Source organism: Adiantum capillus-veneris, chromosome 1 (genome assembly GCF_014529385.1).
Source record: "Adiantum capillus-veneris isolate H3 chromosome 1, ASM1452938v2, whole genome shotgun sequence".
Taxonomy (NCBI): domain Eukaryota; kingdom Viridiplantae; phylum Streptophyta; class Polypodiopsida; order Polypodiales; family Pteridaceae; genus Adiantum; species Adiantum capillus-veneris.
In genome coordinates, this window is record NC_140931.1 from 22,178,008 (window position 1) to 22,250,096 (window position 72,089).

A 72,089-nucleotide genomic window follows, 5' to 3' on the forward strand; every position below is an offset into this window, starting at 1 on the left:
ATCTGAGTCATCCTCAGGGTCATTCATATACACGGGATCCTCTCCTGTCCCTATGTTAGTCTTTGAACTAGGTTTTGAGCTAGAAGCATTAAGGGATTTCTTTCTTCGTGTTTTGTTCTTTCTCGCTCGGCCAATGGATGCAGCATCTCTCTCTTCGAGGATGTAATTTTGCTTTTGGAGCATCGACCGTGTGAGTGCATTCACTGGTGCTATGTTTATAGTTGGTGGTGTCCCATCAACAATCTCTATTAAGTTCAATGGTGTGATTTTCGGTGCGTTTGGATTGTTAGGACACTGTGCTATCAAATAATCTATGCCACAACGATTACAAGTGAGTATTGGCATTGCCAATGCACTCCCTTGACTTGTTTGCATTAGTGCAGCATTCTTTTGCATTCTAATGGGGCACTCAGCTACTCGATGTGGTCCACCACATTCGTAGCACTGAAGGGGTGGTCTCCTGGCAAAACTATTAATGTTTTGGCCTCTTGCTGCTAGCGCAGTAGCTTGATATACCGGTTTGATTTGTCCCCAATGGTCTTCCATATAGTACATGGGACACTCCTCAAGCATGTCGACTCCATAGGTGATACTAGAGTCTATGTCCTCTTCGCAATCTACATAAGTACTAGATGACTCGCAACCTATTTGGTTCATAGGTGTAACTCTTGGATGAGGGGGTTGCGGTCCTAGCACTGGAGGTGGCAACGGTGTGGTTTGGACCACATTTTGGGTTCTAGGGACCATGTGCTATAATGGCAACTATTGCTCCATGGGTGGGGTAGGCATCAATGCAGGAACTCGAGGTGAGTCTGCCCAAGCTATAGGCGGTCTATTTTCCATGATGCGTTTAAGCATTAGGCAATCCTTCGCTTGATGGCCATAACTACCACACGTGTTACAAAACCCGTTAAACTTTAATTTGAAAGTAGGGCATTCACTCGTAGTATGTGGGCCCAAGCAAATTGAGCACCATTGTTGCTCCCTTCTTGGATACATATGAGTGTTTTGTGGAGCACAATTACCCCTAAGGCTTTCTTGGATGGCCTTGGTGAGATCTGCCAAAGTCATCACAGATATCGTTTGCTCTTTCACGATTGGCTTTATCTTCATTGGCTCATGCCCTGATGCTTGCGAGCTACTAGACTTCGGCTCGACAGACACTCTTTCTCCTGCAATCGTTAAATTATCCTCCAATTGGATTGCATTCATGGCGACTGCTTCCCAAGTAGTGATACCTCTAATGAATAGGCCATTATAGATACTTTCATGTCGTAGTCCCCTAATGAATCTATCGAGAAATTGGTTGTTGTTGAATCGCTCGTTTGGATTGCATCGAGAATTCAAATTCTTTAGGCGACTAATGAAGTCTCTCACGGATTCACCTTCTTCTCGTTGGGCTTTCTGGAGCTGAGAGGCTACACCCCAAAGTACTCCCTCTCGTATGTGCTCTTTCAAGAACAATCTCCTAAGAGTAGAGTAGATCGTTTTCTCTTCTACTCTTAAGGTTCTATACCAATCTCCAGCCTTTCCGCTTAGGGTCAAACTCAAAGCCTTACACTTATGTAGCTCATTGTGCTCTTCCAAGGAATCACACACATGTTCAAAGACTTCCATATGCTTTCTAGCATCTCCGTCTCCACTGAATTTTTGTGTGAGCTTAGCTACTTGAACTGCCTTGCTCCTAGGCTCTCTATCAGGTGCACTGCGCATGTTTTCCGGAATAGAGCGATCGATAGTTTGAGCAAATGCTGCCAAATCTTCTATTTGAGCAAGTATAATGGGTGTATGTGCTCCTGGAACCACATGTGAGATGGGAGTTGGCCTTGGCCTTGGCATACGTGTGGCTCTTGGGTCCCATATTTCGTATGGTGGTGTACCAGACGGTGGTCCAAAGTTTACAGGCGTGGCCCTAGGCATAGGGGGTGCCTGATATGGCATGTTATTATTAAATTGCATGGATCCACTTGTATAAGATCTTGGATAATGCCATTGTGGATTGTAAGCTCTTGGAATAATTGGAGGTGTAGGAGCTACATGAGGCTGAGGGACGACAAGTGCACATGATTGATACATACATGTAGGTATAGTTGGGGGCACTGTGCTACTAGGCATCAGCGCAGTATTAACAAATGAACTCCATGGTGTACTTCTTGTCATGATCACCACTGGGATATGCATGGTAGCCGTAGTGTCATTAAGAGAAAGATGAGCTAGATCTGGGAAGGTAAAGCTGCCACTTGTGGGCTCACATTGTACTGAGGCTCCCGGCGAAACAACATATGGAGGATCAATGGGGCTCACTAAGGGAGTCTCCATTTGTGATAGGGTTGGTTGGTTGGCCTTTATCGTATCCAAGAATCTATTAGGCCTGGTGAAGGCATGTTGATCCCTGTGTTCTGTCTTTCTAACTCGACAATCCTATGGAGGACATCATAGACTTTCTGTTGTTGCTCATCTATGCTGGTAGCACCGCACCCGATGTGGATTGTAGAACATCTAACCAACTCACATGATAGGTGTGTCTTGTGTACCGATCAGTTAAAGCTTCTTCTTGTAGGTCATACTCCCAATTTTCGTTTAGGAATATCCCATCTAGGCCTGGTGTGCTGGAGGTTTCCCTCGAAGTGGAAGCATTATTGCTCCCCATCGCTTGCCCCTCCGTGACTGCTACCTTGGGAGCACTCGGTTGCTCGTCTGGCATGATTGTTGTCATAGGAGCCTTTGCTTTCAGGGCTCGACTTTGTTCTAGCCTTCGTAGGTTCTCAATTTCCCTCTCCCTTGTTGCTTGCATATAGCGTTCGATCTCTTGTACTTCGGCAAGACTCCTACCATCGGGTAGTAGAACCTCAGAGGGAGAGAGTCCTAAAGGATCAGGAGGTGCAGTGGATGGAACATTCACATGCACACTCTCAAGAAGCATAGGGTCTATTTTAGGCATGAATGATGAATTTACTTCCCCACTCCCTTCATTTATTTCATTAACCGCATGTTCGGAGCGAGTAGCTCTACTAAGGGTCTCTTTTAAGCGGCTAAACACGCTGGACCCGGGCCGTGGGCCCATGGAATGCATGTCTTGACTTGAACTATCAGGGTTTGGTGTAGGATACCCCTCCATGACTTCGTAGTCAGAGGACGAATCATTAGACGCGATATGAGGATCTTGGGTCGCGCTACCTTGAGTCCCAGCCGAAGGTCCAGAACCTAGGGTGGAGGAATAATGGGTGCCCGCGTAAATGGAGGCACTACCAATATGCTCGTGCTCTAACACTCGTCCAGAGCGTAGGTTCATATGACTTTGATCCCCTAGAAGTGTCAGTGAGTGCCCGTGAAGGCTGCTCACCTAGTATTTTTGGGTGTTTTGCAACCCAAGTCTTTTCTTAAATTTTTTTTGATTTTTTGGTCCTTTTTTTTCTGACCCAGCTATAGAATAGAACGTATGATAGCTCAAAACGAGCGCCTCGGTCAGAGGGACGTGCCGTGCTTTACAGCCCTCCGTTTGGTCACTTTATGCACTCGGAATCCCGAAAACCGTCAATTTCTAGTAGGGAACTAGGCTCAAATTAGAAAGTCTAAGGGTGCAAGTGGGAAGAGAAGGGAGGAGAGTGGAGGACTTGCCCCACATGCTCTCATTCCCTCTTGAGGGGGTAGGGTATATATATAAGAGTGAGTCTAGTATATATAATAAGACTCAGGATTGAGGCCTGGGCCTGGGCTTGGGCTTGGGCTTGGGCTTATGATCCTAATCAAAATTTTAGTGTAGCCCCCCAGTCAACTACGCTTAAATATTTTCGGTTTTTTTTTTTATTTTTATTTTTTAAAAAGGCGACGATCGCGCGCGGTTTAGGTGACCCTTTCTTGGCCACACACACTATCAACACCTACCTAACCTCTCTGTCAACAGCTCACAGCTCACTACCTTCTCTACTTACTAATAGTGCTGCTAACAGTGCTACTACCCACTAACTAATCTACTAACTAATCTGTTAACCACTATGCTAATTGCTTACTGACATTGAGCTAACTGTCCACCTACTTCCTCTCACTACCTTACTGTGCAGGGACTGTGTGCAGGCAAACCTTAACAGAAAACTGTGTACAGACTGTGTGCGAACAGAAATTGCTAACTGTCTACCTACTTACTCATTCACTGCGAACAAGCTAACGACTACTAATTGTGCAAAGACTGTGTGCAAATAGAAAACACAAGATTATGCAGAAATCAGAGAACTTGCAGACTACAGAAATTAACAACTTGCAGAAAAATAACTCATTCCTCTTCCTCTTCCTCTTCTTTCCTACTACAAACAACTCATAGAAGAAGCACAAAGTGCCTCTTGGGCTTAGTGCAGGGCGATTCCCTGGCAGCGGCACCAAAAATGTGCGCTCCTTGCCGCACTGTCGAAGCAAGGGACTTGCCTAACACTGTGTGCGATCCACAGACGGCTCCAAGCACACAACTAGCTTAACTAGTAAGCTCAAAAGAGGGCAATGGTGTGTCACTCACCGCTCTATGCTCCTGCCGTGGCTGATGTTGACATTTGGCACAAACGCATTGGCCATGTCAATGAGCAGAGATTATGCAACATGCAATAAAAAAAGATTGTAAAAGGTTTGCCCAAATTCAAGGTGGATGGTATGCATAAAGTGTGTGTAGCATGCCAGTTTGGAAAACAGTCAAAGGGCTCATTTCCACATGAGTGCAATGTATGTAAAAAGAAACTTGAGGTGGTGCACATAGATGCTTGGGGTCCAACCAATACTGCAAGTATACATGGTTGTAGGTATTATGTCTCTTTCATTGATGACCATACAACGAAAGTATGGGTCTACTTCATGCGTAACAAAAGTGAAGTGTTTGGTCACTTTCAGGACTTCAAAGTCATGATTGAGAAGGAGACAGATATGCAAATCAAGACATTGAGGTCAGATGTAGAGGGAGAGTACTTCTACAATGATTTTTCAGATTTTCTATGAATGCATGTTATACGCAGGCAGTTTACATGCAGATATACTCCACAGCAGAATGGGGTCGCAAAAAGGAAAAACAGGCACATTGCAGAGGTTGCACGTGCATTGATGAATGAGAAGAACATGCCTCATCATTTTTGGGATGAAGCTGTAAATACAGATGTATACATTATGAACAGGACACCTACAGCTACGGTGCATGATGTAACACCTGAGGAAAAGTTTACAGGTACAAAGCCTGATTTGGCACACTTGAAAATGTTTGGCTACATAGCTTACGTGCATGTACCAGATGAGTTGCGTAGGAAATTGGATACTAAAGCAGAGAAATGTATTCTTGTGGGATATTCCCTTGAACAAAAGGGGTACAGGTGCTACAATCCTACTACACGAGAATTACAAGTGAGCAGAGATGTAGTCTTTGATGAGATGAGTAGCTGGTACAGTAATGCACATGGCACTATTGGGGCTGATGTAAAAGATAATGTGGTTGTACAAAATGTGAGGCCACACAGGTTTTGAGTGGACCACAAGAGTCCTCTTCTCGTGGCTCTATTGAGAAGCCATGGAATGGTAGACTACGTACGCAGGTTACTCCACCAGCAAGTACAGGGAATGTATCACAAAAAGGAAAGGAAAAGCTTGATGAACCTCCCTTTATGGTTGATGCATCATCAAGTTTTTCACATGTAGACATGGATTCAGATGGTTCTAAACAAAGTCTTGATGAGGAATTTGGAATTCCGGCTGTCAGGACACTTGGTGTAAGGAAAGTACAAGAAGATGCTAGAGGGCAAAGGAGTGACCCAAGACCGCACAAATCTAACAGAGTCAGAAATCCAGTTCAAAAATTGACGTATGATGGGTATCTAGTGCATCACCAAGGCTACATGGTTAAGGTGATACAGGATGTAGAGCCCACATGTTTTGAGGATGCAGTTGGAAATGTGCATTGGGATGATGTAATGAATGAAGAGATGGTTGCATTGGAAGCAAACGAAACATGGGAGTTGGTGCCATTGCCAAGTGGCAAGAAAGCTATTGGCTGTAAATGGGTGTATAAAACCAAGCATAAGGCTGATGGTAACATTGAGCATCACAAGGAAAGGTTGGTCGCAAAGGGTTATGCACAGACGTATTGCATAGAGTATGAGGAGACCTTTGCTCCAGTGGCAAAGATGATGACTATGAGAGCTGTCATAGAAGTGGCTGCATCTAGAGGATGGATTATGCATCAAATGGATGTAAAGAATGCCTTCTTGAATGATGAGTTTCAAGAGCAAGTGTATATGCATCAGCCACCTGGTTATGTCGATCTAGGTTACCCAGATTATGTATGCAGGCTTCTCAAAGCTTTGTATGGTTTGAAGCAGGGCTCTAGAGCATGGTATGACAGGATTGCCACGTATCTTGTCAGTATTGGTTTTAGAAGAGCTCATGCTGATCATTCACTCTATGTATGTGAGAGTGATATGGGGATTGTGGTCATTACCATATATGTAGATGACCTTATTATTGTGGGTGACAATGCTATGGAGATTGACCATGTGAAGGGTCTTCTCAAAGAGGAGTTTCAAATGAAAGATTTGGGCGAGTTGCGCTACTTTCTTGGCATTGAAGTGATCAGGACTCCAGAGGGTGTTTGGCTGTCACAGAGACAATATGCTTCGGACATGTTGTCAAAGTATGGTATGGCTGATTGTAAGCCAATTTCTATTCCCTTGGATGTGAATGCAAAGCTGAGTGCAGAGAAGGGTGATGTTGTTGAGGATGTCAAGATGTACAGGAAGATTATGGGTAGTCTAATCTACTTAACTATCACGAGGCCAGACTTGAGCTACACAGTAGGCTTGGAGATTCAGTTCATGCAGCTTCCGAGAAAGCCACATTTGTATGGAGTACGATGCACACTTCGGTATGTGCAAGGGACTCTTGACTATGCATTGTTCTATGCAGCAGATGCGTCATTAGCATTGTATGGGTATACAAATGCAGATTGGGCAGGTATCATTGTTGATAGGAGATCTACGAGTGGCTTCATGTTCTCTTTTGGGAGTGCTGCTGTTACTTGGAGCAGCAAAAAGCAGCCTACAGTTGCTTTATCAAGCACAGAGGTCGAGTACAGAGGTGCAGCAGTTGCGGCGTGCGAGGTAGCTTGGCTACACACATTACTTGAGGACTTGGGAGTGCACGTGGACCAACAGATTTTCATCCATTGTGACAACCTCTGCAGCATGCAGTTGGCTAGGAACCGAGTGTTCCATGCCAGGACCAAGCACATAGAGGTCCATTACCACTACGTTCGAGAGCGAGTGTTGGCAGGCGACATCGACTTGGTCTATGTCAGCACAGAGGAGCAGATAGCGGATATCTTTACCAAGGCCCTCGGAGCTGAGAAGATTCGATGTTTCTGGACTATGCTTGGACTCTACAACATGCAGAGCTCAAGGGGGAGTGTTGAGATGTCGAGCTCTACATCTTGAGCTGGCATCCACTACGGGTCTTGGCCGCTTACAGCATTTACTCACTGGCGCGTTAGGTGACCAACACGGAGGATCTCTGCTAGTGATTCTACAGCTGGGACTACACTTATAGTGCCAACCTAGTATGCTTCTAGCGAGCTCACACTTAGTGACCGCATGTACATATGTGCTACTTTTCAGCTTTAGCACTTAGTCATTTTGTACTCTCTTTTCTAAGCGTAGAAGAAGAAGAATCTTTTTATCTCTGTGTGCTTTGTGCTTGTCTTGTGTAGCTCTCTTGCATCCTCATTCTTTACAACCTTCATGCGCACACACATGGCAATGATGGGCACCCCCCCCCCCCCCCCGCCTCTCTCTCTCTCTCTCTCTCTCTCTATGCAATGCCACCCTTGATAGCCATGATCATTGCTACCCTGATCAATCATTTTTTCTTCTAGATACATGCGTTCAATCCTATGTACATGAAGTGCATCTGTCCCACTTTGTAACATCATGGGCATCGGAACCTTGGGTTGCGTGCCCTACTTGACACCATGATCGTGCTTCTCACACGTGACTAGCACGAGCGAGCACGAGAGAGAGAGAGAGAGAGAGAGAGAGAGAGAGAGAGAGAGAGAGAGAGAGAGAGAGAGAGAGAGAGAGAGAGAGAGAGAGAGAGAGAGAGAGAGACTTTTTCACTTGAAATCCCAACCAGCTGTTGCAATCAAAGATGGTCCTTTTCTCACACCTCCATTTTCTCCTCAAAGAATTAGCAGCATCCCCTTTAGATTCCTATCAATCAACCCAAAATCAAAATTAGGTAGACTAGAAATTTCTACACAAGAAGAAACTCATTAATTTGTTGTTAAGATTCTCAAGAATCTTCAAATTCTAAAGCAAAAGAAGATGTTGGATAGGTGAAGGGGAGCACACTTGACACACAAACAACACACCTCTCTATAGCCCAAGATAATCACTGCACCCCTAACCACTAGAGTTCACCTTCAAAACTCGACAATCTCGTAGGAAAACCGTCGTTTGCACAAAACTGTTCATGCATGCACGTTGCAACACCACAAACACCACCAATCACCCTGTATAGCCCGATTCACTGCCTTCATCAGACACACAACCTCTCTCTATCTCTCTTTTCACAATAGACCATCGGGGGGCACGACACCTGTCGGGAACACACACACACAAGGAGAGAAGAGAAGGGAGAAGGGGAAAATCGATACAAACTGCATTGCAATGATGACTTAATCCATAAAAAACACCATTTACATGATAGCTCCAAGCCAGCGCACCCTCGACGAGCACAAAACAAAAAATTTGCAGCCCTCTAGTTCCGCGTTGACACCATAGCCGCATCTCAACATCACCTCCAATGGCCCCAATCACCCGAATGGCAAAAAGAAAAAAAAAACCCCAGATGTTCCCCTTCAAAAGGAAAAAAATATTGTTTTTACGGCCCCTCAAGCTTCACTTGAGTCCTTTCTTAGAATCTTCTCTCTTCCACACACTTGGCATGCCCAATTTTGTACCATTTGCATGCTCGCCACATTGGATAGTGGCCACCTTTAATTGCACGTGGACCACATCCCTTAGCCGCCAACTCGGCCTCTCTTTCTCTCTCTCTCTCTCACACACACACACACACACACACACACACACACACACACACACACACACACACACACACACACACACACACACACACAGAGCACACACACACAGAGTATTCACATGATGCACCTCTTAGAGCCCAAGGGGACAATCATGACACCATGACCGTCCCAACGGACTCTCCTCAATAAAAAAAGATGGGGCACCTTTTCAGACATGCGGGCACCATCGCTTATAGCATTGCCATGTCATCATCATCTTTGGATGAGTGCACCGCCCACAACAGGTGCCTAGACACATCCATGGACGCCAATAGCGCCATCACACAGAGATGACGGGAGTCCACCATAGCTCCAAGCTCCCAAGGAGCCCCTCACGCGTATGGATGCTTTGAAGAGCCTCACGCCCCCGCACATATACCCCTATAATGATTCAAGGGTGCCTACATGTGGGTTTTTGGGGGTGGCCATGTGGTGGCACCAGAGTCACTATCCACTTGTGGCCCTCAAAACTCCACAAACACCTCCTAAAAAATCTCTCTTTTTCCTCATTTTCAAATCAGTGCCATTCACTGCTTGATGATCCATTTGCTGAGCTGCAAAGTGCATCTGATACCTCATACTGCCAGCCCCAATTTCTACCATCTTGGCCACATTTCAATTACTCGATAACCTTTAATGACAAGCACCAACACGACAAAAAATACCAGTTTCCTTGTCGTCGCCAACAATTTTTAACTTCCATCGGCCATAACTTAGCGCTCTGGGATCTGATTGACATGCAGTCTTCTCCTGTTAGCTCCACATAGTGTCCATCACCTCTACAAACTTTTCCAAGCTTCAAAAACTTCCATATGGAACATCTATCAAGACGATCAATTGGGCACATAACTAATTCCCCCTGAAAACTTTGACGGTTCATATCTTTCACATCTGAGCTCCAATTGACTATCTCAAAAGACCAATGGGATCCATAAATCAAGCACTACACATCTATGTGCTGAAATTGGCTTGGTCTACTTGGAATCATTTTCCCTATCCATCTCAGATTTGCAAATACCTTCAACTTCAAAGCTCCGTATCTTGCACACCGTGGCTTCGTTTGATGAGTTGTCTGGACCATCTCACTCGACACTTCAAGCTCTATCTACTTAAGGAAGTGTTGGATATTGGATGCACTCACCTTCCTATTAAGTATGGAGCATGATTTAACCGTTCTAATTTTTGTACCAAAAACGCACATTTGTAAGGCCCGCGCTATGAGGAGAAGCCATCGTGTGTGAAGAAAAACCACTCATCCAAACCAAAATTTTCACTGCCAGTCTTGAGCTTGTAATTTTCACCCTTGTAATTTTCCTTGAAATATTCCTTTTTGGCTAGAATATTATGGTCGGACGGCGGCTGGAAAGTGGTCGAAAAACGGTCGATCGGTTGGCCGGTAGTCAATGGCCGGTGTTCGATTTCAAATCGGACTTGTCTTCTCAAGGGCGGCCACACATGGGCACATGGGAGAATTCAACTCAGACTTGTCTACACAAGTGCGGCTACACACGGCTGCCTCTCATGCGAGTGGGCATCCCTTTTGGCCTATAAAAGAAGACCTTTTCTACAAACAAAAACGTAATTTTGAAGCATTGTGGTGCATTGTGAAGTTGATGTGAGGTGGTGAGAGTGAAGCAAGACGGGAGCTCCAAAAGGGTATAATCCCTTTGTAACCTACTTCTTGTTTTGAAGTACTAAAGCCATTGAGTGGCTGCTTTCCCGTGGATGTAGCCACATTGCGTGAACCATGTATATCGTGTGCTCTCTTTCTCTCTCTCTCTCTCTCTCTCTCTCTACTCTATAATCTCTCATGTGTGAAAATTATCTCTCTCCATTAAATAAACTACTCAATTATCTACTTAGCTATGTTATATTCTCTAACAATTGGTATTAGAGCAAGGTTTGTTCTTATCTAAAGAATCTAGGAAAGGATTCCTTGAATTGAGTGGGAGTCAGTCACGCACAAAGTTAGTTCTTGAATGTTGACCATGTAAACAGTCACGCATCTTTGAATGTTGATAGTTCTTACCATTTTTCTTCAAGGGTATACGGATGCAGATATGGTAGATGACAAAGATACTCAAAGGAGCACTATTGGCTATGTCTTCATGGTTGGAGGCACAACAGTAATTTGGGCTTCAAAGCTATAGAAAGTGGTCTCACTTTCTACCACGAAAGCAGAGTATGTAGCAAAGACAAAGGAAAGCAAAGAAATTCTGTGGCTTCACAGATTCTTAGAAGATATTGGATGCGAACAAAACAATTATGTCTTGTATAGTGATAGCCAAAGCACTATCCATCTTGCAAAGAACTCAACCGTTCATTCAAGGACAAAGCACATTCAGGTGAGATATCACTTCATACACACACTTTTGGAAGAGGAACAACTAAAGCTAGGAAAGGTGCATACAAGTGAAAATCCTGCATACATATATATAAAGGTGGTCAACAAGGAGAAGCTGAGATTTTGCTCATCTTCAATCGGCATTCCAAGAATAAGAAGCTAGGATGGAAAGTAGTCACAGGTTTCATGTGGAGATCAATCTCCAAGTGGGAGATTGTAAGTATGGAGTCTGATTTAACCCTTGTAATTTTTTGTACTAAAAATGCACATTTGTAAGGCCCTCGTTATGAGGAGAAGCCATCATTCGTGAAGAAAAATCACTCTTTTGGAAACCAAAATTTTTACGGCCAGTCTCGAGCTTGTAATTTTCACTTTGTAATTTTTGCCAAAATATTCCTTTTTGCCAGAATATTATGGCCAGACGGCGGCCAAAAAGTGGTCAAAAAATGGTCAATTGGTTGGCCGGTGGCCAGTAGTCAATATCCAGTGGCCGAATTCAAATTGGAATTGTCTTTTCAAGGGCGGCCACACATGGGTGCATGGGAGAATTCAACTTGGACTTGTCTACATAAGGGCAGCTACACACGACTGCCTCTGATGAGAGAGGGCAGCCCTTTTGGCCTATAAAAGGAGGCCTTTTCTACACATAAAAATAGATTGTGGTACATTGTGAAGTTGATGTGAGTTTGTGAGAGTGAAGCAAGGCAGTAGCTCCAAAAGGGTATAATGCCTTTGTAACCTACTTTTTGTTTTGAAGTAATAAAGCCATTGAGTGACTGCTTTCCTGTGGACGTAGCCCACATTCGGTGAACCACGTATATCGTGTGCTCTCTCTCTCTCTCTCTCTACTCTATAATCTCTTATGTGTGAAAATTATCTCTCTCCATTAAGTAAACTACTCAATTATCTACTTACTATGTTATATCTATATCGTGTGCTCTCTCTCTCTCTCACTCTACTCTACAATCTCTCATGTGTGAAAATTATCTCTCTCCATTAAGTAAACTACTCAATTATCTACTCACTACTTTATATTTCCTAACACTTCCAAGACTTTCTTAGAATGACCAAGTGGTGGATCTAGGATCTATTTACTTCACACACTTAATTAAAAATTGCAAGGTGGTGGATCTAGGAGAGACAAAAATTGCATCCACATCCAAGATTTGGTTAGAATGATCAAATGGTGGATCTTTAATGCACCCACCTTCCAAATCTTAGATAAAATGGCCAAGTGGTGAATCTAGAGTACCACAAACTTGGTTTAAAATTGCAAGTGCTAGGATGGTCAAGTGTTGAACGCGCACAACTTTAAGACATGGTTGGAATGGCCCAGTAGTGGATCTTGGATACACCCACCTATCAATACTTGGTTATAATGGCCAAGTGGTGGATCTAGGGTCTATCTTTTTCACAAACTATACCTAAAATTTAAAGGTGGTCAATGAAGGAGAAACCAAGCATTGCATCCACCTTGCAAGACTTGGTTAGATTGGCCTAATGGTGGATCTTAATTGCACCCACCTTCAAGACTTAGTTAGAATGGCCACATGGTGGATCTAAGTTCTACCTATTTCATACACTTTGTTTAAAATTGGAAGCTGGTGGATTTAGGAGATACCTACCATTGCATCAACTTTCCAAAACTTAGAAATAATTGCCAAGTGTTGGATCTTGGATGCACCCACCTTCCAAGACATGGTTAGAATGGCCAAGTGGTGGATCTAGGATCTACCTATCCTACACACTTTATTTTAAAATGCAGTGTGGTGGATCTAGGAGACATCAAAAATTGCATCCGCCTTTCAAGACTTGGTTAGAATGACCAAGTGGTGGATCTTTGATGCATCCACTTTTCAAGGCCTCATTATAATGGCCAAATGGTGGATCTAGGTTCTACCTATCCCACACATTTTGTTTAAAATTGCAAGTGCTAGAATGTCCAAGTGTTGGATACACCCAGATTCAAGTGCTAGAATGTCCAAGTGTTGGATACACCTAGATTCAAGACTTGATTAGAATGGCCAAGTGGTGAATCTTGGATGCACCCACCTATCAAGACTTGGTTAGAATGGCCAAGTTGTGGATTTGGAGTTTACCTATCCCAAGCACTTAATTTGAAATTTCAAGGTGATGCATCAAGGAAACACTAACATTGCACCCACTTTCAAAAGCTTGGTTAGAATGGTCAAGTGGTGGATCTTTGATGCACTCACCTTCCAAATCTTGGTTTAAATGGCCTAGTGGTGGTTCTACGGTCCACCTATTTCTCACACTTTGTTTAAAATTACAAGGTGGTGGATCTAGGAGAAACCCATCATTGCACCCACCTCCTGAGACTTGGTTGGAATGGTTGAGTGGTGGATGTTGGATGTACCCACCTTCAAGACTTGGTTGGAATGGTCAAGCGGTGGATCTTGAGTTTACTTATCCCACACACATTGTTCAATTTTTGGGTTGGTGCATCTAGGAGACATCAACCATTGCATCTACCTTTTAAGGCTTGGTTAGAATGTCCAAGTGGTGGATCTTGGATCACCCACCTTCAAAACATGGTTAGAATGGAAAAGTAGTGGGTCTATGGTCCACCTATCATACACACTTTGTTTAATCTTTAAGGTGTTGGATGTAGGACAAACCAACCAGTGCATCCACCTTGCAAGGCTTGCTTAGAATAGCAAAGTGGTGGATATTGGATGTAACCACCTTCAAAACTTTGTTAGAATGGATAGGTGGTAGATCTAAGGTCTACCTATCCCACATACTTTGTTTCAAATTGAAAGTGGATGGATTTAAGAGACACCAACCATTGTATGCACTTTTGAGAACGTGGTTAGAATAGCCAAGTGTTGGATCTTGGATGCACTCACCTTCCAAGACTTGGTTAGAATGGCCAAGTGGTTGATTTAGAATCTATCTATTTCACACACTTTATTTTAAATTGCAAGGTGGTGGATCTAGGAGATACCAATTATTTCCACATATAAAGAATTGATTAGAATGATCCAGTGGTGGGTCTTTAATGCACCCACGTTCCGAAGCTTAGTTAGAATGGCCATGTGGTGGATCTAGGGTCTACTCATCCCAGAAACTTGATTAGAAATTGAAAGTGTTAAGATGTCCAAGTGTTGAATGCATCCAACTTCAAGACATGGTTAGAATGGTCAAGTGGTGGATCTAGGGGTTATCTTTCCCACAAACTTTGGAGAAACTTTGTTTAAATTTCATTGGATGATGGATGTAGAAGAAACCAAACATTGCATCGACCTTGCAAGATATAGTTAGAATGTCCAAGTGGTGGATCTTAATTGAACCCACCTTCAAGGCTTTTTTAGAACGGCCAAGTTGTGGATCTAAGGTCTACCTATTCCACAAAATTTGTTTAAAATTGGAAGTTGGTGGATTTAGGAGGTACGAACCATTGCTTCCACCTTTCAAAACATGGCTAGAATGGCCAAGTTTTGGATTTTTGATACACCCACTTTCCAAGATTTGGTCAGAATAGCCAAGTGGTGGACCCAGGGTCTACCTATCCTACACAATTTATTTGACACCCTAAAGGGGCAGTTTTTGGCGACCTCAACGAGGAGCTCTCAAGGAGAAGGTGTGATTGTCAAGCTTTGGGGCCAAATAAGGGAACCAATACGGAGTTTTGTTGCTGCTCTCAGTGAGGAGAGCCACACAGAGGTGAATATGGAGATTTCCCAAGTTTTTTTGTGCTTTGCGAGATGATGTCGATGGAGCCAATAGTAGTAAATCACTTGGTGTCGTTGTATATGATGATTTGGTCAAAATTGAAGCAAACCATACCAGATTTTTGTGCCATTTCTTCCCTCTTTGCTATGCTCTAAGTCTTGGTGCCAATGTTATAGTATGTGCATGCCTCCCTAGGCCTTTGTATGCGTGTGAGAGAAAGAGAGAGTGGTGTGTGCTTTGTGAAGGTTGTGGACATGAAAAATTGGTGTGGTATGTTGTGTATGCATTGGTGTGTGTGTAGACGGTGATCTATATGTGGATTGTGTGAGTTTTAAAGGTGAACTTTGGTGGATTGGGGTGCAATGAGTATCCTAGGCTATAGAGAGGTAGATTGTTTGGGTTCTGAGTATGTTCCCATTTCCCCCTATCCATCTTCTGGTGCCCCAAATGAGGAGCATCTGATTGCTCCTATTTGAAGGAGAAGTTATGCATTTGAAACTGATGAAGTGCACATTCTAAAGAGTTTTAAAGGTGAACTTTGGTGGATTGGGGTGCAATGAGTATCCTAGGCTATAGAGAGGTAGATTGTTTGGGTTCTGAGTATGTTCCCCTTTCCCCCTATCCATCTTCTGGTGCCCCAAATGAGGAGCATCTGATTGCTCCTATTTGAAGGAGAAGTTATGCATTTGAAACTGATGAAGTGCACATTCTAAAGAGTAGATACTGTGCAAGATGGCATGGATGAGTTTTCCTACTTTCACTATTGGAGTGAAAGATACGGAGACTTGGCTGCATGATTATGGTCTATTTGTGCTGGAGAGCAGACTGTCAAGACAAGAAGGTGCAATTCAATTTTTTTGGCGATGATTGGTTTGTTGCAGAGCTAAAAGATGGTATGATGGGTTGCAAGATGAAGAAAAGGTGGATTGGATAGCTTTAGGAAAGGATTCCTTGAATTGAGTGGGAGTTATGGCGGAGGAAGGAAAGCTCAAGATTGAGAAGTTCAACGGCAAAAAATACCAACATTGAAAGATGCAGATTGAGGACTATCTCTACCAGAAGGACCTCTATTTGCGACTGGGCGGTCTTGCAAAGAAGCCCGCAACAATGGCAGATGAAGCATGGATTGTCCTTGATCGAAAGGCACTGGGAACGATTCGGTTAAGCTTGACGTCAATGGTGGCCTTCAATGTTTCGAAGATGAAGACCACGGAGGACTTGATGAAGTCACTTGACGACTTTTACGAGAAACCATCGGCATCCAATAAGGTATTTCTTATGAAGCTCTTGTTCAATCTAAAGATGGTAGAGAATGGTTCAGTTGCAGAACACCTAAATGACTTTAACACAAACATAAGTCAACTTCGATCGGTGAAAATCAATTTTGATGATGAAGTGCGAGCTCTCCTTATACTATCATCTTTACCGGATAGTTGGGACAGCCTTGTGATGGCTGTAAGTAATTCTATCTCTGGTACAAATACTCTTAAGTTTGATGATGTTGTGGGTATTCTCCTAAGCAAGGAAATGCGAAGGAGAAGCACAGGAGATTCATCAAGTGCTGCATTGTCGGTGGAAACAAGAGGAAGGCCTAAGGAGAGGTTCAAAAGCCAAAAGGGTCGTGATCGCTCAAGACGGAGTCACGCACAAATTCAGTTCTTGAATGTTGGAACTGCGGCAAGAAGGGCTACGTCAAGAAGGATTGCTGGTCCAAGAAGAAGAAGGAGACTGAGTTTCAGGACAACAAGCCAACATCGGAGGCCAATGTGGCAGGTAAAGTAGAGCAAGATGCTCTAATTCTCTCATTAGACAATGTGTCTAATTCCTGGATAGTATATTCCAGGGCTTCATTCCATGCGACACCACACAAGCAACATTTCCAAGACTACACCAAAGGTAATTTTGGGTATGTATACTTGGGAGATGACGAAGCTTGTGAGATTGTCGGCAAAGGTACAGTTTCTGTCAAAACTGCTAACGGAAATGAATGGAAGCTTAAAGATGTTAGGCATGTTCCTTCTCTTTGCAAAAATTTCATCTCTACAGGACAATTGGACGATGAAGGTCACAACATTGCATTCGGAAACAAACGGTGGAAGATCTCAAAGGGATCTTTGGTGGTTGCCAAGGGAGAAAAAGTCGGTACACTTTACTTGTGTACTGTTAGCACACAACCTTCAGCTTGTGCAGCAACTACAGAAGTTGACAGTGCGGTGTGGCACTATCGACTTGGGCATATGAGTGCCAAAGGAATGCAAATCCTACAAACAAACAAGCTTCTACAAGGTTTGAAAGAAGTGGACTTAGAGTTCTGTGAAGATTGTGTTTATGGTAAACAGAAGAGGGTAAAATTTCAAAAATCAGGAAATGAAAGAAAAAATAAAAAACTTGAGTTGGTTCATTCTGATGTTTGGGGTCCTGCAAGTACACCATCACTTGGTGGCTCATTGTACTATGTAACATTCATAGACGATGCGACTAGAAAAACATGGGTTTATGTCATGAAGAATAAATCCGATGTATTTTCCATATTTCAAAGGTGGAAAGCCTTTGTGGAGAATGAAACAGGTACCAAGGTTAAATGTCTCAGATCCGACAATGGAGGCGAATGTTGCAGCGAAGATTTTGAAAGCTTTTGTGCTAGCAATGGAATTCGGAGGCAAAGGACAACCCCAAGGACACCTCAACAAAATGGGATTTTGGAAAGGATGAACAGGACAATCATGGAGCGAGCACGAAGCATGCGGCTACATGCAGGCCTACCGCTTGAGCTTTGGGCGGAAGCTGTAAGTATGTCTGTGTACTTAATCAATCGGTCACCCTCAACGGCATTGGATGGGGGAGTTCCAGAAGAGGCATGGACAGGTAAACCGGTGAATTATGCATTTCTCAAAGTGTTTGGGTGTGAGGCTTTCATGCACATAGATAGAAGCCTAAGATCAAAGCTAGATGCAAAGTCCAAAAAGTGTTTCTTCATTGGCTATGGAGAAGTGACTTTGGGTATCGCCTATGGAATCCTGAAGATGGTAAAATCTTAAGGAGTAGGGATGTAATTTTTAACGAACAAAATATTTACAAAGATTACTTGGAAAGAAAACAAACAAAAGAAACAGGTGATGAGTACATGGAGCTTGAGGACGGTGAAGACTCAAGGACTGCAAACGGTGACAATGTGCAACAACGTCAACCAAATGAGGAGCCTTAACCTATTCCCCGAAGATCTACAAGAGCAAGTAGACCTCCAGAAAGGTTTGTTCCTTCCTTCAACCATCTCTTGATCTCAAATTCTGGAGAGCCGGAATCATATGAAGAAGCTATGCAACATGAATCCAAAGAAGAATGGACGAAGAGCATGCAAGTGGAGATGGACTCACTACATCGCAACCAAACATGGGAATTGGTTGAGTTGCCTAAAGGTAAGCGGGAACTTCAAAACAAATGGGTGTACAAGGTGAAGGAAGAAGAAGGTGGGAAGAAAAGGTACAAGTCTAGGCTTGTGGTAAAAGTTTTTTCTCAAAAGAAAGGTATTGACTTCAATGAAATATTTTCTCCTGTTGTAAAAATGAACTCAATTAGGCTTGTCTTAAGCCTTGTGGCTGCTCATGATCTTAGAGGAGGAAATCTACATGCTTCAACCAAAGGGGTATGAAGTAAAAGGTCAGGAGAAAATGGTTTGCAGATTAAAGAAGAGCTTGTATGGTTTAAAGCAAGCTTAAAGACAATGGTACTTGAAGTTTGATTGATGGATGTTGGATCATGGATTCACATATGCAACTTGGATCATTGCATCTACACGAAGAATTTGGGAGATGGGAAACTCATCATCCTAATGTTGTATGTTGATGACATGTTGATTGCAAGTGCTAACATGCAGGACATCAAAGACCTAAAAGAGGAGCTGTCTAAATCTTTTTCAATGAAAGATTTAGGTGTTGCAAAGAGGATACTTGGTATGAAAATATCAAGGGACAGGACGAAGAAGACAATAAAGCTATCTCAAGAAGATTACATCAAGAAGGTACTAGAAAGGTTTGCAATGCAAAATGCAAAACCAGTTTCTACACCTTTGGCTGGTCACTTTAAACTAACGAAGGATATGTGTCCAAAGACACAAGAGGAGATAGCCTATATGTCTAAAGTTCCATATGCTGCAGCGGTAGGTTCTCTAATGGATGCTATGGTCTGGACAAGGCCAGACATTGCACATGCAGTGGGAGTTGTGAGTAGGTTCATGGACAACCCACGTAAAGAGCATTGGCAAGCTGTGAAGTGGATACTTAGGTATCTAAAAGGGACAACAACAAATGCTTTGTATTTTGGAGGAACTGATATTTTTCTAGAAGGGTATGCTGATGCAGATATGGCAGGTGACAAAGATACTCGAAGGAGCACTACTGGCTATGTGTTCACGGTTGGAGGCACAACAGTAAGCTGGGCTTCAAAGCTGCAGAAAGTGGTTTCAGTTTCTACCATGGAAGAAGAGTATGTAGCAATGACGGAGGCAAGTAAAGAAATTATGTGGCTTCAGAGATTCTTAGAAGAGCTTGAATTCAAACATGACAATTGTGTCTTGTACAGTGATAGCCAAAGTGCTATCCATCTTGCGAAGAACTCAGTCTTTCATTCAAGGACAAAGCACATTGAGGTTAGATATCACTTTATACGCACTCTTTTGGAAGAGGGAGAACTAAAGCTAGGAAAGGTGCATACAAGTGAAAATCCTGCAGACATGTGTACAAAGGTGGTCAACAAGGAGAAGTTGAGCTTTTGCTTATCTTCAATCGGCATTCAAGGATAAGAAGCCAGAATGGAAAGCAGTCACAGGTTTGGTTTGAAGATCAGTCTCCATGTGGGAGATTGTTAAGTATGGAGCCTGATTTACCCTTGTAATTTTCTGTGGTAAAAGCGCACATTTGTAAGGCCCCCATTATGAGGAGAAGCCATCGTGCGTGAAGGTAAACCACTCACCGGAAACCAAAATTTTCATAGTAAAAAACCAGGGGCAACTTTAGGGGCCTCGGGGGCGGAAGCCCTCGAGACTTTTTTTTCCCTCGCTAGAATATTCCTTTTCGCCGGAATATTATGGCCGGACGGCGGCCGGAAAGTGGTCGGAAAACAACCGGTCGGTTGGCCGATGGCCGGTAGTCAATGGCCGGTGGCCGGTGGTCGGAAGTCAATGGCCGTCGGCCGGTGGCCGAATTCAAAAGCAAACTTGTCTTCTCAAGGGCGGCCACACATGGACGGATTGGAGGGTCCGATTTGGACTTATTCGCACAAGGGCGGCTACCCATGGCTGCCTCTCATAAGAGAGGGCAACCCTTTTGGCCTATAAAAGGAGGCCATTTCTACACACATTTCAGAGTGTGAAGTTGATGCATCAAGGTTAGTGTGAGGTGGTGAGAGTGAAGCAAGGCGGGAGCTTCATTAAGGGTATAATCCCTTTGTAAACTACTTCTTGTTTTGAAGTACTAAAGCCATTGAGTGGCTGCTTTCCCGTGGACGTAGCCCACATTGGGTGAACCATGTATATCGTGTGTACTCTCTCTCTCTCTCTCTCTCTCTCTACTCTATAATCTCGTGTATGTAAATCTGTCTCTCGCCATTAAGTGATCTTCTCAATTATCTATTTAGCTACGTCTTATTTCCTAACAATATGTGTCGGATGTGCAATTGCTTGAGGTTAAGTGAAATCTTGATGGTCTAAATCAAAACTTGGACATATATTTTTGAGCTTTTCTATGGGAATTTGAAGCCCTTTGGAAATAGATGATGGAGGTAGACGCTACACAAAGTGTTGATTATTTAAGATTGAGCAAGTTCATGGATTGCCTGCATGAGGAGGTTAGAGAAAATATTGAAGCGGATGGGCATGTGATGTATGCGAAAACAGTTAATTTCGCTAGAGGCCGGACCAAAAAGATCTTGAAGAAGCGGCAAGCTAGGTGTGGTTAGTCAAATGAGATGGTGCCTAGGCCAGTCAAAGTGGTGAAAGAGAAGCCAAGGTTGGTGCAAAGGGAAGTGCTGGAGCAAGAGGAACCAAGGGTTCTATGGTTGCAAAGAAGTGGAGTAGTTTCTATGCCCAAGATGCCAGTTAAGGAAGATCAAGTTGTGGAAGAAATAAAAGTGGTTCCAGATTGGGTAGAAGATGCATAGGCAAAACCAGGCATGGGTGGTAAAGCTCCATTGGGTAGAAGATACACATGAAAAATCAAGTATGGTTGGTTGGTCAAGCTCCATTGGTGAGTGCTAGGGATCATAAAGTATGGTTTGTAGTTCTATGAATGCTGATACAACTTGGAAGACCAACTCGTCCTACTCAAGGTATGAGGAATTTGACCTCTTGCATCTGGAAACAGATGTGAAAGATGCATTTGAGGAGCATGATGAAGTGCAAACCATTATGCTTGATGAAGTCCAAGTGGAGAAGTGCTGGCCTACAGAATTGGACATGCGGGTAAAAATACTATGCGATGCCATGTTTATGGTTGTGCTTGCTAAAGTTGCTATGCGGTGTGCCATAGTGGTGCAACAGGTACATACTTTTTCCATGAAAGAGAAAGCAATCTTGGCTATGGAAGAAGACCAAGGTAGTGTAGTAGAGAATAAATTCCAGCTTCTTTGGTTGAGGATGAAGTGGAAGAGGAGGAAGATGAAGTGGACAAAGCTAAGGTGCTAGTTGATCTTGAAGGGCCCAGTCGATGAAGAATGGCTTGATGGTGTTGGCATCATTGAGGTTGAAGATGATGTGAAGGAGAGTATGAAGCTAACGGAGGAACCAATGCACTAAGAATTCTCTATGGTGCGTGAAGGAGATTCCCAGGTAGTGTCCAAGCTTTCAAAAGAGGTATGCAGCTCATGGTTGAGAAGTATGCTTGTAAGTGCAGCTGTGCAGTGTATTATTTGCTAGATGTAGGGCTCCATCAGAAGGAGCTCGACTTTACATGGTTGGGAGGGAGGACTAGTTGCATTTGTTGGTTCAGATGATATGCTTGCAGAGCCTTGTATGCCAATATAGTGCTAAAGTGCTTTGGAATATTGTGTGCATGGATGGTTACGTGCTTGGTTGAAGCACTATTGGAAGAATCTATAGATGGATGGAAGAGAGAAAAGCCAAGTGTTTGATCAAGGAGGTGAGATTATGTAGGGGGTGGAGAAACCCACTTGAGGTTTGACAGGAAGACATGGTAGGGATTTGTATGTATGGTAGTGTTTTTTTATTTGCTCATGATGTTGTCTAGTTTTGCAAAATATAGAAGATAAAGGAGTTTTTGGTTGAACATGAATGTTTAACAAGGGGGCTGGGCAATGATGGTCCAACCAAAGTGTGTTGACCCTAGCAGATGTATGTATGTTTGCAGATGCAAGTTGGAGTACAAGGCAAGAGTAAAAGGTAAGAGTAGAAGGCATGGGCAGGCAGGTAGCAACTACTGTGTATGGTTGATGCGGTTTTATAGACCAAAAGGACTCATAGAAGGTATAAGTGGGATGGCATTGAAAGGTGTTCATGGTGCCACGTTTGTGGCTTAGAATTAAAGAGCTTGAAGTGCAAAGTTATGGCCCGTGGAATTTGGCAGCTTGGGACGATTGTGGAGGATCTGGTATTTTTGATCATTTTGGTACACTTAGTTGGAGAGATTAGAGGAATCGGGATGTACCATGGAGGAAGAGTTTGAATCCAGGGAGATGGACTTTTAGTGGAGGTTTCCGGCTTGAGTATCGGATCCTTGTGCACCAATTGACAGCACTTTGAAGTATCGAAGGAAAAACATTGTTTTGCATGGACTTTGTCAGGAGGTTTTTCAACTCAAGGGTTGGCTAACCTCAAGGTGCCAGGTGGCGGAATCAAAAACCCATAGGTGGTGTTAAGACTATCAAAGGCATGGTTTTTATGCAAGATGGGGTGCCCATTTGAGGTATCCCGAAGGTGTGGTGAGCTTGAGATCATGGAGCTATGGCTTCCAATGGGGCTAGTATTGCGCATGCGAACATGCGGCCGTGAGCAATGACGACGCCAATTTCAACAGCAAAACAGACAACGATAGTGGTGTCTTGCGAGCACTATTGATGTGGCACCCTCTGAGGAAATGATTCTCGCATCCATTTATTTTGAAGGAAAAAGTGAGAGCACTGACGTCGTCGTCAGTGCCCCACTAAATGGATGAGTCTCATGGGGTTGGCATGGTGTAAGCATCAAGCCAAGCCAGAAATAGGCAGTCTTTACGTGCAAGGCAAGCTGAGAATAGCCGAGTTGGACTAAAATTAGAAGGGGCTATGCCCTTGCCCTGAAGGGGCAGTTTTTGCCACAAGGGATAGATTCTGGTGAGCTCAACAAGGATCTCTCAAGGAGGAGGAGTGCTTGCCAAGATTTGAGGACAACGAGGGCACCAATACGGATTCCTTCTGCTGCTCTCAACAAGGAGAGACACACGGAGGTGAAGCCAAAGATTACCTAAAGTTTTTCACAGTCGTCGGGATGGTGTCGACAGAGCCAATGGTAGCAAGTCAATTGGTGTCATTGTAGATGATATTTTTGTCAAAATTGAAGAAAACCATACTAAATTTTTGTGTCGTTTCTTCCCCCTTCCCCCTCTTCTCATCTTTCCTCTGCTGCAAGTGCTTAGTTCCGGTGTTGTGAGATGTGCGCGCTTCCCTGTGCCTTTGTATGTGTGAGAGAGAAAGAGAGAGTGGTGTGTGCTTCGTGAAGGTTGTAGATGAGAAAAATTGGTGTGTAATGTTGTCAATTGATTGTACAAAGTGTGCATGCATTGGTGTGCATGTAGACGGTGATCTTTATGTGGATTGTGTGAGTTTTGAAGGTGAACTCTAGTGGATTAGGGTGCAGTGAGTATCATGGGCTATAGAGAGGTAGATTGTTTGGGTTTTGGGTGTGTTCCCCTTGATGCCTACCCCAGCTCTTGAACAACCATCATAGCACATGAACACTAGAGTCAAAAATGTTGTTCAAATGACACCATTACCACCTCCAATGTTTGGACTGCAACCCCCACATGCGAGAGCCTCTCCTGTGAATCAAGTGGGTTGCACGTCATCTAGTGCTTTTGTAGATTGCAAGGATGATATAGTCCCTAATATTTTCTGTGGAATTGATGCACTTGAGGATTATCCACAATACTACATGGAAGGCTATTGGGGACAAGTCAAGACTGTTTACCAAGTAACTCCTCTTGTTGCAAGACCAAAATATCAATCTCATGCAAAGAGAGCACCTCTTCAATGCTACGAGTGTGGGGGTCCATATTGTGTAGCTGAGTATCCTATTAGACTACAAAAGAATGCCACCCTAGGGTAGACCAATCAAGGGAGCACTTCTACAATGCCAATACTCATGTGTAGTTGATGTGGCACAGATCATTTGATTTCCCAATGTCTTAATAATCCAAATGCACCAAAGATCATGCCATTGAACTTAATTGAGCTTATTGAGGTGTCATCACACACAACACTGGTGGCACCAATAAATGTATTCACTCGATTAATGTTCCAAAACCAAAATTATATTCTTGAAGAAAGAGATGCAGAATCAATCTCCCAATCCAAGAAGAAGAAGAAAACACAAAGGAAGATATTGTAAAAGGCCACAAAGTCAAACCCGAGTTCAAAGACCAACATAGGGATTGGTGACGACCCCATATATATGAGCGATTTTGAAGATGATTCTAATTTAGATGAGACCATGGAGACTAAAATGGCCATTAGAAAAGAAAAAAACAAGGAAGATCATAATGAGTCACAATGACCAGAATCCAAGGAACCTTGAAAGAAGATCGAAACTTACCCAAAACCTCTAGAGGAGATCGAGCGAGTCAAGTAATTAAGGAGTTTGCTAGAAGAGACCCAAAGGGAGCTAGAGCCAACACCTAGGAAAATCCAAATTACAAACACAATGTTTCCTACAAAAAATCCGCCTCACAAGGACCACAGATCACTAGCCATGCCTAGTGTCATCTACGAAGAAAGTGACTTTTAGACATTAAAAAGTGGACATACTCCTTTTGGAAATGGGAATGGAGAGAGCTTTTGGAGGGAGCTTTTTCTATGACTTTCACTGATTTAGTGTTTGTAGGATTAAAGCTTTCCACTCCTATTTAGAGAAAGATTTTCAAAGGAAGATTTTTTTATTATTTCACCATCCAATAGAACATTCAAATTAACATGTGCGCTTGAAAAATTTAGGCTTTGAACATAGTAGAAGGACAAGAGGGCACAAGCCAAGAAATATAATATCAAATCGGTTGTTACAATCCTTGCAATATAATTACATATAGACACATGGAGATGTGAGAGAACTAATTCAATTACAATACTTATTTATGTTGTACAATGACATCTGAACACACGAAATAGATCCCCATTTGTTAGCTTGATCTGGTGGATAAACATATTGTGGTTTAGGTCCAAATCCAAGTAGCAAAGGAAGATAAAGTAAATATGCTTGCAAGCTATGTATGGTTTACTTTGTGCCACTTGTTTTGCAAAGTCACCACATATACACATCGGGCTACTTGCAATATGAACATCTTAGCTCTCGCCCCGCACTTGTGAAGAAGATGTCTCCAACATGATTTTTTTATGTGTGCATGTCCTCACAATAGTATGCTGCACAATCCGACCTTCCATGGTAACGGCCGATTCAATTCTCTTGGCTGCTTGAACTAATACTCCAAGCCGATAAGAAACATTGATGGTTTCCTTGACCACAATCTTCTTTACTCTGAAATTTTGAAAACATGGCACGGTCTGTTGATTGTGTTGGAAATATCATACCATGGAAAAAACTATAGCCACAATTGTTTTTGAGCCAAAGCAATTGGGACTCTACACCGATTCCAATCCGAGTTGTGGTAGCTTCTCTCATCCAAGGTTTCAAATTTGACATATGCATGTCAACCAAGAGGTAGCGTAATTGGTTTGGAGACAATAAAATAAAAAATCTTTGCGTATGGATTAATGGCTGCATCTCCTTCAATATGGAGCCTAAGAGCTCATTGCTATTTAGGCGCTCTCCATTTTCTCAAACCACCGCTCCCATTACCATCTACTTTGCAAGATTCAGTTGCAAATGCCTAGGTCTAGTGGTTGGTGTTTTTGACACCACACAAGACACAAGTTCTCTTGTTTTTTGTATTGCCAATAAAAAATGATGACTTGGTGTCACACCATCTTTCACTTGAGCCTAAATGTCACCATCTGTAGTGGAAATTATGGCATACATCTCATTGTTACTACTAGCCCAGAAGGTACCATTAAATATTGCCAAACTGATGGATTTCATGGCTTCAAAAGTTAGAACAACCATCATGTCTAAACTATATGGAGACCACAAGCTATTACTTGCTCTTTAAGCAACGTCTTGATCAACTATCCTTATTTGATGATAGCCACTTTTTAGGTCAATCCTACTGAAGTAGGTGGACCCTTGTAGCTTATGAAATAGGTCTTCTACTCGTGGAACGGAAACCTATTTTTGATAGTGATCCTATTTAGTACTCTATAGTCGACACACATACGATATGTGCCGTCTTCTTTTGCACTAGTGGCATAGGAGAACAAAATGGAGATGAGCTAGGACTAACCATACCCTTCTCAACTAACTCATGCACTTGCCGCATAATCTCCTCTTGTTGAGCTTGAGAAACTCTATAAGGAGGTTTGTTAGCTGGTGAAGTTCCTGGAAGAAGTTCAATTGCATGGTCATCATTACCTCGTTTAGGAGGTAGCTCACAAGGGATGTCATCAATAAAGACATCCTGAAACCCCTTGAGAAAATTGGATAACTCTAATTCCTTTTGATTGTGTATATTTTCTTTTGCTAAAACATTAGGTTCATTTTGAGAATCTTTAACAAAAATCATGTACACGGGAAAAGAGCTCTTTATTGACTTGTTGAAAGCTTGTGTATGTACAATGGGTATAGTGTTACCCATTTCCTTAGCATCTATATACATATCTTTTTCCTTGAACTTAAAGGATATTCTCCTTTCAAGTAATTCAACATTGGCAGCCATGCAATCAAACCATGGTGCCCCTAGGATTAGATCCTCATGCTTGAGAGGAGAGATAAAGAAGTCCTCTTTGTCCACATAGCTTTTGGACATGGAGCCTCAATTTACCGATTAAGGGACTGACTGAAGCTTCTTACCCCTTGAAAGCACCCTCTGCGGGTAGGACCATCTCGTAGGCTTGCATGCCTAGATTGGTGGCCAACTCTATAGATATAAAATTGTGAGTAGAGCAAGGGTCAAAGAGAATAAAAGCATCATGTTCTCTTACCTTTCCCCAAGCATGGCATAGAGGAGATCCTTTGTGGTGAATTTCCTCCTCTTGGATTTCGACCAAGGTAGCTCTAGGAGGTTAATGGCGGGTGTTCTTTTGGGGGCAAGTGCAGCCGCATGCCCTTGCTCACCGCACTTGAAACATTGGTTATCCTTGCCATAATGCTCAAGCTCTTCAGGAGAGAGTTTATTTTTGCCTTTATAAACTCCCTTCTCTTTAGCTTTGTTGGAGTTGCCCTTAGGAGACTTTTGGACATTGTCCTTCCCCTTAGGCTCATTGGAACCCTTGTTTTTCGTGGCCTTAGAATTTCTTTTAGCCCCCGTTTGGAAATTGATTTGAGAGGCCACCATAGTATGGTGTATAACCGCTAATATGGTGCGTGGCCTTTGGGAGTTTACATACTCCGCCATTTCTTCAGTTAAGCCCGCACAAAATTGTTGCTTTTGCTCTCCAAAATCCAATTTCTTGAAGACAGTGGCTTTGAGTTGTAAATCTCAAAACTTGTCTACATGTTTGTGGATTGGATTCGTAGGGAGAGAGCTTCAAGCTTTGCCATTCGGTGAGTAATTTGTCTTTGGCCTCGGTGGCCAAAAACTACTTCATAATGGAAGCTCTTAAAGCTTTCCATGTTCCTGGAGCTTCACCGTTGGCCTGTAGGCTAGACCACCATTGTTTGGCGGACTTTTGAAAGTGCATAGCTACATGATGTAGCTTAGAGGACTCCGTGAAGACCTCATCTCCAAACGCCCGCATCGAATTGTTGGAGAAAGGCCAAGACTTTGTCCGTAGCACCAAAAGTGCCATCTTAGGTAAGTAAAGATGCTCTTCCCTCCCTCTTTGAACTTCTTGAGCTTGGATGACCTCTTCCACGTTGCATAGGATTTCCTAAGGCCTCTTCTTTTTGATGGTTCAAAGGTTGACCATCACTTTCTTGAGAAGATGAAGAATTTGAGGAAGATGGAGAAGAGGGTGACCTCTTTCTTGCCTTTTTCTTGCCTTGATCTTCGTTGTCTTCACCATCACTTTCATAAGAGGAAGAGGATGAACAAGATGGAGCAGAGGGTGTCCTCTTTCTTTCCTTTTTCTTCTCTTGCTTTTTGTCATCCCTCTTTGAAGTATAGTATGGAGAAGTATGCGATGGTGTTAGGAAATAAGACGTAGCTAAATAGATAATTGAGTAGATTACTTAATGGAGAGAGACAGATTTACATACACGAGATTATAAAGTAGAGAGAGAGAGAGTACACACGATATACGTGGTTCACCCAATGTGGGCTACGTCCACGGGAAAGGAGCCACTCAATGGCTTTAGTACTTTAAAACAAGAAGTAGTTTACAAAGGGATTATACCCTTAATGGAGCTCTCGCCTTGCTTCACTCTCACCACCTCACACTAACCTTGTTGCATCAACTTCACACTCTGAAATGTGTGTATAAATGGCCTCCTTTTATAGGCCAAAAGGGTTGCCCTCTCTTATGAGAGGCAGCCATGTGTAGCCGCCCTTGTGTGAAAAAGTCCAAATCGGACCCTTCAATCTGCCCATGTGTGACCGCCCTTGAGAAGACAAGTCCCCTTTTGAATTCGGCCACCGGCCATTGACTTCCGACCACCGGCCACCGGCCATTGACTACCGGCTACCGGCCAACCGACGGTTGTTTTCCGACCACTTTCCGGCCACCGTCCGGCCATAATATTCCGGCAAAAAGGAATATCCCGGTGAGGGATATTCTTGGCCATGAAAATTTTGGTTTCCCGCTGAGTGATTTTCCTTCACGCACGATGGCTTCTCCTCATAATGGGAGCCTTACAAATGTGCGCTTTTACCACAGAAAATTACAAGGGGTAAATCAGGCTCCATACTTAACAATCTCCCACTTGGAGACTGATCTCCAAACCAAACCTGTGACTTTTCTAGTATTGCAAACCTTTCTAGTACCTTCTTGATGTAATCTTCTTGAGATAGCTTTATTGTCTTCTTCGTCCTGTCCCTTGATATTTTCATACCAAGTATCCTCTTTGCAACACTTAAATCTTTCATTGAAAAAGATTTAGACAGCTCCTCTTTTAGGTCTTTGATGTCCTGCATGTTAGCACTTGCAATCAACATGTCATCAACATACAACATTAGGATGATGAATTTCCCATCTCCCAAATTCTTCGTGTAGACGCAATGATCCAAGTTGCATCTTGTGAATCCATGATCCAACATCCATCGATCAAACTTCAAGTACCATTGTCTTTCAGCTTGCTTTAAACCATACAAGCTCTTCTTTAATCTGCAAACCATTTTCTCCTGACCTTTTACTTCATACCCCTTTGGTTGAAGCATGTAGATTTCCTCCTCTAAGTCACCGTGAGGGAATGCCGTATTTACATCCATTTGCTCGAGATTTAGATCATGAGCAGCCACAAGGCTTAAGACAAGCCTAATTGAGTTCATTTTTACAACAGGAGAAAATATTTCATTGAAGTCAATACCTTTCTTTTGAGAAAAACCTTTTACCACAAGCCTAGACTTGTACCTTTTCTTCCCACCTTCTTCTTCCTTCACCTTGTACACCCATTTGTTTTGAAGTGCCCGCTTACCTTTAGGCAACTCAACCAATTCCCATGTTTGGTTGCGATGTAGTGAGTCCATCTCCACTTGCATGCTCGTCGTTCATTCTTCTTTGGATTCATGTTGCATAGCTTCTTCATATGATTCCGGCTCTCCAAAATCTGAGATCAAGAGATGGTTGCAGGAAGGAACAAACCTTTCTGGAGGTCTACTTGCTCTTGTAGATCTTCGGGGAATAGGTTAAGGCTCCTCATTTGGTTGACGTTGTTGCACATTGTCACCGTTTGCAGTCCTTGAGTCTTCACCGTCCTCAAGCTCCATGGACTCATCACCTATTTCTTTTGTTTGTTTTCTTTCCAAGTAATCTTTGTACATATTTTGTTCGTTAAAAATTACATCCCTACTCCTTAAGATTTTACTATCTTCACGATTCCATAGGCGATACCCAAAGTCACGTTCTCCATAGCCAATGAAGAAACACTTTTTGGACTTTGCATCTAGCTTTGATCTTAGGCTTCTATCTATGTGCATGAAAGCCTCACACCCAAACACTTTGAGAAATACATAATTCACCGGTTTACCTGTCCATGCCTCTTCTGGAACTCCCCCATCCAATGCCGTTGAGGGTGACCGATTGATTAAGTACACAGACATACTTACAGCTTCCGCCCAAAGCTCAAGCGGTAGGCCTGCATGTAGCCGCATGCTTCATGCTCGCTACATGATTGTCCTGTTCATCCTTTCCGAAATCCCATTTTGTTGAGGTGTACTTTGGGTTGTCCTTTGCCTCCAAATGCCATTGCTAGCACAAAAGCTTTCAAAAGCTTGGCTGCAAACTTCACCTCCATTGTCAGATCGAAGGCATTTAACCTTGGTACCTGTTTCATTCTCCACAAAGGCTTTTCACCTTTGAAATATGGAAAATACATCGGATTTATTCTTCATGACATAAACCCATGTTTTTCTAGTCGCATCGTCTATGAATGTTACATGGTACAATGAGCCACCAAGTGAAGGTGTACTTGCAGGACCCCAAACATCAGAATGAACCAACTCAAGTTTTTTATTTTTTCTTTCATTTCTTGATTTTTGAAATTTTACCCTCTTTTGTTTACCATAAACACAATCTTCACAGAACTCTAAGTCCACTTCTTTCAAACCTGGTAGAAGCTTCTTTGTTTGAAGGATTTGCATTCCTTTGGCACTCATATGCCCAAGCCGGTAGTGCCACACCGCACTATCAACTTCTGTAGTTGCTGCACAAGCTTAAGGTTGCGTGCTAACAGTACACAAGTAAAGTGTACCGACTTTTTCTCCCTTGGCAACCACCAAAGATCCCTTTGAGATCTTCCACCGTTTGTTTCCGAATGCAATGTTGTGACCTTCATCGTCCAATTGTCCTGTAGAGATGAAATTTTTGCAAAGAGAAGGAACATGCCTAACATCTTTAAGCTTCCATTCATTTCCGTTAGCAGTTTTGACAGAAACTGTACCTTTGCCGACAATCTCACAAGCTTCGTCATCTCCCAAGTATACATACCCAAAATTACCTTTGGTGTAGTCTTGGAAATGTTGCTTGTGTGGTGTCGCATGGAATGAAGCCCCGGAATATACTATCCAGGAATTAGACACATTGTCTAATGAGAGAATTAGAGCATCTTGCTCTACTTTACCTGCCACATTGGCCTCCGATGTTGGCTTGTTGTCCTGAAACTCAGTCTCCTTCTTCTTCTTGGACCAACAATCCTTCTTGACGTAGCCCTTCTTGCCGCAGTTCCAACATTCAAGAACTGAATTTGTGCGTGACTTGCTCCGTCTTGAGCGATCACGACCCTTTTGGCTTTTGAACCTCTCCATAGGCCTTCCTCTTGTTTCCACCGACAATGCAGCACTTGATGAATCTCCTGTGCTTCTCCTTCGCATTTCCTTGCTTAGGAGAATACCCACAACATCATCAAACTTAAGAGTATTTGTACCAGAGATAGAATTACTTACAGCCATCACAAGGCTGTCCCAACTATCCGGTAAAGATGATAGTATAAGGAGAGCTTGCACTTCGTCATCGAAATTGATTTTCACCGATCGAAGTTGACTTATGTAAGTTTTAAAGTCATTTAGGTGTTCTGCAACTGAACCATTCTCTACCATCTTTAGATTGAACAAGCGCTTCATAAGAAATACCTTATTGGATGCCGATGGTTTCTCGTAGAAGTCGTCAAGTGACTTCATCAAGTGCTCCGTGGTCTTCATCTCCAAAACATTGAAGGCCACCGTTGACGCTAAGCTTAACCGGATTGTTCCCAGTGCCTTTCGATCAAGGACAATCCATGCTTCATTTGCCATCGTTGCGGGCTTCTTTGCAAGACCGCCTAGTGGCAAATAGAGGTCCTTCTGGTAGAGATAGTCCTCAATCTGCATCTTCCAATGTTCGTAGTTTTTGCCGTTGAACTTCTCAATCTTGAGCTTCCCTTCCTCCGCCATAACTCCCACTCAATTCAAGGAATCCTTTCCTTGAGATAACTTAGCTACGAGCAAACCTTGCTTTGATACCAGTTGTTAGGAAATAAGATGTAGCTAAATAGATAATTGAGTAGATCACTTAATGGAGAGAGACAGATTTACATACACGAGATTATAGAGTAGAGAGAGAGAGAGAGTACACACAATATACGTGGTTCACCCAATGTGGGCTACGTCCACGGGAAAGCAGCCACTCAATGGCTTTAGTACTTCAAAACAAGAAGTAGTTTACAAAGGGATTATACCCTTAATGGAGCTCTCACCTTGCTTCACTCTCACCACCTCACTCTCACCTTGTTGCATCAACTTCACACTGTGAAATGTGTGTAGAAATGGCCTCCTTTTATAGGCCAAAAGGGTTGCCCTCTTTTATGAGAGGCAGCCATGTGTAACCGCCCTTGTGTGAATAAGTCCAAATTGGACCCTTCAATCCGCCCATGTGCGCCCTTGAGAAGACAAGTCCCCTTTTGAATTCGGCCACCGGCCATTGACTTCCGACCACCGGCCATTGGCCATTGACTACCGACCACCGGCCAACTGACGGTTGTTTTTCGACCACTTTCCGGCCGCCGTCCGGCCATAATATTTCGGCAAAAAGGAATATTCCGACGAGGGAAAAAAAAAGTCTCGGGGGCTTCCGTCCCTGAGGCCCCTAAAGTTGCCCTTGATTCTTGACCGTGAAAATTTTGGTTCCCCGGTGAGTGATTTTCCTTCACGCACGATGGCTTCTCCTCATAATGGGAGCCTTACAAATGTGCGCTTTTACCACAGAAAATTACAAGGGGTAAATCAGGCTCCATACTTAACAGATGGTATTCTCCATTTTGGAGGTGATGGAGAGCATTTAGCCCACCGTCTTTGTGGAGCCATCTCCGTCGAGGTGGCGGGAGACTCACTTCTTTCTCGTTCCTTCGGTGGAGGCTTTTGAGTTCTCCTTTGAGAAGGAGATGAGTCATGAAGGAGAAATTTTATGAGCCCTTCATAGGGATACTCTTCTTCTTCCTGAATCGGAGAGAGACCTCTTTTGGAAGTCTCGCAAGGAGGCTTCCTAGGTGCTCTCTGATCATGGTGGGGAGCTTGGAGAATCCCATGAGCACGAAGCTACCGTTGCACTTCACTTTGGATGGATGGATTGCCCATGGCTTGTTGAAGCCTATAAACAAGATAGTTAACAAGGATCGGGGCATCATTAGTAGCTTGCTCATTAGCAAAATCAAAGTTATCAATATTAATTTCACTCTCTTTACTATTGTCAGCCATTCTAACAATTTTTAGGTGTAGTTTGGCACTTCAAAGCCCTAGTTGCTACTACTCTTTACCCCTTTAGAAAAAAAGCTCAAGCTATTGTACCCGTCGATCGAATACCATTAATTGCAAGGAATAGAAGAGAGGGTCATTCAACACCAAAACAACACCGGCTCCTGTCAAGATTCTAATAGCTCAATAGTGGTTAAGCCATAGGCAAACCCCGTAGGACTCCTCTATTAAGACCATAGCTCTCGATGGTGATGCCCCGTTAACTGCACAAAGGCAGGCACATTGCAAGGCTGAAAAATCCCTATTCTACTTACTCACATGCAGTTAATAGTACCAACCATTTATATCTAGCTTGAGGACCTCCCTTCTTGAGCAAGAAAAGAGAAACCTTGTGCTCTTATACCAATGTAACATGTAATGGCATAATAACTTGTGTGTAGCGACATAGTGAGCATTTCATTAGAATAGATCCCTAATGAGATTAACAAGAGTGCTTGGGTCGAGTAAGCAACAAAAAGCATAACACCTAGTTAGATAGCATGAACAATACTTCAAAAGAGAGACATTAAGTAATTGACAATAGTTGACCGGATTTGCATGGAGCCGGTCCCCCCTCCAAAAAGCTTTGTATTATGGTTTCTCCCATCAAGAGAGACATTTTACAATACAGTTCTTTGTGCTCCTTCAATACTAGCTAGTTCAATGAAGATGGAAACTTCATGCATTAAGCAAAACACTTATCAAACACAACATCAATTCCCTCACGGTCTCAGACCCAAGACCTCACACACCTTCGAAGATCGTGAGAGCTAGCGAGGTATGAGAGTAGATTGAGAGGAAGAAGGAGTATTCTTACAAGAAAGATGTACATCTCCTCACATAATCATTCATAATAGTATAGCTTAGCTTAGTAATTAGCATGGTAGAGGATATGAGCATGCATTGAAGCTTGGCTCTTGGTTGGATTTGCATCACAAAGCCACGAGTTGTTGGTGTAGGCATCCCTTCTCACAAGCTTGGAGTAGGTGGTAAGCTTACTATTAAAGCTTGAGAAGGAGAGAGAGTCTTATTTGCTTCACACATGAGATTGTGTGAGTGTGTGTGTGATAATGCCTTGCAAAAACCAGCCCTCTCTCTCTCTCTCTTGGTCGACCCCCCTTGCTAAATGCTCATCCTACATCCCTGTTGGACCTCCCCATGCCTAGCCATTGGAACTTAAGCAGTATAAGTCATAGCCTTCTGACATGTGTCCCCCTTTCCCCTTTTGTGAGAGATTTAGGTAATTAATAAATGCAACTAAACTCTCATTGGACCCCTTTGCCTCCTTGCCAAAAGGAATCAGGCAAGCCATTGGGCTACTGAATGCTCATTCGTCCCCTTGGGAGATTGTCCAATAGTCTTCTAGAGAGCTTTAATTTTATTGGTTCTTTTATTAAGTGTTTTTAAATTAATTAAACTAGATTTACTCTAGCCTAATTCTCATTGGTCCACCTCCATGGCCATCCAATAGGATTTGAGTACACCTTGTGGGCATCTGGCCTAGGGAACTGACATGTGTCCCTGTTTCCCCTTGTGTAGAAATGAAGCTTGTGAGTGTGTGTGGGTGTTTCTCTCTCATCCCCTACTTCTTGGGCTCGCCCCCTCCTATGTAGGGCTTGACAAAGACATTTTGGGACACACTAAAAGCATCCAATTCCCCTAATGTTTGACCTTTGGACACAAACTTTGAATTTTGGAACCTTAGCATTTTGGAAGTCTTAATGGGCTAAACCTTAGGGTCTTTTGAGCCCATTGTTGCACATGACTCTTTTGCAGATATCTCCCCCTTTGGATCCCTATTTTCCCTCCTTTGGATCCCTACTGTGGCCGGTCTGCTAGCTTAACCAATATTCTAGCCTTTTTCCCCCTGGCACTTCCCCATATTAAATGATAAAATTAACATGAGAAAATCATTTAGGAGAATTAGATATTGATTATTATGATAGAGATGGAGCAAGAGCAATCTTCAATCGCACAAAGGAGAGAATGAGTGAGTTTTAGGTTTAGGTGACTTTTATATGAACTCGCCCATTCACACTTGGGCGTTCATGCTTAGCCAACTAACCCTTGAATGTTTTAGTTAGAATGCCCCTCTCATCGGCGATCACTCTACCTTTTTCTATTGGACCGACAAGCCCGGTCCTTGAATCTACCAAATAAATAATACGACGTCTGTCGTAGGTGATAGGGTATCCGTGAGCCGTGAGGTTAACATGCCCCCCTTCCTAATGTAGATTCTATCCTCGGAAGCTATTGAGTTGAAGCTCGTTCATTGAGGTGGAAGAGCATTTGAGATGAATGTCCTTAGCCTTGTTCCGTCTCACTGCAAAATCAAACAACATTGGCACAGTAATTACATTCTCATATACAATTAAAAAGCATATGCAATTGTAGTTAGACAAATTGATTGGTAACATAATTTAAAACCATTTGTCAGAAATAAAAATTAAATTTTAATATAATCAAACACATAAACAGTTGTAAAGGTAAAAAACTAAACAAGTTCGAGGTCGCTTATTTAACGGTCGAAAGGCACTAAAGATCGACTATTAATACCATGGGTAAGCTTCTCAATTTTCTCTGGTCAATTAAGTTGTTTAATTGCGAGAGCCAAGTATTTCATGTCCAAAGGTTGACTAAAGGCTATACCTAGAAGACCTCGTAGTTAAGCTACGATGAAAGGAATTCTCATGAAATCATCCCCTGACTTATTTACTTTTCTTTCACCCCCCAAATTCTTTTCACATTGATTCATTTTTTATGTGTGTGCTTATTTTGTATGCTTTGGGTTTTTTGCTTTTCAAGGAAAAGCGCCCACACTGGGAACCTCTAGGGCTCTAGTACCATAGGTGATACATGTGAGTGAAGTACCAAATCAAGCCGAGATTTTACTCCCAGCTTAAGATTTTACATTGTGGCACTTTGATTTGTTTTGTTTTGTTTGTTTGTTTTTCGTATTTCAATTTTGTAACTTTGGGGGGTTATATAACATTGTTATAAACCCCTCCCCCCCCCCCCCCCCCCCCCCCCCCCCAAGGCTCATCACACTAGTAAACTCCCTTTATAATACTTAAGCTAAAGGTCAATAGGGACTAACACCACTAGAAAGCCCTAGTACATTGCACACAATGCTGCCTAAATCGGATAAAGAACCTAAGTAACCATTGATTATTAGGAAGGCATTCTCCATGGTATTAAGAGAAGATCTCTAACGCCCAGCTTGGTCAAACTAGCTTAGTCGGTCTGCTTGCTTTTTTAACCTAGACAAGTGATTATGACAAAAAATTACATTGAATTTAATGTTTGGTACTAAGAAAATGCATTGAATATTATACTACCAATCACAATTAAAGCAGACAAACATAGATGCAAAAAAGATAAGGGACAATGCTAATGGACAAGAAACACCTATTTGTGTTGATGATCACGCTTGGTTTGAAGAGTGAACAAGAGAAAGATTCCATGAAGGTCCAAATCTTCCATGAACTGGTATCAGAGCTTGTCATTCGCCTTGGCTCAACTCGGCTCACGAGAATAGCCCCTCATAGAGGGAGGAAGGAGCATGCTGACCTGTAGCAATCTAAGAAAATCCACCTGCAATGTGTGCACCTTGGGATGGTGATGAGCCTTTGACACATGATCATCTTCTCTTTCGGCCTCTATAGACCGTTGCAAGCAAAGCTTGCCATCGCGCACTGTGTCGGCTGCTACATAAGCTCGTTTTTTTATTGTGAGTTTCAACTACACACTATTTTCAATTGGACATGTTATTTGATGTCTTTGTCTTAAGAGCCCATTCACACCCCCCTTCAATGGCAAAAGATCCTGAAGCAGCCTTTTTCCAAAAGCTTGATGGCCTTCAGCCATGTGAAGTATCGGAGTTGAAAGCTAGGACACACATATTTGCTGCTTATGGTGACAATTTTTTCCAAAATGCAACTTACACAATTGAAGCTATATCAATCGAGTCCTTCAAAGATTCTACGGAGCAGCTGAGGGATATAGAAACATAGTTTCTTAAAAAGAGAAGCAAATTATGGCAGTTTGAGAGTTTGAGACCGAGTACAAAGAGACACTTTAGCATGAAGCATTGGAAGTTGAAGATTCATGCATGGCATCAAATATTGACAAGTTTGACAATGGTGACCAATTCCAATTTACATCATCAGTTAAAGAGTTTTTCTCTATCAAGCCTCCAGAAGCTTTTGACATTTCAAAGGATTTACAATTTGGATCTTCTCGAATGTAACCATAAATTTTCTTTGCACGATGAGTGTTCTAGATTTCTCATGTTTTGTTATGTTTGTCAACATAATCATATACTTTCTGTCAAACAACAGCTTTATTTTAGCCTATCAGTTATTAGTTATTTCCATGAAGTCAAAAGAAAATTGTACGGGTTATAGAGGCAACCACACATACAAAGTGGTAAGACCTCCCAAAAATACCAGTTTTTGTTCTCAGCCTATTTTTTGTCCCACTTCTCATGAGCTTACTGGGTAAACCTAAAACCCAAGGTTTGGAAGTGAACCAAAAACTCCATTTTTGGTAGCTAAATATTTGGCCTACACCCTATCTGTTCAAGTGGGGGCTACTCACCTAGCACCAGGTTATGGATACACCAAAAATCCTTAGTTGTGAGAGAACCTAAAACTCACGGTTGACAAGAACACCAAAAACTCGAGGTATCATGAGTTGCTTGTCTAGTTCGGGCTTGAGGGGGGGATTGTTGAGTTCCAAGCCTTTTCTATCCCGTGGGAACATAATTTCTCCACAAGAGATATGCACCACTGGAGTTTGCATGGTTTTTGCATGGCTGCCTAAAGCTATATATGTAAAGGCTTTCATAATAATAATATACAAGCGTGAGTTGTTTTTTACTGAAGTGTTGAACTCCTCTCTCTCTTCTCTCTCGCTCTCGTTTCTCTGCACACTCCAAGCCATGGTAATCCTCCTCGGATGCCACCCTCCATAACTGTAGTAACCCATCATTTACCTCTATGGATGCATTACATGAGGAGCTAGAAGCTTTATTCATTTTTTCTATGGTTGAGTTGAGCAAAACAAGCCTTTCTTGCTTGGGAACCCATACTAGCTGCGGATCCGGTGTATAGTGTTCTATGATTTTTCCTTTCCCACGATCTTTCATCGGCCTTGTCATCACAGGGTTTGACTCACATGGGTCAGGTGATAGGTATGAACACAATCTACATTTTGGCACCCAGATTGGATCATTTCCTTGATAGTAGCCTTGGGCTTCCAATAGTCGTTTAGGAATCCAATACCATGTTTCCTTACATTTCTTGGAGCGAGTGGGACGTTTCTTACAAAGCTTCTTTTTTTTAGCATCGACCATGGTCGCTAAAGAAGATTTAGGGACCCCCTTGTATATTTTCTTTGTTATATGAGGATGAGTCTTGTCATAAGCTATATGCATTGCTTCTAGCATATTTAAGGGTACGAGTGGTGGCATTTCATCCCCCTCAAGTGTTACCTAGGTCGTCCCCCTGTTTCCTCAAGTGTCTATGGTTGCTGCTAATGGGACCCAATCCAGATTGTCAGACTCAGTCATCCCAGGTAGTACATCCATATAAGGAGACTCTTCCCCAACATCAGTGTCCGCTTTACACGTGTAACAATACTGCAATGGGGCCGAGTGAACTGTGGTGTCAGATGTATGATCAATTATAAACTTGTTTCCTAGAGGATGTGCTCTACCAGTTACAAGATCCATTCGAATGACAGAATCTTGGAACTGCAAGTAGACATGGTTTTTAGACCAGTCATGCAACATTTTTTCTTCCCTCATGAAAGGACGTCCTAAGATCATCTCAAATTCCATAGCGTGCTTGGAGAAATCCATAAGAATGAAGGTAATTTGTATTTTATGTCCAAAGACCTCGATCTTCAGATCTTATAGCATCCCAATAGGTTTAACAATAGACCTATTGGCCATCTTTAGTACTATGGTTGTGGTCCCAAGGTGAGGTCTTTCCATAGTTTCCCAGCTTTTTATAGTCACAATGCTAACCCCAGTGCCACCATCAAGGATTCCCTTCATAGTTAACCCCTTAGTAATGATTGGTATGGTTGCATTGGGTTCATCTCCCTCAAAGTATTGTCCCAACTTGTTAACAGGTATTTCTACAACAAGGTTCTCATCTAGGTTGGGTTGTGGATCTAAGTGTTCCTCCTCTATTGGCATCTCCCTAGCTCCATCCATCTGTGCAAATTGTGGTAGCCCAACCTTCAGTTCTCCACTGAAGAAAGCTCAAAGAGCTAAGAAAATCTCAGGGTCTCCATATAGTTTGGACATGACGGTGGTTCTAACTTCTGAAGACATGAAATACATCAATTTGGCAATGTTTAACGGAAGATTTTGGGCTTTAGTCCCTTGACGTGGGGAAGATGTGATCTCCATTTCTTTGATAGGGTCAGGTAGTCCCTTTGTAAACATTCTTTCCATCAAGAAGTGAGTACGCGGACTTTCCCATGACTTTAAGTCACTTTCTTCTTGGATGACACTAGGTATGGCTAAGGGTCTATGGACTTGGTGAGATTATTGTTGCGTAGGGAACACTGTTTCTGTAATTTGGATCTGCCTAGGTGCTGGTTCTAGGTCCCTTTGGGTATCTTCTACCAAATTCCTTAATTTCTTGGCTCACTCCATCTCCTCTATAGGGTTTGGATAAGTTCCCATATTCTTCTTGGATCCTGGCCATTGTGGCTCATGAAGATCTTTCTTGTTGGTTTCTATCTTAGTGGTCATTTTGATCTCCATGGTTTCACCTGAATCAAAATCCTCTTCAACGTCGTTCATGTATACCGGGTTGTCACAGCCCCTATGTTGGTCTTTGAAGTGGGGTCTGACTTCGATGTTTTTTGCAATCTCTTCCTTTGTGTTTTCTTCCTTTTTTGAGATTGGGAAATTGATGCCGTGTCTCTTTCCTCAAGAATATAATTTTGTTTTTGGAGCATCGATCGTGTGAGTACATTTAATGGTACCACAGGTGTACTTTGTGATGTCTCCACTAAATGTTTGTATGAGCTTGGCTATTTGTATTGCCTTACTTCTAGGCTCTCTATCAGGCGTGTAACACATATTCTCAGCAATAGATCGACCCATAGCTTGATCGAATGTTGCCAAGTCACCTAAGTGAGAAGGCACCATGGGTGAAGGTGCTCCAGAGACTACATGCGAAGTAAGTATTGGCATTGGGTGTGGTGCATAGGAAGCCCTTGGGTTCCCATTTGGTACGGTGTTGTTCCATGTGGTGGCCCAAAGTTCATATGTTTGGCCCTATGCATAGCAAATGTCGGATGTGACATGCTAATGCTAGCCGATATGGTCCCATGTAAATAAGAGCTTGGGTGTTGTGGTTGTGGAGCATAGGTTGTGGAAACAATGGGAGGGGGTAGGGGCTACATGAGTACAAGGACCCATAGGTATATATGATTGGTACACACTTGTAGATACTGTTGCAGCCATTGAGCTACCATGTAGCCATGCTTTACTAACAAATGAGGTCCATGGTGTGTTTCTTGGTATGCCCATCATTGGGGTAGGCATGGTAGCCGTGGTGTTATCAAGAGAAAGATGAGCTAGACTTGGAAACGTAAAGCGAAACAACATATGGAGGATCCATCAGAATGACCGAGGGAGTCTGCATTTGTGATGAGGTTGGTTGTTTAACCTTCCTTGTATCCAAGAATCTCATGAGACCCGTTGAAGGCATGTGGATCCCCTTGTTCTGTCTCTCTAGCTCAATAACCCTATGGATGACCTCACAAACTCTTTGTTGTTGATCCTCCACATTGGTAGCACCCGTTGTGAATTGTAGGACATCTAACCAACCCACGTGATAGGTGTGACCTGTGTATAGGTCGGTTAGAGTTTCCCTTTGTAGTTCATACTCCCAGTTCTCATTTAAGAACGGCCCATCTAGGATTGAGGTGCTAAGGGTGTCTTTTGAACTAGATCCAATGTGGCTCTCTATGGGTTGACCCTTAGTGGTTGTTAATTTAGGAGCACTCAATTGCTCTCCTAGCAAGGATATTGACATAGGAGCTTTCTCTTTTAACTCTCTTCGTTGATCCGCCTTGCGTAAGCTCTCAATTTCCTTTTCCCTAGCCGCAATGATATATTGCTCAACTTCTTGTTCTTCGGCAAGGCTTATACCATCACGTAATATAACCTCGGAGGGGAATAGCTTTGAAGAGTCAGGGAGTGCAGTGAATAGAGTATTCACGTGCACATTCTCTAAGGGCATAGGGTCTACGCCGTTCATGAATGGAGAATTTACTTCCCCCCTCATTTACATCAATAGCTCCATGTTTGGAGTGAGTGACTCTACTAAAGGTTTCTTTCAAGCGGCTAAGCACGCTCGGCCTGGACCATGGGCCCATGGCATGCATGTATTGGCTTGAGCTATCAAGATTAGACATCGGGTAACCCTCCATGCCGTCATAGTCAGAGGAAGGGTCACTAGATGCTATATGTGGGTCCTGAGTTTTTTTTTTGTTTGACCCCCCTCATTTACATCATTAGCTCCATGTTTGGAGTGAGTGACTCTACTAAAGGTTTCCTTCAAGCGGCTAAGCACGCTCAGCCCGAACCATGGGCCCATGGTATGCATGTCTTGGCTTGAGCTATCAAGTTTAGGCATTGGGTAACCCTCCATGACATCATAGTAAAAGGAAGAGTCACCAGACGCTATATGTGGGTCCTGAGGTGTTTTTTTTTGTTTTGTTTTTGTTTTTGGGATAAGGTCACCGTTGTCGCATTGCACACGCAAGCACACACACACCTAACCTACCTACTTACAACTAACACAGCTACTGTTATACACTAACACAATACTACAACAACTCATTAGTTAATAGATTTACTTACTGTACATTACATAGAACTAACATTATGGATCTACTACCTTAATTTCAACACCTTATCACAGAGAAAACATAGTACCTTTCAACACCTTATTAACAAAACAATACATTACAGCAAAACAAACTCCTTCTCAACACATACACCTTCCTTCTCTACCTTTCCTACATTTCAAAATGCACCAGAATGCAACATAGAGTGCTACTCGAGCTTAATGCAAGGCATTTCCCCTGCAGCGGTGCCAAAAATGTGCGTGTTTGTCGCACGTGTCAATGCAAGGGACTTGCCAATACACTGTGTGCGAGCCAAAAATGGATGTAAGCACACAACCAGACTAATCTAGCAAGCTCAAGAGAGCAAGGGTGTGTCATTGACCGCCCTATGCTCGCCCTCGTGGAGGATTCCTTGCCACAAAGAAGAAGGAGCTACCACCGTGCTGCACTGTTAACCCTCACGCACATTTCTATCACCTACAATAGATGCCATATTATTTATTTGGTAGACTCAGGTACCGAGATTGTCGGTCCGATAGGAAAAGGGTAAGAGTGATCGCTGATGAGAGGCGCACTCTAACTCGAACATTCAAGGGATTAGTTGGCTAAGCATGGGTGCCCAAAGTGTGAATGGGGGCAAGCTCATATAAAAGTCAACTAAACCTAAAATTCACTCATTCTTTCACTTGTGCAATTGAAGAGTGCTCTTGCTCCATCTCCATCTTCTTCTTCTTCATCTCCTTGTGTGTGTGTGTGTGTATGCGAGAGAGAGAGAGAGAGAGAGAGAGAGAGAGAGAGAGAGAGAGAGAGAGAGAGAGAGAGAGAGAGAGCATTGTGATGGCGGTAGGATGGAGGAGAGGCGGTTGAGCGTGGCGTAGCGGCACCTCCCTCTTCTTTGCGGCGAGGAATACTCCATGACAGCAAGCGTAGAGTGGTAAGTGACACACCATCATCATCTTTGAGCTTACTAGTTTAGGCTAGTTGCATGCTTGGAGCCGTTTGTGGCTTGCACATAGTATATCGGCAAGTCCCTTGCATTGACACGTGCGACAGACACTCACATTTTTGGCACCGTTGCCAGGGAAATGCCATACACTAAGCTTGAATGACACTTTGTGCTGCTTTGTGGTGCAATTTCAATTGTAGGAAAGGTAGAGAAGGAAGGTGTGTATGTTGAGAAGGAGTTTGTTTTGGTGCTGTGTATTGTTTGCTAATAAGGATTTGAAAGGTACTGTGTTTTCTGTGTGATAAGGTGTTATTATTAAGGTTGTAGATCCATAATGTTAGTTTTGTGTAAAGTACACTAAATAGTTCTGTTAGCTAGTGAGTTGTTGTAGTAGTGTGTTAGTGTGTAACAATAGGTGTATTAGTGGTAAGTAGATAGGTTAGGTGTGTGTGTGTGCTCACGCGCACAATGTGGCCGCGACGACCTTATTAAAAAAAAAAAGAATTTTTTTAATAAAAATTTTAAAGGTAGGACCGGGATCGGGGATATCCCAAAGACCCAAGCCCAGAACAAGGCCCAAGCTCACGCTCAGGCTCAGGCCTATGTCCCAATTTAAAATTACGTATTTTAGCCTCACACGTAGCTAAAAATCGACCTTTTTGAGGACCAACGGAGCTTCAGGTGATCGAACATTGTGCTGTAAAGCACACCGTGACCCTCCAAGTGATATGCTCGTTTCGAGTTATCACACACTTTAATAAAAAAACCGATCATTAAAAAAACATAAAAAAAATGAGTGAAAATAGAGGCCTAAAAAAGTAAGTAGTTAACCTTCGAGGTTATTGACCAACGCTTATAGGGTGCCAAACGCACATGCATCTGCGCTGTGGTCATGTGCTAGAGATGGAGCAACTAGAGATAATTTTGACTTACGCAAGTTCTCAATATCCACCTACCTTAGGTTCCGGGCCCTCGGCGGGGACCCAAGGTAGTACAAACCAAGACCCAAACATAGCGCTTAGTGACTCTTCCTCTGACTACAATTTCATGGAGGGTTTCCCAATGCCGAATCCTGATAGCTCAAGCCAAGACATGCATGCCATGGGCCCGCGGTCTGGGCTGAGCGTGCTTAGCCGCTTGAAGGAAACCTTTAGTAGAGCCACTCTCTCAGAACGTGGAGCTAACGATGTAAGTGAGGGGGGTGGGGAAGTAAATTCGCCATTCATGACCAACGTAGACCCGATGCTCTTAGAGAATGTGCACGTGAATACTCCATTCACTGCACCCCCTGACTCTTCAAAGCTATTTCCCTCCGAGGTTATATTACCTAATGGTAAAGGCCTTGCCGAAGTGCAAGAGGTTGAGCGATATATCATTGCGGCTAGGGAAAAGGAAATTGAGAGCTTACACAACGTGGAGCGACAAACAGAGTTAAAAGCGAAAGCTCTTATGTCAATATCCTTGCTAGAAGAGCAATCGGGTGCTCTTGACTTAGAAACCACTAAGGGTCAACCCATAGAGAGCCACACTGCATCTAGTTCAAAGGACACCCCTAGCACCTCAAGCTTAGATGGAGCGTTCCTAAATGAGAACTGGGAGTACGAACTACAAATGGAAACTCTAACCGACCTATACACAGGTCACACCTATCACGTGGGTTGGTTAGATGTCCTACAATTCACAACGGGTGCTACTAGTGTGGAGGATCAACAACAAAGAGTTTGTGAGGTCATCCATAGGGTTATTGAGCTAGAGAGACAGAACAAGGAGATCCACATGCCTTCAACGGTCTCATGATATTCTTGGATACAGGAAAGGCGAAACAACCAACCTTATCGCAAATGGAGACTCCCTCGGTAAGTGCGATTGATCCTCCATATGTTGTTTTGCCAAAGGTCTTAGCACAATTTGAGCCCACAAGTGATAGCTTTACTTTTCCAAGTGAGCTCATCTTTCCCTTGATGACACCACGGCTACCATGCCTACCCCAATGAAGGGCATGCCAAGAAACACGCCATGGACCTCATTTGTTAGTAAAGCACCACTACATGGTAGCTCCATGCCTGCAATAGTACCTACAAGTGTGTACCAATCGTACATACCTATAGGTCTTCATACTCATGTAGTCCCTACCCCTCCCATTGTTTCAACTACCTATGCTCGACAACCACAACACCCAAGTGCTTATTTTCATGGGACCATACCAGCTAGCATTAGCATGTCACATCCGACCTCTGCTATGCCTAGGGCCACATATATGAAGTTTGGACTGCCACAGGGCACAACACCGTACCAAACTTGGAACCCAAGGGCTTCCTATGCGCCAAGGCCAATACCAATACCTACTCCACATGTAGTCTCTTGAGCACCTTCACCCACGGTGCCTGCTCACTTAGGTGACTTGGCAACATTTGCTCAAGCTATCGATCGATCTATTGCTGAGAATATGCGTAACACGCTTGATAGAGAACCTAGAAGTAAGGGAGTACAAATAGCCAAGCTCACACAAAAATTTAGTGGAGACGGGGATGTGAGAAGTCATATCGAAGTGTTCGAACAAATATGCAATTCTCTAGGAGAACACAATGACCTGCATAAGAGTAAAGCTTTAAGCCTAACCTTAAGTGGGAAGGCTGGGGATTGGTATAGAACCCTAAGGGTGGAACAAAAAACAATTTACTCTACTCTTAGGAGATTGTTTCTGAAAGAATACATATGAGAGGGAGTGCTTTGGGGTGTAGTCTCTCAACTCCAGAAATCCCAACGAGAGGAAGGAGAGTCGGTGAGAGACTTTATTAGTCGCTTGAACCATTTGAATTCTCGTTGTAATCCAAATGAGCACTTCAATAATAATAATTAGCTTGATAGATTCATTAGGGCATTACGACATGAGGATATCTACAATCGCCTAGTCATTAGAGGTATCACCACTTGGGAAGCAGTCACCACCAATGCAATCCAATTGGAGGATAATTTAATGATTCAAGGAGAAAGAGTGTCTGTTGAGCCTAAATCTACTAGCTTGCAAGCATCATGGCATTAGCCAATGACCCTAAAGCCTATTGCTAAGGAGCCAAAGATATTTGAGATGACTTTAGCAGATCTCACCAAGGCCATTCAACAGAGTCTTAGAGATAATCGTGCTCCGCAAAACAATCATATGTATCCAAGAAGGGAGGAACAATGGTGCTCAGTATGTTATGGAACGCATAGTACTAGTGAATGCCCTACTTTTAGAGTAAAATTCAATGGGAATTGCAATGCCTATGAGAGGTATGGCCATGAAGCTAAGGACTACATGGAGGACTATTGGGGACAAGTCAAACATGTCTATCAAATAGCTGCTCTTGCTGCAAGAGGCCAAAATATCAATTACACTTCTAAGATACCACTCTTCAATGCTATGAGTATGGAGGTCCACATCGTGTGGCCGAGTGCCATATTAGGCTAGAAAAGAATGCCACACTAATGCAAACCAATCAAGCGAGCACGTCTACAATGCCGATACTCATGTGTAATCGATGTGGCTTGCCCAATGTCCAAATAATCCAAATGCACTGAAGATCACTCCATTAAACTTGATTGAGGTTATCGAGGAGCCATCACAAGGTACGCATGTTGTACCAGTAAATGTACTCACACGATTGATGCTCCAAAAACAAAATTGTATTCTTGAGGAAAGAGACATGGCATCAATTGCCCAATCTCAGAAAAGGAGAAAACACGAAGGAAGAGACCGTAAAAAGCAGCGAAGTCAAACCCCAGTTCAAAGACCAACATAGGCACTGGTGACGACCCCGTATATATGAACGATGTTGAAGAGGATTCTGATTCAGGTGAAACCATGAAGACCAAAACGACCACTAAGATAGAAACCAACAAGGAAGATCTTCATGAGCCACAATGGCCAGGATCCAAGAAGAAGATAGGAACTTATCCAAACCCTACAGAGGAGATCGATCGAGTCAAGTAATTAAGGAGTTTGGTAGAAGATACCCAAAGGGATCTAGACACCTAGGTAGATCCAAATTACAGAGATATTTTTCCCTATGCAACAAAAACCTCCCCAAGTCCATAGACCCTTAGCCATACCTAGTGTCATCCAAGAAGAAAGTGACTTAAAGTCACGGGAAAGTGGGCGTACTCACTTCTTGATGGAAAGAATGTTTACAGAGGGACTACATGATTCTATCAAAGAAATGGACATCCCATCCCCGGGGGGTTCACTATATTTAAGACCACTATATCGCGTGTGTTCAGGCTCTTTTTCTAAAATCCCTATTCTGTGAATTTTCTAGGAAATATAATGAACCCTTTTCTTTTAAATTCTGTGATTTTTTTTGAGAGTTATAGAAAACATATCCTTATGTAAATTTATTATTATAAGTTTTAAGGGATTTTAAATACCCTTCTGTTGAACTCACGTGATAGGTCACATACTATGTAAGGTGAACCCCCCGGGATCCCATCTTCCCCACGTCAAGGTGCTAAAGCCCAAAAGGTGCCGTTAAACATTTCCAAATTGATGGATTTCATGTCTTCAGAAGCTAGAACCACCATCATGTACAAACTATATAAAGACCCTGAGCTAGTCTCAGCTCTTGAAGCCTTCAAAAATGGAGAACTGAAGTTTGGGCTACCACAATTTTCACAGATGGATGGAGCTGGGGAGATGCCAATAGAGGAGGAACACTTAGATCCACAACCCACCCTAGATGAGAACCTCGTTATAGAAATACCTGGTAACAAGTTGCGATATTACTTTGAGGGTGATGAATCCAATGCAAACATACCAATCACTACCAAGGGATTAACTGTGAAGGGAATCGTTGATGGTGGCGCTGGGGCTAGCATTGTGACTAAAAATTGATGGGAAACTATGGGAAGACCTCACGTTGCGACCACAACCATAGTAGTGAAGATGGCCAATGGGTCTATTGTTAAACCTATTGGGATGCTAGAAGATCTCAAGATCAAGGTCTTTGGACATAAAATAAGAATTACCTTCATTGTTATGGATTCCTCCAAACACACTATGGCATCGGAGATGATCTTAGGACGTCCTTTCATGAGGGAAGAAAAAATGGTGCATGACTGGTCTAAAAACCATGTCTACTTGCAATTCCAAGATTTTGTGATTAGAGTGGATCTTGTAACTGGTCGAGCACATCCTCTAGGAAACAGGTTTATAATTGATCATAGATCTGACACCATAGTTCACTCGGCCCCATTGCAGTATTGTTACACGTGTAAAGCGAACACTGATGTTGGGGAAGATTCTCCTTATATGGATGTACTACTTGGGATGACTGAGTTGGACAATGTGGATTGGGTCCACCTAGCAGCAACCATAGACACTTGGGGAAATAGGTGGATGACCTAGGTAACACCTGAGGGGGATGAAATTCCACCACTCGTACCCTCAAATATGCTAGAAGTAATGCATATAGCTTTTGATGACCTACAAGATGAAGGTTTGACTGGCATTGGAACCATTAGCACCTCACAAGACTATAGCCCACACAATTTGGGGTCAGAATAATCAATTGAAAGTGACTCTGAGGACCAAGAATCTGAGTTAAATCTTAGTGCAAATGTGGGGAAAAACCCTTCAGGGCCGAGTGGTACCCTAGATGACAATCTATCTAAGGGAGCAGAAGACACAAGTAGCAATTCCTCTAGTGACTCTTCACTAGAGATTGGCCTTAATAAAAAATTAGACAAGAGGAGTAAGAGATATAGGAGGTGACGATATCGAGCAAATATGCGTGCTAGAATAAATGAAAAGAAATCTACCGCAAAATGGCTTAATTATATAGGTAGATAACCGGGGTGAATACCTTCAAAGCGTTATGTGGTGTAGTCCACGACCCATTGACATTGCACAACTAGAGGCTACTAGAAGCCAAAGTTGAGCCGTATCGTAAGGAGACGACAAAATTGAGAGTTAGCTCAACAACAAAAGGAATTGGAAATGAATTCGTAGTCCATAGAACAACAAGACCCCACAAACTTACACCCTGCACTTGAACATTTAAAATCCTATACCACAGAGGAACGTAAGGTTGTGTATACAAAGGCTCAAAGAAAACCTATTGATGGGAGCAATGTAGTCTATGATAGTTAAGGAAATAGAGTTAGCTGACCCAGGAGAAGAGTACAAACCTGTTTTCATTGCCCAAGATCTGACAGAGAGTGAGGAGTGTGTACTTAAAGAACTTCTCAAGGAATTCACGGATATATTTGCCTAGACATATCATGATATGAAAGGTGTTCCACCTTTCGTGGTGCAACACACAATCCCCATGAATAGCATGGCTAAACCAGTTCAGCAGAGACCCTACCCAATGAATCCTAAATATGCAAAAATTGTTCAAGAAGAGATTGAAAATCTTGTGAAATGAAGATTCATATACCCTATTGAGCACTCAGAATGGGTGTCTCCAATAGTGATTCTGCCAAAAAAGAATGGGAAACTCAGAGTGTTCGTGGATCTCAAGAAGGTCAATGCCGCCACTAGGAGGGCCCATTACCCCTTGCCATATTCAGAACATGTGCTTGAAAGAGTTGCAGGGAAGGAAGCTTATAGCTTTTTAGATGGGTAATCTAGCTACAATCAAATCACAATTGCGCTGGAGGAACAAGCTAAAACAGCCTTTATAACCGAATTTGGAGTGTTTGCATTTCATGTTATGGCTTTTGGCTTAACCAATGCCCCTGCTACCTTTCAAAGATTGATAAACACTGCTTTTAGAGAATATTTGAGGGAGTTTTGCGAAGCTTTCTTAGATGACCTTTGTGTTTATCCCTCTTGGAAAGAACATATATCATGCTTACGAAAAGTGTTTGAGAAGTGCAGACTGTATCGTATCTCCTTAAACCCTTTCAAATACCAATTTTGGGTTAAACATGGAGTCATTTTAGGGCATATAGTGTCCAAAAATGGGATTTCCACAGATGAGAGCAAAATTAAAGCCATTGCTGAATTGCCACCTCTTACAAACTATAAAGGAGTTCAAAGGTTCATGGGCCATGTTGGTTATTACCAACGGTTTATTTTAAACTTTGTTGAGATAGATCATCCTTTGTACAAGATTCTTATTGAGTTCCAATGGACCGCGGAGAGTGACCATGCTTATGAGTCATTGAAAAAGACCTTGACTAGCACTTCTATTCTATGAGTGCTTGATTGGAATGTAATTTTCGATGTGCATATTGATGCATCAAACTTTTCTATTGGGTGTTTTCTAGCTGAACCAGTAGAACATAAACTGGACTACCCCATTAGCTTTGCAAGTCGTCAATTGAATGGTGCCAAGAGAAACTACACCACTACAGAGCGAAAAGGTTAAGGTATGATTTATGCAGTGAAGAAATTTTGCTACTACCTTCTGGCCAGCAAGTTTGTTTTCTATGTTGATCATCAAGCTTTGTTGTATCTAGTAAATAAACCTTGTTCCATGGGAAGAATTACACGATGGTTGTTAATTCTCCTTGAGGTTGATTTTACCGTTGTGGTGAGACCTGGTAAAAGACATGTCATGGTGGATCATTTGTCTCACATACCCAATGGTGAAGTCCCTACTGGAGTCGATGATGAGTTGCCTGGTACTTCTCTATTCCTAGTCGAAACCATACCTGAATGGAGTGAGAAGATTGTGAGATTTCTAGTTAATGGTTTTCCACCCAAAGAGCTTCGTAAAGACATAGCTCAAAAACTATTAAAAGAATGTGAACCTTACTCTCTCATTGCAGGAACTCTCTACATGCTAGGCAAGGATGATATTTTTAGACGTTGTGCCCGTGAGGATGAGTATTTATACATACTGCAAGAAGCCCACATGGGTATCATCGGTGGATATTTCTTAGGGGAACTAACAACTAGAAAGGTGTTGCAATCAGGCTATTGGTGGACAACCTTATTCAAGGATGCATCACTTTTTGCAAAAGGATGTGATGAATGCCAACGTTACAAGATCACACAATGAAAGGATAGGATGCCCTTACATCCTGTTAAAGTGACTCAACCATTTGAAAAATGGGGCTTGGACTTTGTAGGCCCAATTAGTCCTGCAGCTCGTAGCACTCAATCATGATATATTATCGTTGCCACTAACTATGTGACAAAGTGGGTGGAAGCCAGAGGGACACGTAAGGTCGATGCGAGGTCAACTACCAAGTTTCTCTTTGAGAACATTATTACAAGATTTCATTGTCCCTTTGAGATTGTGAGTGACAATGGTACTCATTTTATAAATGGAGTAATAAAAGAACTCACTACCAACTTTATCATAGCTCACTTTAAGTCCACACCTTATTATCCACAAGAAAATGGCAAAGCTGAGAGCACCAACAAGACCTTAATCTCTATCTTGACCAAAATGGTGGAAGCTCATCACACAAATTGGGATTTAAAGCTTACATCATCTCTATGGACTTATTGTACTGCGTACAAAGTTACCATTAACTGCACACCGTTTAAGATGGTGTATGGCCAAGAAGCGGTTATGCCATGGGAGTTTGTCGTTCCTAGTCTTTGAGTAGCTTCTCAAGAAGGTTGGGAAGTTGAGCGATTATATATCCTTGAAAGGCTAGATGAAGAGAGGCAATTAGCTGTGCAAAATGCACTTGTGGAGAAAGATAGGAGGAAGAATTGGTTTGACCGTCATCTAAAGAACAAAGATATCAATGTTGGTGATAAAGTTCTTATGTATGAAGTGCATAACAAAAGGAAAAAGTTGAAATATGCGGGAAAAAGACCATATAGAGTATGTGAGATCACCCCACAAGGAACCATTCGTGTGGAGACTCTTGATGGAGTTGAAACCATTGGATTCCTCAATGGGAGCAAATATCAAAGATACTATGATCCTTTAATCCAAGAGGAGCTACGTGCCATCCATACAAAAAATGTAGCCAAGGCACAAACATAATTGAAGAAGATACAAGCTCAAGATGAGGCTAAGGAGCGACAACAACGCATAAGAAGCCAACGAGAGGCTAACCTTGGAGTTACACATGCATTCCATGTTGAAATTGATGAGGATTAATGAAACGCTGCATTGGATTCATAAAAAACTATTGGAAGCCCAAGGCTACTATAAAGGAAATAATCAAATCTGGGTGCCAAAATGTAAATTGTGCTCTTACTTGTCACTGGGCCTATGTGAGTCCAATCCTGTGGCTCCAAAACAAATTGAAGATCACAAAGAGGACAAAATCAAGGAATGCCACACACCTGCTCCAAAGGTAGTTTGGGTACGAAAGAAAGAACGATTTGTTTCACCTAGCTCAAGAACAACGAAATCGAATGAAGATTCTTGCTCTTCTTGTAGTTCCTATACGGAAGTAGAAGCTTCAACACAACCTCCACCTACCATTGTACATATCCATACAAGCAAGAAAGAGTTTGCACCTCCCGTTGTAAGTTCACCACCTACAACAATGTTGCAAATAAAATCATGGGAGAGTACCTTACCACCCTTGTAACTAGATGAAACGCATAGGGTGGTCGAAAACTATTGGTTAAAGCCTTCACTCATAACAACTTGGAAAAATTGGTTTCAAAAGGTGACTTCCAAAAGGTATGATCTATCCAAGGAAGGGGGGAGTGTTTGCTGACATCCATCATTCACTTGCTTTCCTCTCAACCTTCCTCCTTGACCTCTCAATCTCCAATCTAAGGGAATGTATATATAAAGCCTTATACTCACAAAAACAAGATAAAAAAGTAAAAGAGCAAGAGCCATAACACAAAATCATAAAAACACATTATACACAAGAACACGACCCTTGTAATATTTGCACTCTAACCACCATCATCTATTTGCGTGTACAGATATGGCTAGTACGCTAGAGTCATCCACTCCTGCCTTCAGTGAGAGGTACCCTCGTTACTTTTCACAAATGTTTCACATGGTCTTTCCGGTGCTTGCCTGTGATGAATGGGATTTTGTAGGTATGCTAGCACGTGAGAGGAATTTCGAGGAGTTAGAATGGCTGATACGTCTCTTGACCACGACTGATCCATACTTAGTAGAGAGTGTATCTCCCATTGCACAAGCCTATCCTTTTGACCAAGATGACTATAGGCGTCTAGTTACCTTGTTAGTAAACATTGGTGCCTCTGATGATGAAGAAGATTTACATGATTATACGGATGGCACATATGGTCTCACAAATGATGACTTTGTTTTTCTCGACGATGAGGATAGGGGTTTAGCCTTAGGGTTTCCCACCAATCTCTACAATATCCTATTCCCTTGACTCTTTAGGGGGAGTGCAAATAATTAGGTTAGGGTTCCTTATGTTTTTTGATTGTGTTCAATAAGTGTTGGTACATTTTCCCATTGATGTGCCTCCTAGAGGTATTCTTTGTGTTTCCTAGTTTGTACAGGAACATGTTGCTATTGTTAGGATTTGGACCTTCATGGAATCTCTCTCTCGTTCACACTTCAAATCAAGCACGACCATCAACACAAACATGTGTTTCTTGTCCATTAGCATTGCCCCTTATCTTTTTGCATCCATGTTTGTCTGCTTTAATTGTGATTGGTAGCATAATATTCAGTACATTTTCTTAGTATAAAACATTAAATTCAATGAAATTTTTTGTCATAATCACTTGTCTAGGTCTAAAAATCAAGCAGTCCGACTAAGCTAGTTTGACCAAGCTAGGTGTTAGAGATCTTCTCTTAATACCATGGGGAATGCCTTCCTAATAATCAATGGTTACTTAGGTTCTTAATCCGATTTAAGCAGCATTGTTTGAAATGTATAGGGCTTTCTAGTGGGCTTAGTCCCTATTGACCTTTAGCTTAAGTATTATAAAGGGAGTTTACTAATGTGATGAGCCTGGGAAGGGTAATAGTGTTTTATGAACCCCCAAAGTCATACAAAAAAGAAAAAATCAAAGTGCCACAATGTAAAATCTTAAGCTGGAAGAAAAATCTTAGCTTGATTTGGTACTTCACTCACATGTATCGCCTATGGTACTAGAGCCCTAGAGGTTCCCAGTGTGGGCGCTTTTCCTTGAGAAGAAAAAAACCCAAGGCATACAAAATAAGCACACACATCAAATTGCAACAATGTGAAAAGACTTTGGGGGGTCAAAGAAAAGGAATTAAGTCACGCGATGATTTCATGAGCAATTCCTTTTATCGTAGCTTAACTACAAGGTCTTCTAGATATAGCCTCTAGTCAGCCCTTGGACATGAAATACTTGGCTCTCGCGATTAAACAACTTAATTGACCTGAGAAAATTGAGAAGCTTACCCATGGTATTAAATGTTAATCTTAAGTGCCTTTTGATTGTTAAATTAGCGACCCCGAACTCGTTTAGTTTTTTAACTTCCCAACTATTTATGTATTTGATTTTACTACAATTTAATGTTTATTGCTGACAAATGGTTTAAATTTTTGTTACCAAACAATTTGTCTGTCTACAACTGCATATGCTTTTTAATTGTATATGAGAATGCAATTACTGTGCCAATGTTGTTTGATTTTGCAGTGAAGAAGGCTAAGGACATTCTTCTTAGATGCTCTTCCACCTTGACGAACGAGCTTCAACTCAATAGCTTCTGAGAACAGAATCCACATCAGGAAGGGGGGCATGCTAACCCTCATGCACATTCCTATTGCCTGCAACAGATGCCGTATTATTTATTTGGTAGAGTCAGGTACCGGGCTTGTCAGTCGAATAGGAAAAGGGTAAGAGTGATCGCCGATGAGAGGTGCACTCTAATTGGAACATTCAACGAATTAGTTGGCTAAGCATGGGCACCCAAAGTGTGAATGGGGCGAGCTCATTTAAAAGTCAACTAAACCTAAAATTCACTCATTCTTTCATTTGTGCAACTGAAGAGTGTTCTTGCTCCATCTCCATCTTCTTCTTCTTCATCTCCTTGTGTGTGTATGCGTGAGAGAGAGAGAGAGAGAGAGAGAGAGAGAGAGAGAGAGAGAGAGAGAGAGAGAGAGAGAGCATTGTGATGGCAGCATGACGGTGGCGAGGAGGTTGAGCGTGGCGTAGTGGCATATCCCTCTTCTTCGCGGCGAGGAATCCTCCACAACAATAAGCGTAGAGTGGTGAGTGACACACCATCGTCATCTTTGAGCTTACTAGTTTAGACGTTGCATGCTTGGAGCCATTTGTGGTTGGCACATATTGTATCAGCAAGTCCCTTACATTGACACGTGCAACAGACACGCACACATGCTCAACCGCCTTGCCGCCTCCGAGCCGTCATCGCAATGCTCGATCACTCTCTCTCTCTCTCACGCGTACACACGCATATGCAAGGAAATGATGAAGAAGAAGATGGAGATGGAGCAAGAGCACTCTTCAATTGCACAAATGAGAGAATGAGTGATTTTTAGGTTTAAGTGACTTTTATATGAGCTCGCCCATTGACACTTGGGCGCCCATGCTTAGCCAACTAACCCTTGAATGTTCCATTTAGAGTGCACCTCTTATCGGTGATCACTCTACCCTTTTTCTATTGGACCGACAAGCCCGGTGACTCTATCAAATAAATATTACGGTGTCTGTCATAGGTGATAGGGTGTCCGTGAGCCGTGAGGGTTGACAGAGCTGAGATCTATGATACCTTGGGTCCTGAAACCATGAAAGCTCATGTCATAGGAGACCCATGGGATAGACATTATCAGGGCAGAGATAATGCTATCTACATCTTGACTTGGGAAATAATTTGTCACGTTTCATGGAGATACGTAGGAAACTATTTAGAAGGTTTATAGATGCCAAACATTAATAATGCTACATGTGATCTAAGTGTTCCTCGTCTATTGGCATCTCCCTAGCTCCATCCATCTGTGCAAATTGTGGTAGCCCAAACTTTAGTTCTCCATTGAGGAAAGCTCAAAGAGCTAAAAATAGCTCAGGGTCTCCATACATTTTGGACATGATGGTGGTTCTAACTTATAAAGACATGAAATCCATCAATTTGGCAATGTTTAACGACACCTTTTGGGCTTCAGACCCTTAATGTGGGGAAGATGAGATGTCCATTTTTTTGATAGGGTCAGATAGTCCCTCTGTTAACATTCTTTCCATCATGAGGTGAGTACACCCACTTTCCCATGACTTTAAGTCACTTTCTTCTTGGATGACACTAGGTATGGCTAAGGTTCTATGGACTTGGTGAGGTTGTTGTTGCGTAGGGAACACAATGTCAGTAATTTGGATCTACCTAGGTGCTGGGTCTAGGTCTCTTTGGGTATCTTCTACCTAACTCCTTAATTTCTTGACTCGCTCGATCTCCTCTATAGGGTTTGGATAAGTTCCTATCTTTTTCTTGGATCCTGTCCATTGTGGCTCATGAAGATCTTCCTTGTTAGTTTCTATCTTAGTGGTCTTTTGGGTCTCCATGGTTTCACGTGAATCAGAATCCTCTTTAGCATCGTTCATATATACGGGGTCGTCAATAGTCCCTATGTTGGTCTTTGAACTGGGGTTTGACTTCAGTGCTTTTTGCAATCTCTTCCTTTGTGCTTTCTTCTTTTTTTGAGATTGGGCAATTGATGCCGTGTCTCTTTCCTCAAGAATATAGTTTTATTTTTGGAGCATCGATCGTGTGAGTACGTTTATTGGTACAACAAGTGTACTTTGTGATGGCTCCTCGGTAAGCTCAATCAAGCTTAATGGCGTGATCTTCGCGCATTTGGATTATTTGGACATTGGGCAATCAAATGATCTATGCCACATCGATTACACATGAGTATCGGCATTGTAGACGTGCTCACTTGATTGGTTTGCATTAGGGTGGCGTTGTTTTGTAGCCTAATAGGACACTCGGCCACACAATGTGCACACTCATAGCATTGAAGAGGTGGTCTCTTAGTAGTGTAACTGATATTTTGGTCTCTTGCAGCAAGGGCAGCTACTTGATAGACATGTTTGATTTGTCCCCAATAGTCCTCCATGTAGTATCGTGGACTTTCTTCAAGCACATCAATCCCATAGGCAATATTAGGGGATATATCTTCCTCACAGCCTTCCAAACAAGCAATAGATGACTCACAACCCACTTGATTCACATAAGTGATTCTCGGATGTGGTGGTTGCGGTCCTAGCACTGGAGGTGGTAAGGGTGTTGTTTGAACAACATTTTGGGCCCTAGGGACCATGTGTTGTGCCTTTTGTTCAAGAGGTGGCTCTGGCATCAATGCAAGCACTCGAGGTGTGTCTCTCCATTCTAAGGTTGGTCTATTGGCCATCAGGCGCTTAAATACTATGCAATCCTTAGCTTGATGACCATACCTCCCACAGGCATTGCAATTCCCATTGAATTTTACTCTAAAAGTAGGCCATTCACCGGTACTATGCGGTCCATAGCATACTGACCACCATTGTTGCTCCCTTCTTGGATACATATGATTATTTTGTGGAGCACGATGGTCTCTAAGACTCTGTTAAATGGCATTGGTGAGATCTGCTAAAGTCATCTTAGATATCTTTGGCTCCTTAGCAATAGGATTTAGGGTCATTGGCTGATGTCCCGATGCTTGCGAGCTAGTAGATCTAGACTCAATAGACACTCTTTTTCCTTGAATCATTAAATTATCCTCCAATTGGATCACATTGGTGGTGACTGCTTCCCAAGTGGTGATACCTCTAATGACTAGGCCATTGTAGATATCCTCATGTTGTAATCCCCTAATGAATCTATCAAGCAATTGATTATTATTGAAGAAATCAGTGGATCACAACGAGAATTCAAATGCTTTAAGCGACTAATAAAGTCTCTCACCGACTCTCCTTCCTCTCGTTGGGCTTTTTGGAGTTGAGAGGCTACACCCCAAAGCACTCCCTCTCATATGTATTCTTTCAAGAACAAATCTCCTAAAGAGTAGGGTAAATCATTTTTTCTTCCACCCTTAGGGTTCTATATCAATCCCCAGCCTTCCCACTTAAGGTTAGTCTTAAAGCATTACTCTTATGCAGGTCATTGTGTTCTCCTAGAGAATCGCATATTTGTTCAAACACGTTGATATGCTTTCTCACATCCCCGTCTAAACTAAATTTTTGTGTGAGCTTAGCTATTTTTACTACCTTACTTCTAGGTTCTCTATCAGGCGTGTTACGCATATTCTTAGCAATAGATCGATCGATATCTTGAGCAAATGTTGCCAAGTCACCTAAGTGAGAAGGCACCGGGGGTGAAGGCGCTCTAAACACTACATGTGGAGTAGGTATTGGCATTGGGATTGGCATGTAGGAAGCCCTTGGGCTCCATGTTTGGTATGGTGTTGTGCCATGTGGCGGCCCAAAGTTCATATGTGTGGCCCTAGGCATAGCAGATGTCGGATGTGACATGCTAATGCTAGCCGGTATGGTCCCATGTAAAAAAGAGCTTGGGTGTTGTGGTTTTGGAGCATAGGTTGTGGAAACAATGGGAGGGGGTAGGGGCTACATGAGTACAAGGACCTATAGGTGTATATAATTGGTACACACTTGTAGGTACTGTTGTAGGCATTGAGCTACCATGTAGCAGTCCTTTACTAACAAATGAGGTCCATGGCGTGTTTCTTGGCATGCCCATCATTGGGGTAGGCATGGTAGCCGTGGTTTCATCAAGGGAAAGATGAGCTAGACTTGGAAAAGTAAAGCTATCACTTCTGGGATTAGATTGCACTAAGACTCTTGGTGAAACAACATATGGAGGATCCATCGGACTTACCGAGGGAGTCTCCATTTGCAATAAGGTTGGTTGTTTAGCCTTCCCTGTATCCAAGAATCTCATGAGACCGGTTGAAGGCATGTGGATCCCCTTGTTCTGTCTCTCTTGCTCAATAACCCTATGGATGATCTCACAAACTCTTTGTTGTTGATCCTCCACACTAGTAGCACCCGTTGTGGATTTAGGACATCTAACCAACCCACGTGATAGGTGTGACCTGTGTATAGGTCAGTTAGAGTTTTTGTTTGTAGTTCATACTCCCAATTCTCATTTAAGAACGTTCCATCTATGATTGGGGTGCAAGGGGTGTCTTTTGCACCAGATGCAATCTGGCTTTCTATGGTTTAAACCTTAATGTTCTCTAAATCAGGAGCACTCGATTGCTCTCCTAGCAAGGATATTGACATAGGATCTTTTTCTTTTAATGGTCGGTTTTTGGATTAAAGCATGCGATAGCTCAAAATGAGTGTATCACTCAAGGGGTTGTGGTGTGCTTTACAACACAATGTTCGGTTACTTGAAGCTCAGATGGTCCTCAAAAAGGTCGATTTTTACTTAGGCATGAAGCTAAAATAAGTAATTCTAAAGGGTGACTGAGGCCTGAGCCTGAGCGTGGGCTTGGGCTTGGGCTTGGGGAATGTTCTTGATCCCGATCCTACCTTTAAAATTTTTAATTTTCTTTTGAGATAAGGTCATCGCGGTCGCACTGCACACGCGAGCACACACACACCTAACCTACCTACTTACAACTAACATAGCTACTATTGTTACACACTAACACAATACTACAACCAACTCATTAGCTAATCTACTTCCTGTACCTTACAAAACTAACATTATAGATCTACTACCTTAATTCTAACACCTTATCACAAAGAAAACACAATACATTGAAATACCTTATTAACAAATATGGTACACTGTACCAAAACAAAATCCTTCTCGACAAGCCTCACACCTTCTTTCTCTACCTTTCCTACATTTCATAATGCACCACAAAGCAGCATAGAGTGCTACTTGAGATTAATGCAAGGAATTTCCACCGCAGGGTGCCAAAAATGTGCACGTCTATTGCACATGTCAATGCAAGGGACTTGGCATACAATGTGTGCAAGCCACAAATGGCTGCAAGCACACAACTGAACTAATCTAGCAAGCTCAAGAGAGCAAGGGTATGTCACTCACCGACCTACACTCGCACTTGAATATTTTATGGTTCATGGATTCTCTTGCCCGCATACAATCATATGTATAGTAGATGAACATATGAATGAGGATCTAATATTAGGTGTTCCTTGGATGAGAACCTATAAATCAATCCAAGATTGGGATGCAAAAATTCTAAAACTTATAGTTAAAGGAGGACAACTAGAAATACCATTTGCATACATCAAGGAGGAATGGAAATAAGCCCAATGATTTCCAATCAAAGAAGCATGAGTCATCATCCACAATTACAACTACTTCTCCACTAAGGACTTCTTCTACTCAACTAATGTAGAGAACCAGATAAATTTGGATACCCAAAAGTCAGCTTGTGAATCGACCTCAACAAATATGAGTGCCCAAAAGGTGGCTATACACCGCCAATAACCCTAAGGTAAAGCCATCGCATCCACCTTCTCAGCAAAAACCACTACTACTAAAGATGAAATGGATATGGAAACCAAAGAAGAAATATACAACTAAGAGTAGAAGACTAGATGCCCAAAGCAGACAAGTGAAGATATGGGTACCAAAGACCACACTACAACTCAAGACAACCTTGATCATGTATAAGTGGATACCTAAATTCAAACACCCACCACAATTGAGACAATTGTTTTCAATAATCACATAGCGGACAATGCATATCGCACCATAAAAGAGCGAGGTCAATTTCTGCAAGCTTACTCTTCAAGGAAGTTCAGTCGCAACATACCTTGCCATCAAGAACCCTTGAGTGCAATACTCAGACCCACCTCTTGCACAACATAGTGTGTTTGATTGCATTGACATCAACACATTATAGGGCCAATGTGGGCCATGGACAGCTGGGCCATGGACAGACACAAATTTATAACTTACACACTACACAACCAAGGTACTCAGTCGTCAATTTGTATATGGACAGAAGCATGTGCAGCTGAAAGACAGAAGGGCAATGTTTTGAAGTAATTGTATGTTAATGTATGATCTTTCTTGAACAAATTAGACAATTGTCCTAATAACAAGATGAATGATGAATGCAATAGGATAACCCCTACATGTGTGTATATATTGTACATATCTGCAAAACGCCATAGAATAGTGCAATTTTTACTCATATTGTGTGTTTTTGGGCCAAGATCATTATGAAAATGGAGCAATCCACAAAATATGGCCAAATATTATACTTAGAAGTGTTTTAGTATTTTTGAGTGTGAAGCCAAATAAATAAAAAATAATAAGTAGGAATGTCTGAATTGGATTCCGACTTCAAAAGCCAAATCTCAAAACTCAATTGAAAGGCCATAAAAAATTTGGGGCAATTCCAATCAAACAACTTGGTGGGCATCCCGACTCTAATCATTTGGAAGAAATTACAACAACAAGGTCCATGGATGTCAGTTTTCAAAATTTCTCGATCCGAGAGTAGACCATGGGGCCTAATGAGCTCATTGGACGAGGGGTGTCAGAAAAGTCCAGGTATAAATATTTCCTTGGGCCATTTTCCCTCTCATTTAAATTCTAGCCTTTAGAGAGAGAGCTACGCGTTGTGGATTTCAGCAACCTTCCATGCCCTCTTATGCACCATCTGCTAGCTCTTACTCACTCCATCCATGAGGGATAAAGTCCTACTTGTGTCTAGAACCATTTTGATTATTACATTGTCGACCACGAGCCGTAGGGGGCACAACAACATAGGACAATTTGGGAACTTGCGGGATTGAAAACACTAACATTGGCCACATGAGACATCCAAATTAGGTTGCAGAAGCCCTAAAGCTGCAAAGGGGAAAACCCATGAGAGACTGACAGTTTCCCACAACTGGCATTATCACCAGTAGGTCGATGTCTTTCTCCAATCTAAAGCAAAGCGAGATAGAGTGAGCGTTTAGGCTCTATCACTAGCACTTTTATTTCACTTCTAAAAGACCTATAGATAGACGTTCCAAATCATGTCGTGGCTTCCACTTTCATGTAGACCTCAAAGAAAGAGGGAATGACAGAATTGAACCATGCCCAATATAATTACACAACCCTCACTCATGTGAAAAAGCCAAAGAACATCACTTTCTTGGGAGCTCCAAAAGTGCTAACACGGATCTCTTACCATGCTATAGGCCAGGCAGAGCATATACCGCCTGCTCCAAAGAAAACTTTATAGCTACTCCACAACCCTACTAATGCAGAAGAAGTGCAGACAAGAGCTTCAGCAGCGACATGACTTAGGACAAGATTAATCAATGTCCCCAACCAAGAAACCACTACTATAGCAAACGCTGCGGGAAAAGTGACAAAGAGGAAGAAGAAACATGGGAGAGGAAACTACTCTCAAGAGGAAGAAGAGAGAAAAAGGGAAAGAGGAAGAAGAAACATGGGAGAGGAAACTACTCTCAAGAGGAAGAAGAGAGAAAAAGGGAAAGCTAAAGTAGATGATGCAAAACCTGCAAAGTAGCCAAACAGGAGCAACAAAGGAACCAACCCAAAAAGTAGCAAGAGTGGACAGAGAGACGATGGCTTTTGAGCTTGAGAGAGGAGTTAAGGAGACTTTGAGAAAAAATGGAAACCATCTCCTAAGAGGGTCAAAATTCAAATCCAACACCCCATGTATGATATGAAGGATGATCCTAGGGCCGGCTTAGAACATCTCTATTGAGAAGAAGAATTTCAATGAGACCAGACCAAGGCACAAGAAAAAGAGTATACACCACCTAGAGAGGACTCACCAAGAGAAAAAGCAAACACTGATGAAGTTCCACACTTCACTCCTCCAAGAGGGAAACCACAACCAAAGAAGACTATTCCCAATTGCTTGCAATGTAGAAAGAAAATCCGAACCGCCTAGAGAAACTGCCAATAAGCAAGTAGATGATCCGGCCATCCCGACAGAGACTCCAAGTACACAATAAATCCAACCAATTAATCCAATCACAACCAAGGCTTGTGACACATCAACGGATCAACTTAAAGCGAGCAACTCAAGAAAACTGGAAAGTCAGGAGGACATAGATGAATACACCCATTATGTACATGATGTGGTGGACAAAATGAGAGGCAAGATCTGCGCTTTCCACCAACAGATCCACAGATTGTATCAGCAACTACGGCACTCAAATGAAAGGATCAACATGGCCAACATTTGTAATGAATCATACAAAGAAGTCATGAAATTCAAAGACAAGGAATTGGTTGAATTAGTTGCAAAGTCCACAAAGGACTCGAAATCACTCCAAAGAAAGAATCAAGATTAAGAGCATCAATTCAAAGAGGCCACCTCCGCTTTATAAGAGTCGTCTTCTACAATAAATAGGCTACAATTCAGCTGAATATTGCAAATAATTAGTTGGCACAGTCAGAATCTTGATGCCAAAAGCAGAATACATTGCTAAATCACAAGGACAACCCTACAGTAGCCACACTATAGGGCACATATGAGGCATATAAAGTAGTGGAATAGAAAGTTAAGACCTTGAGATTGAGCTAAAGCTAGAGCAAATGCAAAGAAGATTATGCAGTGGGAGGAAAGATATCAGAAAGAAAGTGACCAACTTAAAGATTAATCGAGAAAAGTTCAAGAGGCTTCCATGGCACATGCAACAACACTATGGGAAGAACCAATAGATTATGCAATGCAAGATACAGACACCCTGCAATGTATGTACTTTGAAGTAGAGACCACCAAAGAGTTCAGTCTCAGAGCTAGATATTTCTCATGATGAAGCAAGACCCGCAGCTCAACCAAAAAGCTTGATTGATGAGGAAGAAGCGGCATTAAAGAAGCAAGTGAAAGAGGAGACCGAAACAATCTAGAAAGAAGCCATGTAGTGGGAAGAGAAAATATTGCACTTCATTGATGTCAACCTCCTCACACAATCCACTATTAATGAGGCATGGCATCAACAGGATCTCCCCTTCCCCCTGATAAAGTTTGGAGTACTTCAGGTCAAAGAAAAACTATTCAAAGACTTCCAAGCCAACCCAACACTGATACATCCAAAATGGTGGGAGATATAGCTAAACTAGCACCCCTATCTTATTTTGTATACAAATAAACAAGATCTTGTGTAGTGCCGAATCTTGAGAATCATAAGTTGGCATCAACATGATATCATCCAACAAAAGAGGCCCACTTGGCTCATTCCACCACCCCAGAATAACCAACCCAAAAACATATACGGTGGAAACATTATCCTCAACCATTCAGTTATTTCGAGGGATTTTGGATTTAGCATGCATCCAATTGGTAAAGATTTTGAAAATAGTCCTAACCTGCTTGCAGACTTTTGCAAAGAAAATAGATGCAACATGGATGTCATTCACCGAAGGTGCCAAGGGCTTATGCTATGATTTATCCGGCCAACGTTCAAAAGAAGTGCTCCATGAATTCTATACAAGGGTGATGTTTCTACCATCCTACTATATTCAGACATTCAAAGAAGAATTCTACCCAAGCTTCTTCACTTACAGATCCAAGATCTTTGGATCTCTCATCACCAACCTGTGAGCAAGATCTTTTAGTTACTTTGCAGTTGAGCAAAGAAGCAAAATAACCATGCAGTTTATGTCAAACTGACGACAAAGAACTCCGCCTCAGTTACCAACAAGGTCTTGAGAAGCATGCACAAAGGACTATAACAAGGAAGCCCGACCACTACTTAGCACCCTAAGTAGCTGTGTCGTAGATGACATAGTCAAGGAAGAGGGGAATGTCAGCTGCTCAACTAACAAGAGCCAGAGAAAAAGCATCAAAAGGGATGCCACTCAATTTTTAAGCAAATTGATAGTATTAATTCCCTTTGTATTATTGAGAAATCCTGCAAAGTCCAAAGCGACTGTAATATTATTGATTGCCAACCAGTCTAAAGGGGTTGAGGGCCTCCAAGTTTGTAATCATATGCAATTTTTAAAGCTTTGTATTGAGCCCAAATAGCTAGAAATCCATTCTTTGAACCTTGGCTAAGGTGTAAAAACCAACTTTTGTAAATATAAACCTAAGTTTTTGGATAATGAAAGGAAGCGTTTGCTACAAAAGCTCAACGTGAGTCTACAGTTTCCTCAATTCCTTGTGTCTCTCTTGTACGGTGTTGCATTGCTATTTTGATCATACTAGCACATTTGTAGGTGAAATATCTTCCATTTAATGTAAGTTTTTGTGATGCATGTGTGTTTTTAGTCATGCCATCTATGAGATGTTTTTGCTTCCTATGCAAAATACACGCACTAAAATTGGTTTTTGACCTTAGGAATAGATAGAGCACGTTAAGAGGAATCCATAGAGTGCTTCGGATGCAAAATTGACCGATCTCAAATAGGCTATTTATCTTATGCGCAATTTTCTCTTAGTGTCAAAAATGACATTTGAGTACATAACTGTTAGCAATACTCTTGTCATGCTAGGCATTAAGTTTTCTTGCATTAGGAGTCTAAGACTGAGTTAGGTGGGAGCAGTTTAGACTTGGTTTTTCCAAAAGATTAGCTATCTCTTGTAGCCTGCATGCACTAGTCGGGTTAGTTACATCCCACATATTGATAATTTTTATGTATGTGGTTCTCGCTTTGCTAGCATCGATATATTGAAGCTTGGCATCCAACCAATAAAGAGAACCCACCATTGCATCCAGCTCCCAAGAGTTGGTTGGAATGGCTAATTTGTGGATGTCGGATGCACACACCTTTAAGACCTAGTTAGAATGGCCAAGTAGTGGATTTTGGGTTTACCTATCCCACACACTTTGTTAAATTTTTTAGGGTGGTGGATTAGGAGAAATCAACCATTGATCTCACCTTTGAAGGCTTGGTTAGGATAACCGAGTAGTGGATCTTTGCAAGATCCCCAATTTTTGGGTCTCTTTAAAAAAAAGAAAATTAGCTTTTAATATTTATTTTTGTCAAATTTTGATTTAAGATGCTTGATTAGCAGTACTAGAAGGTTCTAAAGTAAAAAGCAAGGCCGTTTCCATGTTCTAGTAGGTTAGACAAATGCTTGGCTTAGTTTTGAAATCCACTATTTTTAGCTTTCTGATGCTTGTTATGCTTTTAGGTGCTTTTTTGCAAAAAGCAAGGTCGGATTCTTGATCTACTTTTCCAGTGCTTTTCGCGCTGTTTATATAGCTTTTTATGATTTTTAGTGCTTTTTAGTGAGAAGCAAGTCTGCTTTCTTATTCCATTGGCTGAGGAAAACCCTTGATCAATTTAGAAAATTTTACTTTTTACGCTATTTTTAGCTTTTTGTGCTTTTCTCAACGTTTTTTAAAAACAGTGTGCTTTTTAAGATGACCTAAACATAAAAATAATAATTTTAGTCTCCGTCGGATTTAAAAATGATTATCCGAAGCAAAAACGGGACCAAATGAGATTTTTATGAGATTTATATTTATAAAAGTGGTATCGTAAATACGCCAAGGCAGTACGAAAAAGTCATAATTATGTCGGGACATTACAGTGTGACATAGTCTAGCTAAGGTTCCATTAGTTGGCCGGATACTGTTCAATTGGTCAATTTTGCTGTAAAAATTGAATGGTAAGTGGGAAAGTTGACTACCAAAAGGAAAGGCATGTTTTAGGCAAAGTGCACAAAAAGCTAGAGCTATTCTAGCCCAAAATCTAGCGCTAGTTTTTGGATTGGGCATCACTCTGGCCTGCTGCACTTGCCTATAAATTGCCAATTAGTGCTCCGTTTTCAGTGCCGTCTGTTACGTCTACTATCACAAGGCTATACGTATCTATTATACATAGTGGTGCAAGCTCTTAATCACCATCTCCATAAGCTCTTCTCTCTCGGGAAGAAGAAGAAGAAGGATATTTTCTCTCTACTTACTATCTCCTCTCTCGTTTCACGGTGTACGCGCTCTCCGTAAGCTTTTGTGGCGGATACCTCTACGTAGCTCTCATCACTGCTCTCTTGCGGCAAAGCAAGAAGCCATTTGACAGCCACTAATCGATTCTAAAGCACAGTGAGAAGCTATAAATTCCATAGCCATCATCATCTCTCTCTCTCTCTCTATAAATTCCATAGCCATCATCTCTCTCTCTCTCTCTCTCTCTCTCTCTCTCTCTCTCTCTCTCTCTCTCTCTCTCTCTCTCTCTCTCTCTCTCTCTCTCTCTCTCTCTCTCTCTCTCTCTCTCTCTCTCTCTCTCTCTCTCTCGCCTGAGCAGTTCAGGTCCACCGTAACCCTAGCATTGTCTCCCTCAACCCCCCTTGGGCGAAGGGCTGCCCTAGGGGAGGCGTTAAGCTTGAGCCTAGCCCCCCTCAACAGCCCCAGCTCTGTGGCGAAGTCTGCCCCAGCCCCGCACAGTTAAGTGGTTCCAGCCCCTGCAACAGCGGCCTCAGCCCCTGTGATGGCCTCAGGATTGGCCTCGGCCCTTGGCTCGTGGCGCCCGCCAGTAGATCTCCTGCCCTACGAAGTACAGCAGCGTGCAACGCCCGCCAGGAGACCCCCTGTCCTGCAGGTTACGACACAGTAAAAGAACAAGAGCTTTTTCAAAGGTTTGTTGAAGCTTTTAGCATTCATAAAAGCTTTAAGGTGTTTTCGGCACTTGCTTTCGGCCTCAGCCCTGCGAAGTACAACAGGTTGTGGTGCCGGAACTTGTTTTCGGCCTCAGCCCTGTGAAGTACAACAGGTTGTGGTGCCCTTCAGAAGATACTCGGCCGAGGACAGGAGTTCAAAACTTCTTCAAAGGGTCAAGCCTCAAGCTTTCTCAAAGGCTTTTCCCTCCGGAATTTGTGAGTCAGTGGTCGGTTCCCTTCGATCTCCTCAAGCACAGGAATGGCTACTCCAAAGACCCCCGCCAAAGCAAGACCGAGCTTTGCAATAGTACTGGCAGCCCCTAGCAAACTTGATCGCATCACGCAGTTGCAAGAAACTCTTGATCGAGTCTTGGAGGAAAACTTTGAACTCAAATCTCGCCTGAGCAAATTAGAAGAACAATTCAACTCTATGGCTGACCTCACCACCGACAAGGTAAAGGAGGTAGAGGCAAAGGTTAACCAAGCTCACTCAACAACCATCGCCCAAGTAAGGACGTGTGTAACAAAGGAAATCTCCGAACAAAAATCTCAAGAAGATAATGCCCTCAAGGTATGCATCGGTGGGCTCCCCTTGCAGTGGTGCACTGTTGAGGACACCCTTGAAGAGGCAATCATCAAACTCAACAATATTATTGAGCCAGTCATCATCAAGTCAGAGAATGTCGCTTGGATCAATGACACACATCGTCATGTACGTCCCGAGCATTGTGTCCTTACCTTCAAGAACAAAGAGGAGCGGGTAAAGTTTCTACGTCAATCCCGCCTTATCAAAGAAACCAAGATTTGGATTGCAGAAGAACTGACCATGAATCGACTCAAGAGTAAAGCGAGCGAGCTTAAGAAGGTGCATGAAGTGCGTAAGCAAGGCAAATGGGCAGTCTATCGAGGAGGCAAAGCAATCATCCAAGAATTCTGAAATCCCAAACCAGCTCTCTCCACAGCCGACCCTTAGGTTTTTGTTTGTTTTCTCCTTTTTTCCTACCCTACTCTCTTGATGGACCCTCAGTCCTTAACTGATATGTATCAGCCCACACTGAGAATGAATCGTTGTAATGTCTGTGTTTTTTGTCCCATAGGTCATATATGACCTCCGTGGACGTTAATACAATCTATCTATCTCTCTCTCTCTCTCTCTCTCTCTCTCTCTCTCTCTCTCTCTCTCTCTCTCTCTCTCTCTCTCTCTCTCATTTTTCTGAGTAGTCACTCTCTCGGTGATTGTTTTTTTGTATAGGAGAGCATGTATGGGTTAACCGAGTACGTATAAAATTGTCCCATGATTATTTCATCATGTTTAACACACTCATTTATGCACATGATGAATTTCTGATCACGTGTGTGCATAAAAAGTGTGTTTTGTTTCACGTCATAGAGGCGGGAGGAACACTATTTTGGTCAAAACTCACAAACCCGTTATGAATCAGCCTGAACCCTTTACACAAGAGGTAAAACACATCATTTAGAACATTTTCTCTCTTTGGTGTCATGTGAAAATCATGCATGATCTAAGAGATATGGTCAAAAAAACAACTACTTGTCCACTGCACAACCAATTTTTTTGACTCCAGACTCCTTGGAGAACCACTATACAGATTCACCGGATGGGCAAACCCACTTAACTAATTGAAAATCTTGATGAAACTTGATGATAAATGTATTTAGGTATCCCTTATAAGTTCGGGAATGCGAGTTATTAATCGTTCCATAAGACCTACATGTGTAGGGGTGCTACTTAGGGGAGGTACCATATGACATCATGATTTAACGAGCCATTTATGTATGATTTATAATTTGTTTTGGTGAATTGATTGCAGCTATTAGATGCCCATAAACTTATGTCAGGGTATATGGTTAGACATCCCAAACCGCAGAGGCAGATGTGACTCAAAGTAGCTTTCTTTTTGGGTTACCGTCTATAAGTACCATATGGGTAAAATGATGTGATAGAGTGCTAGTCTATATTATGTAGCTGAGCTTGATGCATTGGTTTGAGGTCAAATAATTTCATTTTCATGTTTTGCATGCTCACAAAAATGCCAAAAATTTATTTTTTGGATATGTGTGAAGTTATGGTTTACGGTTGACCTAAAGGTCAGAGCTATTTTGCATCATGTTTATGGTGATGGAATGTTATCATATGATGTATGGAAACTTATGGATTGATGTGGATGCCTCATATGCATGGTTATGCTTTCTTTCCACCTTTCTAGTTAAAAAACTAGCTCCATGTGCTAGGAAGGTGAAGTGCAGATGTAATGCATCAACTTTGCATGGTTGGATGTTGTCAAAATTGGATTTTTATATCATGATTAGTTGTTGGTCAGACTCTTTTTATGCATGAAAGAATCATGTCTTAAGAGTCACATGTGTATAGACTCCGATTGATTGTAGGGGTTATGCCAAACTCCAAGTGTGGGAGTTGGTTTAGTGTGATTATGATTGGTGGTTAAGGGCTAATATTCCCTCATGGATTGTGGTTGTTGTATTTGAGAATAGGTCCATAGACTCTATTGAACCAATTTTGTACTACATAATAGAATCGGTTGCCACCATTTGACTTCTTCCATACTCTGATTATGTCCTTCTCACAAAAGCTGTATGTTTGGTTTAGCATGAGGGCCTTCTTACGAAGTATGAGTTCTCGACTCTATATGTCCAAAAGAGAACATAGGTTAAGGTAAAGAACCTATCGTTGCACTTTAACGTCGCCTTGTTGGATCTTTTTCTTTACCCAAAGCTGTGGGTTGGTCATAAACCTATGAGGCACTTGTGTTCAATGTTCAGGCTGAATTTCAACATATAACTCCCATGCTACATAAGTGTTCAGTACAAGGTAGTGTCTAACCCCCTTCAAAACTTGAACCACTTCAATTCCCCACCCCAACCACATAATTGAAAGAGACCCTTTGTGCAAAGTCACTAGAGAGTTCATCTACACAATTAAGAAGATCCATCTAGAACAAGACAAGGAGAGAGAAACTTAGTACAAATGTGAACCAAAACTGAGTCTATGCTTCTTTTATTCATCAAAATTTGTTTTTATAACTTCTTTACAATATTATGGGTGTCTTGGATCTAATTCTCTAAATATTCTTTTAACTGTCATGACAAGTATTCTCTCAGACCTCCCATGCAACAACGTGGTCTATAGTTATCTTCTAGTTTTTCTTTCCCTATGACAGCTCCAAGAGCTTCAAAGTTCTTAGCAAATTCGGCAATCCTTAACATTAGGGAGCGCATCGCCAAGTAGTAGAACATGTCTTTTAAGCTTAACCATATTCTGAGTTGAAGTAGTCTGAGGTTGGCAAACCAATCTCTTGGACTGTCGTCAATGTAGATAAAGAATTGATGGAAGGGTTCCAAAGCAAAAATCATTCCCAAAGCTTCCCTTTCTGTAACTATGTAATTCTTCTCCGGTGCTCTCAACATTCTACTAGCATAATAAACGGGTATGAACCATGCCTTAATCTTCTCCTGCATTAAAAAAGCTCCTACTGCCATGTCGAAAGCATCAACATACACATGAAACAGCAATTCCGAATTTGGTGGTTGAATTATAGGTGAAACTACCAACATCTTTTTGATAGTTTGAAAAGCCTTCTCTTGAGCTTCTCCCCAAACAAATTCCATTTCCTTCTTAGTCAAATGACTAAGTGGTGCGCTCACATCCACCAAGTACCGTAAATAGCTACCGTGCTGCCGTTGCTTGATCTCCAGTTGCTGCTGTTGCTTGATCTTCAGTTGATGCCGTTGCATGAGCTCAAGGTCCTGTTTCCTATGTTGTTCTGTTAAGAGTTTCAAATGCTTCGAGGTCCGATAGAGGTGTGCGATTCGCATGCTATAGTGGCTGGAGGCAATGATCCCCCCTTGGGATCAAACAAGCCAAGATGTAAAGTGCCACTAAGGTAGCGGAAAATCCTCTTGACAGCCTGCCAATTCTTAGACCCTAGGCTATGCATAAATTTGATGACCTGTGAGAATGCAAACTGAATATCCGGCCTCGTGTTACATACATAAATGAGGCAGCCAACAGCAGTTTGGTAA